Here is a 65753-nt window from a genome sequence, read left to right as displayed (position 1 = left end):
TTCAATTTTTTACCCGGGGACAAACTTTCGATTTGCACCATCCCCCCTCAAACTTTCGATTTGCACCCCCCTTATACTTTTTATATATACCGAGGGGTCTATGGGGGGGGGTTATGACCCCGCCTACCCCCCCCCCCCCCGCCCCCTGCCTACGCCACTGGTATGCTCAACAACTGCTGCCTTGTAGTTTGTTCTTGGATGGACAACGGCTATGGAAGCAAATTCAGAAAGAAAAGCAGGCTGAAATCGGAGTCAACGGCCTAAATGGCGCATAACATGTTTACACACAGATCTAATACTTAAATGTGTTGGAGGAAATCACGTCCAACATAACATTTAAGAACGAAGAAGAGGAAGAAAAAAGAAGAAAGAATGCTTTAATAGATGCCTATAGAACAGTTGCAAAAAAAAAAATTATTGCGGCAAATGTAAGTAAATAAATGTGTTCTGCATTCGTCAATAAGTGGTGTATGCTACATAAGACTTGTTTATATAACTATAACATCGTGTGTATGTTGAGTATGTTGCTCATCAACGTATCATCAAGTGTATGTCAGATATTATGGTGTCTATGTCAAATATCGTCGTGTGAATGTCTCGTGTCATGGTGTTAATATCAAAACTCCAATACGTATTTGTCACATAGCATGGAGTGTATGTTCACATATGAAGTCTGCCATTGGGCGTAGACTCGTATAGATCTCATTTCATATGACTTGTGTGTTTTGTAAATAGATGGCTACATCATGCCGTGTATCTCTGTTATAAGTCACATTCAATATTTTATTAGAGCTGAATATAATTTCTGCTACATCAATCAATGTTGGCATCAATATTTCACCAAGTGTCACCAACATACAGTGGAACGTAATGACGACCACCAGCAAATAGCACGTGACTTTGTTTACCACATACATTATAAATCACGTGACGGCATGACCAGTCATGATTGCCAAGTGGCCTATTGGGAAAGCAAGCGAGTCCCGTATTGGGAGTCATTTGATAGTTAATACAATCTCTTTGTTTTAGCTGCCCAGGTGGTTGGTTTAGCTACACTACTGGTTGGTTGGTTTAGCTACACAACTGGTTTGTTAAGCTACCCAACTGGTTGGTTTAGTTACCCATCTGGTTGGTTTAGCTACCCAACTGGTTGGTTTAGCTACACAACTGGTTGGTTTAGCTACCCATCTGGTTGGTTTAGTTACACAACTGGTTGGTTTAGCTACACAACTGGTTGGTTTAGCTACCCAACTGGTTGGTTTAGCTACACAACTGGTTGGTTGGTTTAGCTACCCAACTGGTTGGTTTAGCTACCCAACTGGTTGGTTTAGCTACACAACTGGTTGGTTTAGCTACCCAACTGGTTGGTTTAGCTACACAACTGGTTGGTTTAGCTACCCAACTGGTTGGTTTAGCTGCCCAACTGGTTGGTTTAGCTATGAAAAGATTGTTACGGATGTTGCCGCCTATTTGCCAGTGGGCGTAACGACCTTTTTCGGTACACAGGGCGAACTTCCAATTTGGCTACCCCCCCCCCAATATATATATATATATATATATATATAATATATATATATATATATATATATATATATATATATATATATATATATATATATATATATATATGTATATATGTGTGTGTATTTATGTATATTGCAACACTGAGGTTTATCATATAGCAGACCTAGTATGTACTTATCAAGATGTACTTTTTAGATATTTTAGATATTGAGAAGAATCTTAATTTATTGTGTAGCAGAGTGGTGGAGTGGAAACGTATGAAGCTCTATGATAAATAAATGTCACTTAACCAACAATTATAACTCTACTTAAACTGCCAAGTGACAGACTACTCAAGAGCAAATCACCAGAAACATTTAGGGTACAAATTGCAGTGAGACAATGGTACTTGGTTGACTGAATAATGAACAAACTACAGGAAACAAATTAACTTAAACAATAAAACAGATACAACAGCTTGTGCAGCCTTCTCGCACACAGTCAATAATAAATGCAAAACAAAATGTACTGGTTGAAGAAGCAGAACAAAATCAGTCTAACGAGAGTGCTGCCGGCCAAGATGCTAAGAAAAGAATCAACCGTGCTTTTAAAAAAAACAGTGTGTAAAGCAAATTCCTCTTGTTAAGGAAAGTAATGGCAGTTTGGTCATAGTGCTGGCTACATCGTCCCTACATACGCTGAGGTCAAGAAACAAATGAGCTCGCTAGATCTGAAAGTGTAACTTTAATCATAACACCCCCCCCCCCCTTACACACACCAACGGCGCTGCTAGGTCACGTCGCACATATTAAAAATCGCAACAGCTCTAATTTTAACCAAATTTCTAATCCCTATCATCATTCATGTGATCACCTTGTGGGACAAAGGGACACAACCACGCCTCTCCACCGTACTTACTTATTCTTATAGGCGATTCCTCAAAGTTGGGCCCACAACATTCCGGCTTCTTTGTTTAACGTATGACTATTAGTCTTTTCCAAGCTTGTTTTGATCGAGTTACTTTCCTCTTACCTTGGGGACTTCAATCTAGTGCCTGTCTGGTGATGTTGCACAGTTGATTCACGCAATTTACTCCCATTAGGCCACCCGATGTTCAATGTGAAAGTTTTAAGTTTGTTGTAAGGGGTCATCCATAAATGACGTCACGCTTTTTTGACGATTTTTACTCCCCCCTCCCCTCCGTCACACGTCGTCACAAAAAGCCAGACTCTCCCTAAAATGACGTCACACCTCAACCTACAACCCCCCTCAAAATTGCAGTTGAATTTTTTTTAAACATCGATATTTTTTTAAAATCTTGTCTAAACTATTACAATTTATTAAAACAGTTATCTAAAACGCGAAATAACGTCTAAAATTCGTTTTCTAACATTGCTTTTTTATAATGCAAAAGTGTGACGTCGCAACATCTGAACCCCCCCCCCCCTCCCCCTCATCACACATCGTCACAAAATTACGGACCCCTCTCCCCCCTACGAATGTGACGTCATTTATGGATGACCCCCTAATTAGTTTGCGGTACTTTAGTCTTCAAGTCTCAGAACAATAGAGTAGCACATATTTTACATCGCCGTTACGGTCGTATTTTGTAAATTATAAACATCGGCTGCTTAGCTTATTTGCAATGAGAACCGCCGTTCAAGAGTTAAAGAGTATCTATCTATATATATAATTCTCTTCTTCGAGCCGTTAGAAAACAAGCTGCAAACGCTCTCCCTACCTCCCCACTCCTACATGGTTTTAGTGAGCTGTGTTCACTCTAAATGTTTACAAGCAGAGCCAACGATTTTAAACGTAGGGGGGGGGGGGGGGAGGAGGGGGGGGAGGGAAGGAAGGGGGGGGTTATGGTCCTTAACGAGCTACTTATAGTGTTTTAAAGAAATATTTTCAGTGTCAGCGTTGGTACTGTCGAATTCACAAATTATGAATTATTGAAAATTAGAAACAACTAAATAGCGGCGTATGTTATGCCGCGGGCCGGCTCGTACATATAAATAAATAAGCTTGACAGATGACACATTAAAAATTTGCAATTGGCTAACTATGTGTACCCACATTTAAAAAGTAAGGTAAAAATGTGAAGATTTGCCTATATTTGTTAAAACCTCATGCATGAGTTTTTTTTGTTCTTTGTGCTTCTTAGAGACCGCTTAAATGGTCTCTATACGTGAAACTGTAAATTAAGCCTCGATACAATGTCATGTGATTTCTTCTTCGTCTAATCTATATACTACTAAAACTCAACTTTGTTTACATGTTTGAATATTTATTTGTTTGCCTGATCGAAAATTGTGATATGTTCGACTCTATCTGGAAAGCTGTAAAATGGTATGCAGGTAGAGAATAATTTTTTAATGCAGACAGACTGTTGATCACAAATTTATTTAAAGACGTTAATTAATTTATTGATTTATTCCTATGCAGAATAACCCATTTTTTTTAAAAATATTTGAAAAGCCACTAGACTCGGCGGGACCGTGACGTCACAGGTTTTTGTTTACTCTTTAGTACAATAAAATGGCGGCGTCTATTGAAGAAAATTGTGTTCCCATTCAAAAGTTTAACGCGTTCTAAATCTAATTTTCTGTCGGTCATAACTTTAACAATACGTCCGTTTGCTGTATTTATTACGTTCCAACACTTATATCAATTTTCAACTGTCTTTTTCATTTAGTTTTACGATAAATTTCTCTAGATCTAAAGATCAGCTATCGAAGGAAATTTATGAATCTAGCCTAGATCTAGATCTAGCCTAGATGTAGGTCACTAGATTCAATGTAAATTCTACATCTAGAATCTATTTCAGGCCTTAATTATTTTATATAAATCTTTGTTTGGCTTATTTAAGATAAAATTTAATTTGAAAGTTAGTACTACTAGACTTATTTTTAGATCTAGATCTAGAATCTATACGCGTAAATCAAGTTGCATAAGGAGACACATAGTATAGTATAAAAATTCACTTGTGACGTCACGAGTAAATAGCTAAAATGGTAGCGTAGTCAGCTCTCATGCAGGAGGCACGGGTTCTAGACCAATATGTCAATGAAATTTTTTTTTCAATTTTTTTTTTTAGATGTGAATGATAACGTTGCCTATCTGAACTTGGCAAGATACAGGGCAGGTGAAGTAGAGTTCATCTGTTTCTTTGTCCTAAGCATATGAAAGGATAGTGTGGTCAGATACATGCTCGGCTGGAATTGTTTTTTAAACGATAAAAACATGTTGTCTGAGACTTGGCAGGACACTGGGCAGGTGAAGTAGAGTTGAGTAGGTCACCTGTGACGTCAGTTTATGAAGGGATAGTCCGAAATCGGTGTTTTCGGTGTTTTTAAAAGATAAAAAACATATATTTGAATGTGGGGTCTGTTTTTTGTGACGATAAGTGACACTGCAGTAGCGTACCGAGGAGGGGGGGGGGGACGGTAGGGGAGGGGAGGCGGGGGGTGGGGAGGGGAGGCGGGGGGGTGGGGAGGGGAGGCGGGGGGTGGGGAGGGGAGGCGGGGGGGAGGGGGGAGGTGGAGGGGGGAAGGGGGGGGGGGACATATGTTGGGGCGCCAAAATGGTTTGGAAAAATAAATTGATAGGTTGAGGGGGGTTCAAATCGAAAGTTTGAGTGGGGGGGGGGGGGTGCACATCAAAAGTTTGAGGGGGGGGGGGGGGTTCAAATCGAAAACTTTGTCCCCGGGCGCCGGGAAGGGTCGCTATGCCTCTGAGTGACAGACGTGATGTTTTTTGATGGATGACCCCCGAAACCCACAGTTATCCAACGGATGACGGGTATTCTAGTTAATACTAATAGTTTCGCTGTCTGACAAGAACGCTCTGTCTGTCAAGAACGCTCTGTCTGACAAGAACGCTCTAGAGAAAACACAAGCAAAATAAAAACATGCACAGTAATTCGAAAAACGAAATATGACGTCGACACATTTAGCGTAGAGTAGAACATAATCTCAAACCCAGAGAGTGCTCACAGTTATATGACGTCATTGATTTTCGCGTTAACATTGAATAAAAAGGAAATGTTGTCTAATCTAAATGGTTTGCGTGAAGAGTTTCTTGCATACAATTCTTCGGGTAGGGGCGAAGCCCCACCCCCCGCGTAAGAACGTCTGAGCCCCCCCCCCCCCCTCCCCAACTCAAAAGAAATTTCCACATCGATACTCTATAATAAAATTACCGCCTAATTAATGTGTCTAATCTAAAAAGTGGTTTCTTGCAATGGGACGGTAGACATGTTTTTTTTTTTGGGGTGGGGGGGGGGGGGGGGTGGGGGGGGGTGGAGGGGTGGGGGGGGGTGGGGGGGGGGGGGGGTGGGGGTGGGGGGGGGTCTGTGGGGGGTGGGTTGGTTTCAGTGTTTCTTTCACACTTTTTCCTCCCCGGAGAGGGGTGGGGGTACTTGAAATTTTCGGGGGCGGGGGTAGAATTTTCTGGGAGGGGGCGGACACTGGAAAAAGTTTATAATTATATTTCGTTGAATGGGACGGTAGACATGTTTTTTTTGGGGGTGGGGGGTGGTGGAGGGGTGGGGAGGGGTGGTGTGGGGGGGGTGGGGGTGGGGGGTGGGGGGTGGTGTGTGGGGGGGGGTGGGTTGGTTTCAGTGTTTCTTTCAGACTTTTTCCTCCCCGGAGAGGGGTGGGGGTACTTGAAATTTTCGGGGGCGGGGGTAGAATTTTCTGGGAGGGGGCGGACACTGGAAAAAGTATATAATTATATTCCGTTGAATGGGACGGTAGACATGTTTTTTTTGGGGGGTGGGGGGTGGGGGCGGTGTGTGGAGGGGGTGGTGTGTGGGGGTGAGGGGTGGGGGTGGTGTGTGGTGGGGGGTGGGGGTGGGGTTGGTGTGTGGGGGTGGGGGGGGTGGGGTGGGGGTGGTGTGTGGGGGGGTGGGTTGGTTTTAGTTTAGAGAAAAGAGACAGCACTATCAGCCTAGCGCCCGTTGTACCCTTCCTCAACGGGCCATTTATCTAGTTAAAAATATTTGTAACAACCTCACTCTCACTCAGTGAATGGAGTGACAGTAAACCCTATTTTGTTTTCTTTGTTTCAGAAAGAAATCTAATAGATTAGCCGGTATTTATTTCTTATTAAACCTTTAATATATTATCCTAATAAAGTAGGGCAGAATGTAAATGAATAGTGCAAGGACACTTTTGTCAACAAAAATAAACTGAGGCGACCTCACAACCACAATATTATTAACAGGTGCTTTTTGTGATGTAAGTTAGGGGAAACCCCGCCATGTGACCTCAGCGACCAATCAAAAAACAAATACTCTGCGCAAAGAATATGCGCATTAGAATTCTTTATGACAACAAAATGCCGTCGGCTTCAGATGCATCGTCAGCTTCTGTACAAACTGAAAAACCTCACCACTATACGTAAGTATTATATACAGCTCTATGATAAAAAATAAAATAAAAGCTTGTACTTGCAGTAGAGTAACAATTAACATTATGTTTCTCTTAGGTATTTGAAAGAATTTCGCACTCAGCAGTGTGAACTCTTCCTTCAACACAAATGTCAACAACATAGGCCATTCACTTGCTTTCATTGGCATTTCCTAAATCAAAGAAGACGACGACCTGTTAGAAAACGAGACGGTACATTTTCATACAGTCCGGACATTTACTGTTCGAAATATGATGAAACGACAGGGATTTGTCCTGATGGAGATGAGTGAGTTGTTGATTTTATAACGTACCAGTACCATTGTTTAAATTTTTGGTGGGAAAATAAACTAGTTTTTGGTGCTCTTCATTCATATTCTTGAAAACAAACCGTTGTTCTCGGTAAGAAATTGCGTTCGATTTCGACTCTTATAATATTTATCATTTTTCTTAACTGCACCGTAATTTAAAGTTTAAAGTATCGAGTGTGCTGTAATACTGATGTTCAACTATGAGACTATGGTTGACGCATGTGTGATGTAAACAAACATGGCCGCCATCTTTGTAAATCGAAGTAGACGAGGTGTTGTTTTGCGAATGGTGAATTTGTCTTGAAAGAATTTACTTTGTTCTTGATGTTTTTGTTTTAATATTAGGAATGGTAAAATTCTATATTTTCTTGAAATATAAGTTGATCAAACTACCTTACGATTAGACAATATGCTCTTCTCAAACTGTAGTTATGTAGTGCATTAAAAATGACAACAAAGACAAAGAAAGAGACTTGCGCAGTTTGATAATTGTAGGTGTTTAATTATTTACCACCTTCAAATAGTGGTTTCTTCTTGCCCGTATAATGTAAAACTATATTTACATTAATACTTTTACAGTAATACACACAGAAATCTTTAAAAAACATAATATTCGATCAAATTTATGTACCAAAACAAAATCAGCTGTAATCTAAAAATAGGTCATTGCTGGCCTTGACCTAAAACTGAACTTGACCTGGCGCATATTCCATTGACAAAAGCAGTATTGTTTACCAGTTTTATGGCTGGTAGGAACTTCTTTGTTCTGGTTGGGATGAACGAAAACATAGTACTTTTATCAATTCCTTGTACAATAGCATAATTTATTAAACAAAATATGGAAATTAGTTGACTACTTTTACAGGGAGCAATAAAGATAGTGAATTTACTGAAAAATATGGTGAGGGAAAAATGTTCATCATACTTATTTTTAGAGATGACGCCATATGCTAAGAATAATTCCCCCTTCCTCTCCCGATGTGTACTACTACCTTGTCTTAGCCTAGTTGTCAACTCCTGTTTTGTTATGTGTCTTAGTAGGCCTAGCTTGTTGCTTTTATTTTCCAGTGTAGGTGATCAAGCCTACTTATGTCTTAACTTGTACTATCTATACTACTATATTAAGTTATTTACAGTAGAACTACAGTTTTTTTTTATTGGTAGAAAGAATGCAAGTGCTGTATTTACTGGGGGGATTTTACTCAAATAGCTTTTTATTGAATACAATTATTTTTTAAACTATTGAAATTAAAAATAAACTAACTTTAAAATTAATTCAGTTAATAAATGCAAATGCTTACACTTGTTATATTGTTGACAGTATTTTCTTAAAAGTAACATGAACTAGCAACCAAGAAGATGATTGCCAGGCATTCAGTCGTTAGGGATCATGGTTTTTAAGATGAGGAATATATATCTTAAAAGAACCTTGTAGTTTTTCGTATTGAGAAAAGATTTATTGGATTTTAAAATTTTTAATGACATCAATTTATTTGGTCAAACATTTTTTTCAGCTGCCCATTTTTACATAGAACAGCTGGTGATACAGAAAGAAGATATCATTTAAGATACTATAAGACTGGTACTTGTGTTTATGAGACTGACACCAAAGGTAACTGTACAAAAAATGGTCCCCACTGTGCCTTTGCACACGGAGCTCATGATATGCGCCCACCAGTGTACGATTCCACTGAGATGCAGCCCTCAATGGATATAATAGACAAGTCCTCTACATCTCCCAGTACATTAGAAAAAGACAAGGTTCTTGCAGAAGATCCAAGATGGAATGGTAAGCTCGCAAACTAATAGAATTAATTGATTTGTAATAAAGTACTTTTGCATTTGTGTATAAATATAATAAAGTACCCCTTTGAACCTAAAGGTTCATTGGACAGGTATGGTCAGCGCTATGACCAGCCGCCTTTACTTTCCCTAACATTCATCATGTATCTGGCAAAACGAGGTGAACTTGGGTATGTCCTATAGGACCTTCTGGTCAGCATTCATATGCTCTACCACTTCTATTTTTACAATTGTTTTAGCAAAATAATATCAGCCAGTTAACTATAGCTTGAGTTATGTTAACATGGGCATTGTAGAATTACCTTTTTTCACTAAAAGGACATCATAATTAGCTAATTAGTGCATTTTTTAAATATAAATGTTATTAAGTTATGACATTTGTATAGAATTTACAGAAAATGTAAGCCTAATTGTCATCTATCAATCACTACACTATACCATTCTCTTCTATTTGGTTCAGATACTAATTTTGTACTGGCAAATTATAAGACAGAACCTTGCAAGCGTCCTCCTAGACTTTGTCGCCAGGGCTATGCATGTCCCCAGTTTCACAATACCAGGGATAGGAGAAGAAGCCCAAAACAATACAAATACAGGCAAGCAACTAACTTTATTGCTAGTTATAACTTCCTTTTATAACCAGTCATGATTTCCTATTTTATGTGTTGGAAAGCATTTCAGATATTTTATTTACATTATGCTTGTATTTTGACAATTAATTGAATATGATAATGTTGCCTTTCAATCTAGATCTACTCCTTGCCCTAATGTAAAACATGGTGATGAATGGGGTGACCCCACGCAATGTGAAAGTGGGGACAATTGCTCATACTGTCACACCAGAACAGAGCAGCAGTTTCACCCTGAGGTATTTTCTCTATAGGTTAAGTTTTAGCTGTATATTGATTGTAGCTAGGGTCAACTTTAATTTGATGCAGCAGTTTCACCCTGAGGTATTTTCTCTATTGGTTAAGTTTAAGCTGTATATTACATATTGATTGTAGCTAGGGTCAACTTAAATTTGATGCAGCAGTTTCACCCTGAGGTATTTTCTCTATTGGTTAAGTTTTAGCTGTATATTACATATTGATTGTACCTAGGGTCAACTTTAATTTGATGCGGTAATGTCAAACTGATAATTTCAGATCTACAAATCAACCAAATGTAATGATATGGTGCAAACAAACTGCTGCCCTAGAGGTGCTTTTTGTGCGTTTGCCCATGTTGAACGTAAGTGGAAGTCCTTATCTCTGATTAACATTTGCTTCTTTCTAATTCACTTTTTTTATTCAAAACTTCTGTACACTAGATGACATTCTTTAAATGTTTTTTCAGAGGAAATATCTATAGTGCGGGATGTGTTATCAAGTCTAACAAGCAATTCATTAGCAGCTTTTGTGACCAATGTTTTACCTGTGTGCGAAACATCTAACAAAATGGAATCCATGTCAGGGAAAGATGAACTCAATGGGAAAGAGGTAAACCAAAATTTTGTCTGGTTATTTAACGAAAACACCTGAGAAGTGAACTGTCACCTGGAACATTGACACTGCCTTGTGTCACTGGTGTCTCACACTATTTCCAGTCATGTGTGCACTGATCTACCTCCATTGCACCATATTGTATTTTCCTTTTTCCAATCACATTAAATTTAACCTTTCAAGTTATCTTGTAGAATTTTTTTTTATAAAAACCTTTTTACAGGCCCACTGGGAGTTTGTAGTTACAGTTATAATCATCTAAATATTCTATTTCAAATAGTTAAGGTTATTGTAATGTTAAAATTGGTAAGATAGTTGTAACATTCTGATATTACAGACTAATGGAAAAGCAGATTCAAAGCTCCCAAACCCTATAGGAAAAGAAAGAGCTAATAGTATACCTTCTCAAACTAGTTTAATATCTGTAAGTCTTGTTTTAAGCTTGTATGTGATCCCAGTCCAAATGTATACAAACACAGAAATACTAAAGGCAGTTATAGACACACCAAATGACATGACAGCCATAAACTTTTATAAAAATGAGCAACTTTGTTGTGTTTATTTCTGGAGAGACTTTGTATTTCTGTGTTTGTCATGTATTGGGATGGTCTGAATCTCAGTGCAGCATCTGTTGTTATGTCACACAATGAAGCATGGACACTACTCTCTATCTCTCTGCCTACTCAAGTTGTACTGCTTTCTATTTATTGTAACTCTGGGTAACGGCTCATTTTTATTTTTTAAGTGTAAAATTTTATTTTAAAAAGTGCCTGGTCATTGGTGATATGGTATTTAAGAAAGAAAGAATAATTTAATTTCAGATGAGTCTGATGGGCTGCAACAATGGAAACAGCTACAGAAACAGCCCTCTTACTGACCCATTTATGAAAGTCAGGTCCTGCAGTTTTAGTTCAGACTATAACAACTCACCACTTTACATGAGGGCACCAGGTTTTGAGAGGGATGAGTACCAAGTGAGTGCATAATTAGGTTTGGTGAGTGCTGAGTACCACATGAGTGCATAATTAGGTTTTGTGAGTACCGAGTACCAGGTGAGTGCATAATTAGCTGAATCTTAATCAGTAGTGTAGCCATTTTTTATAATTACTGATTTGTTTGCAGTTGAAATTAAGACAACAATTGGCTTGCATAGAGAAGGATACCACAATAGATCCTAATGAGAAAGCCAAGCGTAAAGAAAACATACTACTGCTACATCAGGCAGGCTTATATAATCATATAGGCCATAACTTTTCCCTTAATCAGGGATCTACCACTATGTCTCCCTTAGCACCAGCATTTTATCCTCCAGGGGATTGTGTTGAGTCTGTCTTAGGTAAACATTTCTGTTATTTATTCATTTTTTTTTTTTCATATTAATCAAATAATTGAATGCAATTATTAAAATTAGCATTGTATTATGTATTACTTTACAGAAATCTAGGTCATTTTGAATGCTTCGAATTATACAAATTTGTAAAAATAAATGACAACATTTTTTAATCTCTTGTTTTATCAGGCAAAGCTTTAGATGAGGTACACCTAGATGACCTAGACATTGGTAGCCTTGAACGAGAGCTGGACAAGGATATAGATGCTAATTCTGTCAGTAGTTCAATCAGTGCTGGTCTTTCAACGTCAGGGTGCTTCAGCAATAATTCCTCGATACCAATTGGCATCCCATTCAGTAGGATTGCCCAGCGAGGAAGTATAAGCAGCTTATCCCAGTCTCCACCCTCTCCGTTTGGAAGTTTCCCCCATAGCATGCAACCCCTGCAGTTGCAGAAGCAAGACTCTAATGATCACGTGAGGCTCTTTTATTTGTAACACTGAACTTTTTCTACTTATCTTTGCCATCTATTTTAATAAACATTGTAACAATAATTTGGAAAATTTAAAATTGTGCTTTTAGTTTAAAAATACTATTTTATTAATAATATGTCATGATTAACTTATTAATGATATTGATTTTTTTTCCAGTCTTCTTCCCCGTTACTGAATTGTTATTCTGGACTTAAATACCAAATGGGGTCTAATTTAAGTGATACCAATTCCATGTCACCCCGTAGTGCTGGGCCTCAGTCCCCAATGCTCTCTGGGTCATTTGGTACCCATCTTCAGAATGGGGAGGTACACAAACTGAGAGAAGAGCTAATGATAGCAAAGTCAAAGATGGCAGAATGGGAGGGAGTATACACCCAAGCTAAGTGTGTAAGTATTGCATTTAAAAATTAAACCTTACAAAAAATCTTAGCAGTTGATTTTCATTTTCCTCTGGTTCTCACATAGCTCAGTGTTTCATGAAGTCTCTCATAGCTCAATGCCACTGGAAGTGTCATATTGTTTTTTGTTCAATTCATACATTTTCTTTCTACATCATTCAAGTTGGATTACATGATATACTTGTGCATTATTATATCTTTTACTTAAAAATAATATAAATTATGAAAAAATGTTTATTTTTGTCTTTAAAGGATAAAGTTTATTACACTGTTTCAAAATGTATTGTGAGATGTTTGTTATATGCCACAAGTCACACTCCAAACTGACAAGTTTCAAATACCTATTTAATAGGTAACACATTTTGTTACACAGGCCTGTGATGCATGGAAGAAGGAAGCGGAGGATGCCAACAAGAAGTCAAAGTTGGCGGAGGAAGAGAAGCAACAAGCTATCAAACAGAAGGATGAGGTACATTTTTTTTTACATTTAACACTTTAGATAAATACTGAGCTAAAGTTTTAAGAACAATTGCACTAACAATATTTTGTTTCCTTGAATATAGTTTCTTGCCCAGAATCTTCGCATGCAGCAGATCTTAAACTTAACTGGTGGACCTCATATCTATGCCTTGTCAAGAAACAGTGAATTGGATAAGCTCAGCTTTCAACAACTGCAGCAACTTAGATCACATTTACAACAAGATGTTGATATCCTTGATAAGGTATGACACGTTCTTGCAGCTTGATTTTTTTAAATTATTTTTTTTACTGTCACTTTTATCAAAGTTGAAAATATGCATTATTCACATTATATCAACATAACATCTGCTCTCTAGTGAAAATACCATCATACACTTCTTCTGTTTTCCAATGGCATTTTTAGTGACAAATAATTACTCGTTCTTTGTTGCAGTTGATGTTCCAAAAATTTGGACGGAAAGTTTGATATGGGTAGGTCCTAGGATTTATCAACCAATTGAAAAAATAAGAAACAGGGGCGATTGCAATACAGAAGGAAGATTTACCACTAAGTTTTTTATTTAGAAATTATGATTTTTACAACATATGAGCTTATGCTAAACTGTTAGCTTTTATTTTCAATTCTTATTTATAATATTTAAATCTGATCCCAGAGAATTACATAGTTAACAGCGTTGAAGAATTCTAAAATTTATCACATTAAAAATATGGTTTGGTGAGTGTATTGCAATGTGTATAGTTAGTGTTGTTTCTTAGTAAGGAGTTAAGTTTTATTTAATTTTAAAATTATATGTATATAGTTAGTTTGTAAATAACTATTGACTCTTATATTTGTCAATTAGGATTACTTCATATTAGTTTATCACATTATAAATAAATTCTTTCAATGTTTGTACACTTGGCACGTACAAAATGTGCATGTTTTTGGCAGTGACATTTTTCTGGATTATTCTTAAGTTGTACACATTTCTGTCTGTTTAAAGTATATTTTCACAAAGCACATATTTACATATGTACAATGTGGATGATAGTTTTACCTAGGCGACTTAAATTTTGCTACTCATTCGGATGAAAAAGATTTAGCTATTTTCCCTTGTCAGTTGTTGGCAGCTTTTTTGTTATTCTCTTTGTCACTGCTGAAGTTGATTTCCCTTGAAGAACAAATGCATATTTTTAACAATAACAGTTGAGTATTGTTCTCTGAAAGATCCTACAGCATCATGACTTTCTTGATTTATCTTGTAATAACAAGTTTTGATTTGTTCTGCCAAATAGGATTTTTGCAGTGTAATGTAAATCAACTTGATTTTTAAAAATGGCAGTTTATGAACTTACCCTTTAACTAATAATGTTAAATTTGAAACAGTGATTTAGAATTTATTTAATCTTTTCCATTTTCATGTGTAAATATATTTTTAAATCTGTGTTGTATTTTTTATGTAGACCTCAGTTTTTGTTTGCTGTTGATGTTGAAAGCTCTGATTTTTTTGCCTTTCATTGGAAAATGTACAGTATTGTCATTTTTAGGGATGAGTAAAGCTAGTTTTTTGTTAGTTTCTAATTTTAAGCCTCTTATTCTGTTCAATAAATGTTTATTCAAACTAATTGTTGATTCAAGATTGTTATTGAATTTAGGTGTAAATTTTTAAAATGTGCATTTACTTAGTTATATAATAAAAAATGAAAATACATTTACCAATAAATATATCTTTCTTATGTTCCCAACTTTTACATTATCATGTATGCCCGATTTTATGTCTAGAATTATTAATTTTAAAATATGTATATATTGAATGTGAAAATTAGAATAATTATGTTAACATTTCAAATTTAAATTTAGGCACCTCTGGTTTGATAATTTTTGTCCAGGCATTGTTCCAAAGTTTTAGAAAACAGAGACGGCCTTTGCCTATTTGTTAGGTACTAATGGAATCTTTTACAGTATTTGAACTTATTAATATATTATTTCAGTCATCTTAGATCATTTTATGATGATTTGCTGTATAAAATTAACTGCTGTTGAACTAATGCCATATAAAATGTGTAAATAGAAACATATATGATTATATCCCATAATGGAAATTAGATGGAAAACTAAAAGGAAATCAAACTTCTCTATTTTACAAAATTTGTTGTTATTATTGTCGTCTATAATGTAATTATGTGTAGGCACATAAGTTTAATTCATTCCTGCTAATGTGTATCATGATTTGGCCAAAAAATGTGTTGGTTAGTTTAAAGTTTTCTCTTTGTGATTCCCTGTTTGTATTTCAATATTGTATATCAATCTAGTTTTCTTCTGATTCCTGTAGTTCTAATTCTTGTAATTAGTTTTATTTTGAAAACATTTATTGGTATAATATTAAAACTGCTACTTATATTTAGTTTGCACTAATTTACTAACACTACTAACAACTATAAGGTTTTTAATTGATATAATGGGACCATTTAAAATGGTAAGAGGATGGGCTTAGTGTAAAGTTCAGTGAAATTTCAAGTAATTTGTTTAGAAATCAGGCAGATCTTTAAAATGCATAAATTGATGTGTGTACTGTTATTTACTGTTGTAGCTTTAAAAACAATGTATACTGTATTCACACTGAGATTATCAAAAATACATTAAGACAAATCACTTGACCAAGTATTTTTTTCTGTGTAGTTATTTTATGTTAACAGAAATGGATTATTTGATTAAGGAAACAATTTTTTTCTACAAAGCTGACATTTTTTTTAATGAAGCCAAGTATGGTTTTACTAATATAGAATACCTTGCTAAATAAAGATTTAGAGATGTTGATTAAATTTTATCTCTGAAATTCAAGACTTTATATACCTGCTACATGGCCTGTATACAAGCACAGGTCCAGTTTCAACATTCTTGGTGTGAACACAGTGTAAAATTCAGTTTTTCAGTTTTGTATTTGCCATACTAAATGTGATTATATATTTTTCTTATATTTTATACTCAAATCAGTATTGGTTTATTAACTTTAAAGTTAAAATTTAAAATGTTTCCTTTTGAAAAAGAAATGTATATGTTTTTTTTTGACAGAATATTTATACTTCAACTTGCATACATTTAAAATGTTTTGTATAAATATAGTTTTCCTGAAAATAATTACAAGACTTTTAAAAATAATTGACGGCAGTCATGAATTCTGAGATTAAAATATACAGCCATTCATAATTTTTACACAGAATAGCATGTAAGCATCCACTAAAATCTTAAATAAAAAATGTTTAGTATACAGAATTTTTTTGCCCCAAAGTCTTTTCTTTTAACTTTAAGAATGTCAGCCTAAATAACAGAATGGGCAGCTATTAGTATGTACAAACGCAAGCCTGTGGGGTTTATGAAAAGAATAAGATATTAAAATTTCTTCAAGTGTATTTTTCCAGCAATCAATAAAGTTTCTCATTTACTTACAATATATTGTGTATAACGAGCTGTTTTGTGTAACAGTGTGCCATCTTCTGAATGCATTTACAACATCATTATTAGATTCTGACTTGTCTTAGATTCTACCCCTTCTTTTAAATAACTAATATTGAACTTTTTTTTACAATTAGACATACCCTTTTGTGTTCTTATTTTTTATTTTAACATATCTCATTTTATTAGACAATTTTTAAAAATAATTATAGATTTTTAGTTTGACATAGTTAGCTTTAAATGATGGAAATAGGTTATGATTAAAGAGAAGGTAATTGTAATAATGAGATTAATTTCTGGAACATTTCTGTAGAAAAACATTACTTTTATTACACTGTATATTCTTAATTATAAGTTAATAAGAGTAAAGTAAAAAGTATAGGTTATTCAATGAACATTGAATTACATCTGATCCTAATACATTCAAGATAATTTTTAAAAATATTTAATTGGTCCCAATATTATAAATTTATGTGTTTACATTTTGTATTTTGGACACATTGTATCTTGGACACATTGTATCTGTCATGTAGTTAACAATTTGAAAAAAGTGAGTTTTTAAAGATATTGGACTAAAATTTAGCTAAATATTTTAACATGTTCGGGTATATGCAGTAAATAAAGGTCTGTCAATGGTTCTGAAAACATCATCTTTATCTCTGGCGTGTCAATGGCCATATACAATTTCTAATGTCTTTAACTTTATTATGATGTTTGCTTTCAGATAAAGATTAAAACTACACATAATGGACTTAACTCTTTCTATTTATATTTATGGTTGTATCTATTTTTTAAAAATCTGAAGCTTAATATTACTTCACTTTTGGGGAATTATTTTACGTAATTATTTTTTAAATAGAAATTTAAAGGCCTATGATTTAAATTTAGTGATATGTTTTTCTTGCTTCTTTAATTAAATAGTACTTGCTTTTTAAAAAAAAATGTTACATATTTTCTGTATATATATTTACATATACATGTTTTAAAAAGTAGGCCTACAGTTTATCCAATTTTCCATTGGCATTAAATAATGTAGCCACAAGTTATAACATTTTTATATTTAAAATATGTACTTTTTCTCACGTTAAACATTTATAATGCTTAGTTTTGTTTATAATTAAAATACTTGTTTATTGTCTGTCTTTAAATTGTTTAAATGTTGTTTAGCAAACTTAAAAAATTTAATTGTTATAAATATAGTCTATTATTGTATAAAAATTTTGATTTCTAGACTTGTTAAATATTTTTATAATTTAGTTTAAGTTCATATAATTAACTATTTATAGCTTTGTATCAGTAGGTAAATCTTTAGCAATTAATACTTTTTCTCTGCACCCTTTAGAACAGAATACACACCTATGTAAATTAAAACTTTCTGTTTTTACTTTACTACTAAATATCATTAGCTAAAGCTATTCAAGATAGTTAATAGTTTTCTATTGATCATTGAATTAAAGGAAAGCTCTAATCGTGTATTTTCATCCAAATGTTTTGTCTGGAAATGGAAAACATTTGAAGTTTAGTTTTTAAAATGTTGAATTATTTATAAAACAAATTAGGTGTTTTTGTTACACTTTAAGTCTACAAAATTATCTCACATTATTTACAGATCTTGTATTCTCTTCACTTTTACATTTGCTTTTTATTTATTTAAATTTCTTTCCTAAATGCCTGTATTAAGTTGATTATTTGTATACACCTGACCTTCAGGTAACTGAACTGCCTGTCTAAGAAAATCTATTACTGTTACATTGATAATTTCTTTTTAAATTTGGAAACTTTCTCTTTTAAACAGTTAAATATTCTGAAAAATCCATCAATTTTCAATATTTATCATACATTTTTGGTAGGTGTTCAGTTGTTTTATTAATTTATCATATATCATTCAATTTCTCACTTCTCATAGAATTAACGTAGGTTATTGGTTGAAAAGATGATTTTTTAAATAATTAATTTTTTTAATAAAATAAATTGTGTATTCTTCAATACACAATTTAACGAATTGGTTATTTAAAAGCTTTTCTAGGAGTTGTCTCATCTCAGTGCACAGCGTATATGTAAATAACAAGCTTTAGAACTAATTTATAAATCATGCTATTCTAGAATAAAATATATGTGCATAGTTTACATTTTTTGTTGGTTTGAAACATTTCATTTACTGGCAACTAAATACAAATTATGAAACTGTTTAAATATTTATAAATTTTTATTTTCTTTTTGCAAATAAGAAAACCTTGTTTGTTTATGTACATTTGTAAAAAAAACAAAAAAGTATTGAATTAAAAATAATTGACTTAATTTGTCATATTCATTAAGTAAAAAAACTTATACTTTTTCTCAGTATATGAAATGTACCTTTACTTATATTAAAAAATGCTGCAAAATATATGAAGTTAATTTTTGTTGGCCAAGTTGGCTAACTTAAGAGTGAAGTCTTGCTTGTTATTTAATAGCATTTTTAAAAATTTCCCCAATCTGTCTCTTTTTAAAAAAAACTTTCCTTAGGTTTTGGTCAAACACTTTATGTGAAATAACTTTACAATACTGAATTCATCAAAATTATTTCTTCCTTTATATTTTCCTTTATTTAAAAAGAAAACTTCTTTTGAGCCAGATTGACTCAAGAGTGAAATAATTTTTTGACTTTTGTTGAAGTTTTTTATGTAAGTAGTCTTTTCAATTGTTTTGTTTGTGAAAAAAAAAATGTTATAAATAATGAAGCGACAAAATAGTTTTAAAAAAATATCCAATTTTTGACCAATAAAACCATTTTACAAAAACTTTGAGCTCATTGCTTCCTTAACTGTTGTATTTGAGTAGCAATGCTGCAGCTATATTATTATTATTAACGAGAATCGAGAGTGGTGATAACTTCAGCAACATTAGAATCATGTTCTATGATCATTTGGTGACCCGCTTACCCAAATCTACTTGATTCTGGGGTCCCCACAGCTCTTACACCCCGTTTACACTTGCGACATGTTTGCTATACGTTAATTTTTATCAGAACATGTATATGGGGACTTGCTCACTGGGTCATCCATTTATGACGTCAACAAAAATTTGGAATTTTAGACCCCCCGTCCACTCGCGTCCACTTTTGTCGACACCCCCCCCCCCCCCTCAAAACTTTCAGCAACATTACAAATTCATTAACATGTAATGTGTACCTGGCTATATTGTTAAGGATTTTATATTTTCGGCAACATCTATATTTGGCTTTTCCTGGACTCGCTGCTCCCCTATACAACGAGGGGAAAAGGGTACGTCATACACATTATCCCCCCCCCCCTTCCGAAAAATGTGAGACCCTCTCTAATCATATCATTAATAATCTAAATAAACACGTCCGTAAGATCAAAGTATGTCATGAATGCCCACTACTATATAAAAAAAACATTATAGAAATGCCAGAAATTTTCACTCAAAACAAAACAAAGATGGCGGTTTATAGACATCGCCCTGTGCAAACATTGTTAACAGTTAGTATGCGTCCTGCGTGGGCCCAGATTCTATTTGTTTGTGAATACGCTAGTAAACATGGGAGGAAAGAATACCTGGGTCGAAACCTATTGGCCCGTAGTGCACTGCATAACAAAACCACATCATGTCGCTGTAAAGCTGACAAAGGCCAAATTAAAAATAAAACATGACGAACTCATCCTGCACTGGTCATCAAATGGGCGGAGCTTGTTTAAACAAGAACTTTATATCTTATAGTAATCGGAGGCGTAAAAAGTGGAGGGGGGCACCTCCCCCTTGCGCCTCTTCGAAGAATAAGTTTAATACATTTTTAAGCAAGCGGAATAATTAACCCTCGCCCGCCATACAGAAACAACGAATCTGAAACAGCCAACAGCTATAGTTCAATTGTTCATAAAAAGACCAGCGAAGTTAAAAGCGGTGTAACAAAACATTATAAATTTATAGTAACAATAGCGTGCCCGTACCCGTGCGTTTCTGCGGTCTCAAAGTCTGACGAATATTTTAAGAAAGTTTCGTCAATGTATTACCAATCCTATGTTCTTGGACGTGTGACCTTGTTTTCTAAAGCTGAGTTATTTAAACAATGCCAGCGCTATATTGCTTGGATCATATTTGTCAGGGCACGGGTTTGCCACACTACACGCCATTGTAATAGTGAGGTAGAACACAATTCAACGAGAACAACAATGTCCACCGAGCCAATATTGTAGGGTGCTCTTTAAAACTAACGATAGCCCGTGGCGCCAAATTGCACCCTGCCAGGGCGCCGGGAGACCCGTCTGATTCAATTAAGTGAACGACTACAATACCCCATCTTAACCATAGCCTATCGCACTGTTTGATATAACATGTGCACCATAACACTCACGGGAAAGTCCGGGCGCCAATAGCACACTACAGAGCACCGATGAACGCGCCTGATTCAATTTAGAGAGTGACTATAGCAACACATTGTATCCATAGCCTATCGCACTCGTTAAAACGAGCGTTGGCGCCATAGTGCTCACAGGTAAGCCCGGGGACCAAATCGCCCCTTGCCGGGACGCCGCAGAAGTCGGAGAATTAGATCTTTTACTTAAATGTGAAAAAGTCAGTTTTTTTCCGACCCGATTACGCATAAAACGCCTAAATTTTGATAAATCTAGATTTATTATTTTTGTCCGATTAAAATAAGTCCCGTGTATGATGTATTATACCGAGGTGTAAAACTGTGAAAACTGTCAAAATTTCGTGTGATTTTTGTGCACGATTACAATACTTCTTCTATACACTGTATACGAGAAAGTAAAAATAACAAAAACAAATGGCTACTTGGGTTTATGGACGATTTTTTAAACAATTTCTACATCAATAGTGGGGCACTAAAATTTTAAAAAGTAAAGGACATTTACTTGTAAAAAGAGTCCTCCCCCACCCTCTTCAAATATGGAACATGAGTAAGGGGTCGTCCATAAATGAAGTCACACTCGTAGGGGGAGGGGGTCCGTAATTTTGTGACGGTGTGTGATGAGGGGGAGGGGTTCAGATGTTTTTTTTAACATCGATTTTTAGCGCAATTTCCATACTGACAATTGCGATTATTAATTCGTTATTTCTGGATGGATGGATGGATGGATGGATGGATGTGTGTCCGCAGTCGTATCTCCTCCTCAACGAAGCAATATCGAGGACTAGTTCCAAAGCAAATATGTTAAGCAAGTTACGAGGATGATTGTAGGCCAAAAAAAATCCCGGAATTCCTTCCTGGATTTCCCGGAAAAGCCAAAAAACCTCGAAAACATGCAGTTTTTTGCCCATATATCGGCAACCAGACCACTTAGCGACTTGAAACATTTACCAATCGATTCCTGCCATAATTTAGAACAATATTGCCGAAGAAAGTTTTCAAAAATATCCTTTCGTTCGGTCACAAAAAATTAATTAAGGAAATTTCGCTTAAATTGTCACTAGACTTTTTATTAACTTGTTTAACACATCTGAGAGCTTTAGGTGTTAGGGTCAGGGCTGGGGTTAGTCAAAGAATATTATAATTATGATTTTTTTCAGAGCAAAGTTTAAACATTATAGCTAAATTCATGATGCATCTTTCGTAGTATTTACTGTAAGAGGATATAGATCTAGATCTAAGCACTGAGTTTATTCCCAACTTTTCATGGAGATCGGAATTGATCGGATGAAAGGTTTAGTAATGCATAAAGGGCAAGCAGACAAACACAGACATAATTTCATTTTTATATATATCTAGATCAATATAGATTTCATGTCCATGTAATAATTTTGTATTAATGTTTCACTGATGAATGTACTATTCCGTCAGACCTGTCATTATTTTCATTCCTCATTATGCGAGTACGATGTGATTAACCAATGGGAAAAGGGGAAATTGATCCAATCACAAGCAGTATTAGGGCGTAAATTCAACCAATAAAAAGTAAGGAAAAGGGAACCAATAAAAAATCATTTCTTTGTCAAGAACTAGTAACCAATCAAATGCGTGTTTATAAAAAGATATGAATTTCAATTTACCCAGAATACACCACAAAATTGCGGTAAGAAGAACTAGTTGTAGTAGAAACTATTCGTTCGAGAGTCCAAGTTATTTACAGTTCTTAAGCGGGAGATAAACTAGAAATCAGGTACGTATTGTACTAATCCGTGTTAAAGTGTGAAGAATTTCAAACAGAAAACACTTAGATCTATATAGACAACTATTTATTGTCAATGGTTTAAAGGGGGAAATCTAAAATAGAGTCAGATCTAAGATATAGAACTTGAATATTTTTCCCTAAGCCTCAACCAATAGGCCAACAAAACAGGCTATGATGCTGGTTCCGGTTTGGGAATCCCGCTTTCAGTCGAGTTGCCTGATCATAATTCACTCAACACTAGATTTCTAGACTCTAGATCTAGATTCAGGATCTAGACTATGTCCTTATTAGTTTAAATCCTTCAGATTGTGAACACGATAATTAATTGATGATAAATTATAATCTAGATCTAGAAATTTTAATGGTAGACACATTTTAATTGTTTAATTAACTTAAGACTAAAGACTAAAGGGAAATAACTGATGAATTTTGTTTTAGAATCTAGATTTAGAAGTCTTACGGCCCGTGCTCACTAATCACTAGATCTAGAATCTAGATCTGTTTAACTAAGGAGAATTAGTAGAGATCTAGTAGTTTTAATAAGTTTTATCCTCGCCAAATAAAATATTTAGGCCTACTCAATTTTCAATTTAAACATGACCACTGAATAATAGACATAATCTAGATCTCTAGTTATTTTAAGTTAATCCATTAGGCATTAATTTTAAGGTTTTTTTAATCCAAATTACTTCATTTAATATTTATTGCACCTGTGGCACGACACACCCTTTCATTACTCTTGTTATATCACTCTTATTACGCTTGTTTTGCTAGTTGACTATTGAATACAGGTGGTCCCCGGCAATCAAATCTGTAAAGATCCATTATTGTCACAAGTGCCACCAGTCTGTAGTCTCTATAGTAGCAATGCTCTGTTTAAAAATTTCCAATGAGAAATATAGAATAATTATATTTAATCTGCGAAACACTTAATTTGGTACTAGCTCATTTGGAGATAAATTGAGATTTAATTTTTTGGCAACCCACAGCAGTGCAGAATATCCTCTTTGACAACCTAAGATCAGTCTGAAGACATGAACTATACAGAATCTAGAAAAGGCAACCCAGAATGAACAGCGCATTTGATTTTGTTCTCCTTCCCCACCCCCTTATTTCCTTTTAGGCCCCAATTAATATTGACTTAGCATTGTATAACATATTTAATCTTACCGGAATATGTAGGTAGTTAAAATTTGAAACTTAATTTAAATTACTTATGGTTGTAAAGTGTGATTAACAGCTATTATATAAGTATGTTTTCTTGGTGTGTTGTTGCTCATCTCCATTTAAACTTAGCATTTTTGTTTTATAACAGTATTTGTACACAATTAGCATGCTATGCAAGCTGATATGGTAAATAATCAGTCACATTTGTATATTAATATTCATTTTATCTATCAGAATGGCCAGAACTAAACAAACTGCTCGTAAATCAACTGGTGGTAAGGCACCAAGGAAACAGCTAGCCACTAAGGCTGCAAGAAAAAGTGCACCATCAACTGGAGGTGTAAAGAAACCACATCGTTACAGGCCTGGTACAGTTGCTCTCAGAGAAATTCGCCGTTACCAGAAATCTACTGAGCTGCTTATTAGGAAATTGCCCTTCCAGAGACTTGTAAGAGAAATTGCTCAGGACTTCAAGACAGATCTTCGCTTTCAAAGTGCAGCTATTGGCGCTTTACAGGTTTGTAATATTAAATTTTTCCATCTAGCTTTTTTTCCCTTTCATTCTAGCTAATAACAGTGTGATGATTGTTCTTATTCTCTTTTTAGGAAGCCAGTGAAGCCTACTTGGTAGGTCTTTTTGAAGACACCAACCTTTGTGCTATTCATGCCAAGCGTGTCACTATCATGCCTAAAGATATCCAGTTGGCCAGGCGAATTCGAGGAGAGCGTGCCTAATTTTCTTTTAATGCACATTTTTTAAGAATATATATATTTGACAGACAAAATAGACAATTTTGGAAAATTTTATTTCCTGTCCACTGTGTATTTGGACGAGTAATTCAAAATTCTTCATGGATACGGAATACTGAAACATACAAATTGGATATTCTTTATTAAAAAATATGAAATGGAGAAATATGCTGTCATTGCATCTTTGGTTGTAATTTGCTTTTAGTTGTGTGGTCAGGTAATAAAATATTCCTTTGACATAAAAGTGCAGCAGCAGCATCTACTTTTCATAATATATATTACATGACCATAAAATCTCAGTGAAAATTTTTAAATGTTGTCGGATTTCTTTTGATGTCAATGTTTTCAATTATTCACGTTCAACATGTTTGTAATCGTAGTCTCCATAATTCATCCTTTCATTTTGTAGCATGTGTACTTCTGTTTTTCTTTGCTGTAAAATCAGTTTTTTAATTTATTTTAAAATCAAATGGAGAACTGGGTCAATGCTCTTTGTAAGTCATCAAATCATAATTAGTCATTGTATGAACATAAGACATTTATCTGATCATCATAACTTCAAAAACAAAACATTGTAATTATTGCTGGTAGGTTTAATAAATGTCTTAGTTAAAGTATTTTGTTTTATTTATTTCAGTGTATACTTGGGCATAGAAGGATTGTACATATCTTACAAATGCCTTCTAATACAATCCTTCATTGTTATTGGTCTCTGGCATCTTTTGCTTAGTTATGCTTGAAACTGTATAGTCATTGAAGTAAATTTTAAAAATTCTACACAATCTGGTGGAAAATCTTTAGCTTAAGAAACAAAAGACTTGTCCACAAAGTCTATATTTTACTATGTACAGAAACTTTACTCGTGATTGTACTCCAATTTTTTCTACACCCTGGTAATGTTTTTCTCTTGATTACATAAGAGACATCATTGGGAAGGAGATTGTTAGATGGCAGTCTTTATTTGCGTGACTGGTATGAATAATAAAAAAATTTTAATGGAAGAATTATTTATCACCCGTATTAAATACTGACAGTTACCCGCCATTGCAGGCAGTCATATTGGCAGATTATAGGGTAGTGGTAGTCTACCATAATTAATTAAAATTCCCTTACACTGTTATTGAAAGCTTAGCAAATGCTGACCATTGGGGCTAGACTAACACACCCCTCCGTGGAAGTTATAACCATTATCTGATTTTGTGTGAACTCACCATGACCCCAAGTACATAGTCCTAATGGGGGGGGGGGTGTAAATGTTACACCAAAGCTGATGTATTTAAGCAGGCTTTCTGATGTTTTGGGGGGGGGGAGACTGGTAAATTTTAATAGACAAAAGTTTCTCAGCTGTAAACATTGTTTTCAACATGCTAAAAGTTTTTTTTTTTTTTTTGCTTTCCAAAACTATATTTACTTGGACTCAACAACAGCAGACCTGCATTCTGTATATTTTTTTTTTTAAAGTAAAGTTAATATTATACCTAATTGATAGGACTATTTCGTTAATGCTGTAATTAGATCATCAACAAATAAGTTAAGTGTTGAAAACGAGCATTTCACCATACTTTAGTAATTTTAAGTTTGGGGTAGGCAACCTTTAAATTTAAAATGTATATCCTTTTATAAATTAGTTGCTAACACATAAAAAAGTCCGGATTTTTATTTTGAAAAGTGTACCAACCCTGTCTACATTATTTACACTTACTAAAAAGAAAACCAAATTACTGGTACCATGGATTTTGAGATGTTGGGGCCTTTGTACTCAATTGAAACCCAATACTTAAATAAAAACTTCATAGAGAATCATAGAAAAAGGAAATTTTAGGTCTTGCCAATTTTTTGGCACTCTCAAACAGCTAAATGCTAACAAATAACTTTAAAAAATTTAATATTGCAAACAAATGATTAAGTAAGGAAAACCAAGCTTAAGAATTTCAAATGCAGTCACTTTATTTCATTTTTATTTATAACTTCTTTAAGTCTTGTCTCAGCCTCTGAGGTATCTTCACCCTTTTCTCTCATTTTTTTAATTTCATGACGTAGGTGGGTTTCTTCCAAATGAGGCACACGTTCAAACAAAGTTACAGATAGTTTTTTATCTAAATCATTTTCTTCTCTCAAGAAGAGAAAATATATCATAAAAACAGCCAGGCTGATAGAGACTATAATTGACTGATATTTGTTTCTGTCAACTGGATCTGGGAGAGTTTTGATATTTGCTGCACTTGAGGTAAATTTATAAGGCTCTGCGCTTGGCTCCAGTTTCTTGAGAAGAGATGTAATGTGGATGTTGCATTTAGGCACTGACCTGCATTTAAGTAAAACATTCACATTTAACTTAGTCCAGATAGGCATTTTAAAAAGTAATGTTATCTTTCTAGAAAATGTGATAGTGATGGGTGAGAATTGTGTAGCGTACTGGGGTAATGAATAGGACAGTGGGTATTAATAGAGCTTTGAAATAGAAGTGTAGGCTATTTACAAAATCACTCAATGGCTTGTACACAAAAAAAGCATTTACAATAAATGCAAGAGTGCACTAGGGATATGTCTATTTTCTTATTAAATTATTAAGGCTGATTGACCTTACATAATCAGCAATCAAATCACTACTGGAAGGAGTGCATGATGTAGGTTGTTTCTTATGAACACTTACACATTTAAAACTTGACTACTATTACTAATGCAGTTACCTTTGACACAAACCAAGGCTGAATAGATAGATGGCTAATATAAATAATGATAATAATAGCACACTCAACAGACAACCAAACTAGGGTTTTAGTTCCTCTAACCATTGGTGGTTGGTTTACAGCAGGGTTTGATCACGTTTTTTTTCTTTTGATCATAATATAATTTTATAATAAAAATTTTTTACCAGTTTCCTCTAGGTTGTCAATAATAATACAAATGTATTAATAATAAAGTAAATAGTTTCCTTGCTTCACATAATCAAGGCTGGTGTCAATCTTACTACTACTAGTACTACACTACTAGATTTACTATATTATTATAATAGCAGTAGCAGACTTTTTGTTTATCAGTATCCGACCGCAGACATACATAATTACAAGGGTCTAAAGAAGTACAAATGCATCAATGGGAGATTGATAGGACACACACTGCCAAAACCAACAATCACCAGACAAGCAATAGATTGGAACACACCAAGGAAAGTAGGGTAGGCCTGAGAAAGCAGCTGGAAGGAACAAATTTACTATGGAGAGGTGTGGTTGCATCCTTATGCTCTACAAGGCATCCAATCTATATTACCCTACTACTACTAGTATAATGTTTATTATATTTATAGCCCTATAGCACATAAATGATAAAAATAAATTTGATTTGTCTTGCAAATATTGTTAAATAAATGTATAATAGGCCTGCTAGTTGATAGTTATATGTTTAACTAAATGATGTGGAAAAACAGGTAAGTCTCATGCACTACTCTATCCCTTATCATCTGAATTTTCTTTCGAGTTACTCTACTGAATACAGTTTGAAGCTTTAGTTACTTCTTTCTCTGCAAGACAATGAATGTAATATTATTACAAATATAGTGATTACTACTCGTTTCAAACACTAATTTAATCCAGCAAAAATCATATATTAAAAAAAAAATTGAGATTTTTACCAATCTCGACGGTTTTACACCTCCATACATCGGAAAAACATAGTTTTGCAATTTTGTCCATATGTCTGTGTGTGTGTATGTATGTGTGTCGGCGAACACTGTAACTTGAGTACCGTTACAGCTAGGTCGATGAAATTTCATATAAAAGTATTAAAATCAAATTTGTAGTTTTGTATCATTTCAGGGGAAAAAATTCTCGAATATTCTTAAATAACACTACAGGAGATGGCAAATCGAGATAGAGACATGATTTTTAATATATTTTTAATTACTTAAACTTTTTTTAAAGAATGAAATCTTGTAGAAAAAATAATTGTGCACCAAGTGACCGCCAAACAACGTATATAATAGTGTGGAATATTATTAGTACTTTATAAATTCACATGTGTTTTTAAAAACAAAATTAGAAACAGCGAAAATTAGTACTTCCGATAAACAGAAATTACTCCAAATTTGACAGAAGGCAGAGAATTAGGTCTTTTACTTATTTGTGAGATTACGTTTTGGCCCTATCTATATGAAATAGATCATAGGCTTTTGAAAAACCAAAAGTAGAATATGTTCCACTTCCGGTTATCGGAAATTGCTGAAAAGTTGATACAAAACTACAAATTTGCTATAGACCCTAATACTTGTATATAAAATTTCATTAACCTAGCTAGCTGTAACTGTACTCAAGTTCTCGTGTTTACAGACACACACACTCAACACACACACATAGGGACAGAATTGCAAAGCCCAGTTTGACTTGATTAAGCATAGAACGCTGAAATTTTGATAAGTCTGCATTTGATATTTTAAATATTTATTATTTCTTGCCTGATTAAAATAAAAAAAGTCACCTATACTCCGAATATGAAAAGTACTGAGGTGTAAAACGATGAAAACTGTCAAAATTTCATGTAACTTTTGTGCACGATTACAATACTATCTAGATCTAGATCTATATCAGTTATAGATCTAGATCTACACTGTATAATAATGGATTAAAAAATTAAAAATCGTGTCTATGCCGAGTTGCCATTTCCCCCCCCCCCCCCCCCCTGTAGTTATAGTTATAAAGAATATTTGAGAAAGTTTAGGTGTGATCATTTCCAGTCGATTTAACTAACTTAACTACTTAACTAATTAGAGTCTAGTTACTAAATAAGTAAACTACTAGATCTAGATCTATATCTAGTAATTAATTAGATCTCTAGGTCTAGATCTAGGTCAAGTCAAGTTTAATACAAATATTTAATAATAAACGTTACTAACCTTAATAAACTGCTTTGACTTTGTAAACCAAACTTAGATCTAGATTTAGTATTATTTGCAAAATAAAAATAAGGCCTATTGCCACTGGTAAATTTAATATTTATACTGTCGCGAAGTTTTTGAAAGAAACAGTATCTAAGATACATGTTTCAAAACCGACTGGATGATCTAGAGTCTAGGTTCTGACTAGATTCTAGTCTAATTTAAATTGAACTTTTTTTCGATTTGCTAGACCTTGGATCTTTAGTCTACAGACATCTGCTACACTGTAACATTTATCTGGCTAACCGGAAGTGTAGAGTATTATGTTCTTTCATAATCATATCTTGCAAAATCAAGAATAGGCCTACACATATACATAACCAGAACATTTTTCATTATTTTTTGTTGCTGAAGCCAAGGGGTTGAATGGGCCCAATGTTTCTTTCAGATTTTTTTCTCCGAGGGGTGGGGCGGATTAAATTTTTTTGGGGCGGACACTAGTAATATATATTTTCTATATAAATTATATTTTGTTCGGGGGGGGGGGGGGGGTGGAGCCCCCTCCCCCCGAAGAGATGCCTGAAAGAAACAATGAATGGGCCGCATTGACACTGAAAAATCTCGGTAGGGCACCAGGGAAAAAAATCTCGGTGGGACGCAGAGTTCCTTTCAGGCAATTACCGCACCCATTTCCCCCGGTGAACGGAGAAGTCATAGGAAAAAAACAAAACAAAAAAAAGTGTTTGGTAGGAAAAAAATCACAATGGAAAAATTTTATTGGAAAAAAATTCATTATGGAAAAATTGTATTGAAAAAAAAAACCTTACACAAATGTAATTGTAAATATTTGTATTTAATTATAAAGAATTGTAAAATTTTGAGTATTTATTTATGTGGGTTGTGTTTTGTATTAATAAACGTTAAAGTTAAACGCATTATGATTTATAATAAGTAAAGAAAACTCTAAGATAATTTACACAGCAACCTCAACTTTTTTTTACGTACTTGATTAAACGCGGTAGAAAAAATAATTATAAGAGAAAGTTTGGATCCGCACTGACGTGTTTTTATTTTATTTTTAATTTTTTTTTTTTTTTTGCCGCAGGCCATTAATTGGTCGGCTTCTCCTTAGTCGGCCGTATCCGTCCATATTGTATGTTATTCACGTTTTGCGTAAATGACTGCCTTTGTAGCATGTCAGCTTTCTGTTCTGATCCATGCTTTGTTATGAAATGAGCGTGATAAATGTGGATAGTAAAGGTGGTTGAACTATTGTTGCGATGCGTTGAGAGCAGCAAGTCACATTAACTACGCTAAGTTAGTAATTAAAAAACACGATGGAAACCGAGAAAGTTGGAATATTCTATTAAAATTTATCAAATATTTTATGTATAACGGAATTAAAACACACATACTTCATACTAATTATTTTACGAGTGTTATAAATATTACTATGCATATTCAAACTCCGCACATTATACATTTAATTAATCGTATGATAATTTGTCCTTTCTAAATATATAATGCATAAAAGCATCAACAACTACCATGCAAATACACATTTGTGACTTTTTTTTCTGTATTTTTACTTTCTCGTATATACGAAGTATAGAGAAAGTCTTGTAATCACTCCCGGTTTATTTTTCCTGTGACTTTTTTTCCTGCAATCTCTCCCGTCCACAAAAGAAATATTACCGCGATGTCAGAAGTCAGGCTGACCTAACATAAATTCATTGCCGACCGTGTATTTTCACACGCGTGACCTATTTACTAAAACTAAGTTATTTTCAATAATTTAATCTATCTAAACAAAGCATAGTTGATCATAGTTGTTTGTTTTTCCACACCATCGCCCAGACGCCCAAAAAAAAAAAAAAAAAAAGGCACCAACAGAAATTTGCACACACAGAAAAATGCGCAAATAAGAAAATTATGCACGCAGAAAATGACACACAGATTTTCTTATCAACTATGAGTGTGACAATGTGTGTGTGTGTTTATATATATATATATATATATATATATATATATATATATATATATATATATATATATATATGTGTGTGTGTGTGTGTTTATGCTTGCATGTTTAAGTTGGTCTGTGTATGAGTGTACATATGTGTGTAATGACGTATATATTTTATTCTCATTCCTCTATATTTTAATTTAAAAAATGCCACCGTTCTTTTTAAAATGCATGGGAACATTAATTGCTAATATTTTCCGATCATACATACATAGATCCTGTTGACCGAAGGTGCTTTGACCATAGATGATTGACCCACGTGTTGTTTGACAACAGCAAATGGTTGTAAACCAGGGCTGTGTAATCACCGATGATATGACCAGACGTGGTTTGCACAACTACGCCTACACCAACCGTCGACCCTCTCACCCGCTGTCTGTCTTTCCTTGCGTCCGTCTGTCCACACATCTATTTCTCAACAGATTTATGGACGGACGGACAGATAGGTAGAATGGTGTCACCCCCCTGAGGCGTAGCGACCCTTCCCGGTGACAAACTTTCAAATTTTCGATTTGCACCCTCCCCTCAAACTTTCGATTTGCACCCCCCTCAAGTTTTTCTCTATATATTTTGCTATTTTTTGCCTTGGTGTCACCCCCTAAATAGTGTCACCCGGTGCGGCCCGCCTCTGATAGGTAGCCAAGGTGTGTGTATGAGTCAATAGGTCCGTTGGTAGGCGATAGGTGTTGGTGTAGCTGTAGATATATATGTAAGTGTAGGTGCAGGCTTAGTTGTCCAAATCACCACTGGTCAAATAATTTGTGATCAACACCCGCGGTGAACAAACTGCCTGTGTACAACCCTTGGCTGTGGTCAAACAACATGTGGGCTTACCACCTTTGGTCAAAAAGCATCTATAATCGGAAAATCTTAGGAATTAATGATTCTATTTATTTAGAAAATTATGCAGCATTTATTATTAAATAGAAATATACAGGCATGGAATTTTTTTTTTATTCCTGTCACTTTATGCACATAGGCACGTGCAATGGTGCAACTAAAACATGCACGCACATAATATTCATTGGTAGGTGATCTGTGTGCACACATTTTTATTTCGGTGTTTTCTTGTGCACACATTCCTCTGCACATTTTTCTGTGTACGCACTTTTTTTTTTTCTCTGGGGGTCATCCATAAACGACGTCACGCTTTTTTTGAAGACTTTCATTCCTCATAAAATGACGTCACACAGCCTACACCCCACCCCCCTCAAAATTGCTGTTGAAGTTTTCTTAAAACATCGATATTTTTCCAAAATCTTGTCATAACTCTGTCAAAATAGAGTATTTTGATCAATTCCTATTACAATTTAGTTAAACAGTTTTCTAAAACGCGAAATAACGGCTAAAACTCGTTTTCTAACATTGCTTTTTTATACTGCAAAAGTGTGGCGTCACACCATCTGACCCCCCTCCCCCTACGAGTGTGACGTCATTTATAGACGACCCCTCTGCGCATTATTCTGTGTGCGCATATTTGTGTAAACCGAGGAATGGCTGTGTCAAAAAGGCCCGAGGAATTTCGACGTCCCTTGCGGACGGATAACACCAATCACTAGTTTCACAGAGCACCCTTACTAAGGACTCGGTGGGACTCTAAACCGAACCAAGGGCTGCACCTAGCTCACTGAATATAATCGGTCACTACCGCGAAGCCCCATGACAATACTGACATCCGGTGTTCAACCTGATTAACGCACACAGCACGCCCTGGGGCGTCAAAACATAAGTCTGGACAAACCCACACGCTAAATGCCTTGACATCTAAGTTTTAGAATTGGTAATGCGTACAAAAATTCTTTAGCAATCCATGGTCATCGGGAAGGAGAATACTTTTAGATGTTAATGAGGTAACTTTCAAATCAAAGTATGCTTCTGTATTATGTAATTACTATACAGTGTCTAGATTCGCAAAAGAAATACTCAAGACCAATGCATTTTTAAAGATTTATTCAGTGCAGCTTGACATTAAAAGAAAAACCCTAAAATCTTGCCCCCCAAGTGTTTTCTTCTTGCTTCCTCATGATCCATGATTCCACTGGATGTAGTCAACACAATAAAGCTGTAAAAACATTGAAAATAAGTAGCATCAGTGACTATGTTTTATGTTTATTTTCGTTTTTAGGGGAAGTAAATTTGTTTAGATGCACAGACAGGTAAAGGGTTAATTGCATTACGGCTTAGTAGTAATAGTATTATGTGTATTCTCAAACAAGATTTTAATAGTGGCCATGTAGGATTGTTCTTACACCACAGCAAGGAGAATAAGGGGAGATGATTGGCTGTCTATGACAAGCCATCTGGCTCTACTTGATTTAAATTTTTAATGTCACAACACAATCATATCCCCCCACTTCAAAATTTCACACAAGCAAGGCAAATCCTGCTTCATCGTTCAAATAAAAATAGAACAAGACATTAACATCCACAAGTAGGACTAGAAGATCAAGGCATAATCATGCACAAAGAATGTAAAAATAAACATCCTACCCAAACTGCCTGGAGGGAAGAAGGTTGTTGGTCCACTTTTCCATATCTCTGATGGAGACATCAAACCTTGGACTCACCACACCACACTAAAAAATGAAGAAAATACAATAAAATAATTTGAGCTGAAACCAGCATAGTTACATTTCTTAAACATATCATGTTTCCAACATGGCTGGAAATTCTAGGCGTCATACCTTATTTAATCTGCCAGTAAGATTAACAACAATTTTGCCGCTCCTATGATCATCTATCTGTTCGAATTCTCCAATGTAACCTATTTAAAAAAAAAAAAACAACCCACAATAAAATCAATCAAGTTTGACAGGAAATACAACAGTAATAACCAGTTAAAGATACCAGTGAGAACTCAACAATAACCAAATAGAAGTTACACAGTAGTTATTAATGATATAATTCTTAACTATAAAAAAGCACCCAGTAACTTGTGGGACCAAGAAGTAGAAATTAATAAGATTTTAAATTTAATAAAATAACTAATACTAAAAAACAACACCAGAAAAAAAAAATGCAATTTAAATCTTTTTCACACAGCACTGTTTTAGTTGCTATTCTAACACAAAAAAAAAACTAGCCTGCAAAAAATGCAAAATGTAATGACCTAATTATCTGTGTAATAGGCTCAATTTATTCTTTATAGGATCAATCACTTAGATTTATTCTTCTGACAAAACTATCTGTACTGTGTAATCAAGCAGTTGCGCTGCTACCAGCAGCGGTTGAGGGTTTATAGTATTACAGTAAAGCAAGCAAAGAGTTCAAGTCTAAAAGGTTTATGTAAAATATTTAATTTTTTATAAAATAGCCCATTTAATATCCAAGTAGTTTTAAGTATTTATCATGTTAACCTGTGTCCCATTAAGACAAAACATAAGCTTAAATGGCGAACATGTAAATGACAAGAAAAACCAGGTAGAGATATGCACCGAGCATCTTTTTGGACTAAATTCGGCCTAAGACTCAATTCAACATCAGAGGCATTTACAAAAGCCACAACCCTACTACTTGTATTGCCCCTAATATACCTGCAAACTATGAGACTTTCTATTACTTAGTAAATAGTGTAGGAATGAAAAAGGTTTTATTTAAAAACTTACCACCTCACTATTTCTAGTAATGCATCTCAAGTGTACCCGGCAAATATTTTTTATATATACTAGTCCACAGGTTTAAAATATATGGGTAACAACAATGCGCTGGTGTGTGTCGGGCGCAGGTCACTTGGCCTTTTCATAAGGGCCACCACTCAATTAGGTGGGGGACATTTTAACAACAAATCCAAATATTTTCTAATAGTATTACAGTTTATAGTATTACAGTAAAGCAAGCAAAGAGTTCAAGTCTAAAAGGTTTATGTAAAATATTTAATTTTTTATAAAATAGCCCATTTAATATCCAAGTAGTTTTAAGTATTTATCATGTTAACCTGTGTCCCATTAAGACAAAACATAAGCTTAAATGGCGAACATGTAAATGACAAGAAAAACCAGGTAGAGATATGCACCGAGCATCTTTTTGGACTAAATTCGGCCTAAGACTCAATTCAACATCAGAGGCATTTACAAAAGCCACAACCCTACTACTTGTATTGCCCCTAATATACCTGCAAACTATGAGACTTTCTATTACTTAGTAAATAGTGTAGGAATGAAAAAGGTTTTATTTAAAAACTTACCACCTCACTATTTCTAGTAATGCATCTCAAGTGTACCCGGCAAATATTTTTTATATATACTAGTCCACAGGTTTAAAATATATGGGTAACAACAATGCGCTGGTGTGTGTCGGGCGCAGGTCACTTGGCCTTTTCATAAGGGCCACCACTCAATTAGGTGGGGGACATTTTAACAACAAATCCAAATATTTTCTAATAGTATTACAGTTTATAGTATTACAGTAAAGCAAGCAAAGAGTTCAAGTCTAAAAGGTTTATGTAAAATATTTAATTTTTTATAAAATAGCCCATTTAATATCCAAGTAGTTTTAAGTATTTATCATGTTAACATGTGTCCCATTAAGACAAAACATAAGCTTAAATGGCGAACATGTAAATGACAAGAAAAACCAGGTAGAGATATGCACCGAGCATCTTTTTGGACTAAATTCGGCCTAAGACTCAATTCAACATCAGAGGCATTTACAAAAGCCACAACCCTACTACTTGTATTGCCCCTAATATATCTGCAAACTATGAGACTTTCTATTACTTAGTAAATAGTGTAGGAATGAAAAAGGTTTTATTTAAAAACTTACCACCTCACTATTTCTAGTAATGCATCTCAAGTGTACCCGGCAAATATTTTTTATATATACTAGTCCACAGGTTTAAAATATATGGGTAACAACAATGCGCTGGTGTGTGTCGGGCGCAGGTCACTTGGCCTTTTCATAAGGGCCACCACTCAATTAGGTGGGGGACATTTTAACAACAAATCCAAATATTTTCTAATAGTATTACAGTTTATAGTATTACAGTAAAGCAAGCAAAGAGTTCAAGTCTAAAAGGTTTATGTAAAATATTTAATTTTTTATAAAATAGCCCATTTAATATCCAAGTAGTTTTAAGTATTTATCATGTTAACATGTGTCCCATTAAGACAAAACATAAGCTTAAATGGCGAACATGTAAATGACAAGAAAAACCAGGTAGAGATATGCACCGAGCATCTTTTTGGACTAAATTCGGCCTAAGACTCAATTCAACATCAGAGGCATTTACAAAAGCCACAACCCTACTACTTGTATTGCCCCTAATATATCTGCAAACTATGAGACTTTCTATTACTTAGTAAATAGTGTAGGAATGAAAAAGGTTTTATTTAAAAACTTACCACCTCACTATTTCTAGTAATGCATCTCAAGTGTACCCGGCAAATATTTTTTATATATACTAGTCCACAGGTTTAAAATATATGGGTAACAACAATGCGCTGGTGTGTGTCGGGCGCAGGTCACTTGGCCTTTTCATAAGGGCCACCACTCAATTAGGTGGGGGACATTTTAACAACAAATCCAAATATTTTCAACATGAAGAAGTTTGTTGTATTGTATGGTCGCATATACGCTAAGCGCTGATGTTAGATCCAGAAGCGTAGCGACCCCCCGGGATAAACTTTTCGATTTGCACCCCCCTCAACCTTTCAATTTATTTTCCCAACCCATTTTGGCGCCCCCTAAGGTCGGCGCCCGGGGATATATGTACCCCCTCTCGCTACGCTACTGGTTAGATCTTATTTCTTAAGACTTAGGTCAGGTGTTAGTTCAAGTGACGGAAAAGACTATCGAGACCAGTCAAGCGGGAATTAGAAGGGGCTTACTAACAGTATTTTGGAACAAAAGTGACTACTCAGAAAAAGATGGTTCTGTGCATGTGCAACGACCTATGGATAGGATTAGGGCTAAGGTTCTGCGGTTGTAAACACATGCATGCGCAGTACCATCGAAAAAATCCCCACAATGGTAAGTCGTAGTTGGTCTCCATTGTGCATGCGAATCTTTTTCCACCCAGCAACGGCCATTTTGGAATCAGTACTTGTTAGTAGCCAAACCACAATAGACTGAATTACAAATTGACTCCAAATAACAGTGATGTAGCTTTTTATTTTAAACTCAACCACGTATCAGATGGCAGTGGTAATTGTAAACAGCAGGTGTAGTCTAATGGATATTTCAATTTGGCGTAATTTGCCAAGTAACCGACTTTTCAAACTTCCAAGTAAAATAAAGCCAGCATTTCAACAGATTTTCATATGAATATATATGGTTGTAGTAATTCACTATTTAGAAATAAGCAATATGCAGGTATTTGGTGCACAGCATTAATGTCCCTTATTGCTGTAGTATTCTTTAGTATTCTCTTGATAAGTGAATAATATAGGAATATAAGGCTACAACAACTTAAAATTAAATTATCTTGATGGGATAGGAATTAACACATTACACTAAAATTGCAGTTTTAAATAGGCTACTGAAATATTTTAGGCCTATAGGCCTACATAACTTATACCAAGGCCCCTACTAGAGAGACTTTACTATGAACTAGGGAGGCTCACTAACTTAAAAGCGTCCTTGGTTGCTAACCAGAACATGGCGTAAGGATTGGACCATGACTTCCGGCGAGTTTTTCGACTTAGTTCCAGAGACCTTCTTAGAATTACTTTTAAAAATGTTTATCACGAGTAAAATGGCGGGTTTTCACGTTATAAAAACATGCTATAGGTGGCAAGGCTAAATATGCCAGAAAAGCATTTTCAAAAATTGCTTTGGGGAATGTAGGCTAAATTTAAAGTCGGTGTCATTCAAAATAATATAACTTTTTAAATATAGATCTCCCTATCACAAAATTGATTTCCAAAGTAAAGCATTATTAGTTTTATCATTCTATGAAAAAATAAATCAAATATCTTCAACACTTTTTTTTATATGATGTGTCCAAAAAATGACAACCAATTTTTTTTATTTTTTTTGACCACGTGACCGCTATTTGAATGGATACGTTTACCTGGCATGGTTTTTTATTTTGCTCTTTTGTACAATAAAAATTGTTATAAAATTAAAGAAATAAAAGAATTCAAACATCACTTCTGTCTTGTCTTTTTTAAAATTTATTTCTGATGACATTCTCTTAATTTTTTTTCCTCTATAAATATATCCCGACGATAGACGGGCCAATTCTACTTTTAGGAACTCTCTTGTGAAAAAAAATTAGATCTATTTCACGGTCACTTAAAAAGTTAAACCTTTCAACTTTTAACCAGGTTGTCATGGATGATCCGTCATATCATAGCTGTGAGTGACAAAACATTTTAAAATTCAATAATTTAGTCTAAACTCGCTACAACCCCCAAATTAGTGCCTAGAGGATAAAGTATGGACGTTTTTTATTCAGTTGTCATGTTTAAACTGAGAATTGAGTAGATTTCACATATAGTAAGAAAAACTACTATGAACCCTCAACCCCTGGTGACCCGCCTGAAGCTGCTTCAGAGAATTGGTCACTGTGATTATAGAAATATCTTAAGATACTTACCATGTTTCATCATTACACCAAGGAATTTAACTATCACTTTTGATGCTGGCCTTAGCAGCACTTGGCGCTTTCCACGCTTCTCAGCTTTAGAGATTGAATTGAGAGCATCTGCTAATACATTCATGCGCACCATCTTGACAGCCTGAAACAGTGTAAACATTAAAAAGAGCAAACCAAATAATAAGTAGAGGATTAGGCCCTATGATAGCAATTTGACTATAAAATGCTTGGAATTCATATTTTCACAACGATTTTAAATTAAAGTAGGCCAGGCCAAGTAATAACCAGCAAAAATATTAAAATAATTTATCTAGAAACTAGTTGTTTTCCCCAGTAGTGTCAGTGTAGTGTTTTAACACTTTAAGTTCAAAGGCCAACAGCATAGAGCTCAGAGTACATCTCGATCCCATTGATAAGAGATTTTTGATACATTCTTATTTATGAGCCAAACCTAGGCGCAAATTAAAATTTATCATTTGTGTCCAATAATATGATAGCATTGACAAAAAACCAACATACACCGTCTTGTTTCAAAAAGCTTATTTCAAGTAAATTTCGCTTGAAAATAACATAATTGTATTGTAATTACACTCAATCGAAACGCATGTTATAAAAAAATATAAATGTGGACCTGTTCGTTTTAATTTAAATAGGATGACGATGGATCGAAAAAGGACATAAGAAAATATATACCTGACGATGGCGATGAAGGGAAAAAAAGGGAGAGAATTTCTTCTACTTCCGGTACTTTGGACAGATGCACTTAAAAGTCTGAATTATATTTTCGAAACATTACAAAAAAGTTTGTAAATAATGATTGTATATAAATCCTGTCTCTAATTTACTTTCTTTATATTACTAAAAATATATTAATATTTTTAAAATTTTGTGAATATATAATCATTATTTTGAACATAGAATAAAAGGCATACTTTTTACACGGGAGTCAAGTTTAAAAATATCTATCTTGTTGCCATTCATCCCTTAATGATGGCGGCGATTCGTAAACAACAATTTATTCGTGGTTGCCAAGTTATTTAATGTAACAGTATCAATGTTTTTTTGGTTTTAAAACTCTATGAAACGGTGTTTCACAGCTTCTTGAAGGATTATTTTATAAATTAGAAACAGTTAACAACATCCCTGAAAGTCAACCATCGGAAGCTGACTCACAAAAAACAAATATTTAATAATAATTAATAATAATATAGGCCTAATTATAATAATATATTAATATTAAATATAGATCTAGATCTTATAGTAGATCAGTACTAGATCTGTAGACTTCTAGTAGCCCCCAGTCCCATTCAGGCTCAGTCATTCAGGTTAGGCTTTAAATTTTTAATTACCATAAATATAAAAAAGCTTAAATTTGAAGTTGGTCTATTCAATGGATTAATGCCCAAATAACTAGGAGACTAGTTTGTTAAAATTATGATTAAAAAAAAATATTGACAGCAGTGTTAGGCGTTAGGTAGGTCGACAGCAACTCATTTTAGCAAGCAAGATTAATATTTAAAATTTAAACAGTGGCTGAAGGCTTGGCTATTCTTCTTCCAAATACTAATTCTGCCTGATACTTTGGTGAAAGGTCAAATAACATAGTTGTGTGTGTGTAAATGTTTGATGGAAAAACTTGCAATGGGGTTCAAGAGTTAATAGAAAACTTGAGTGATGGAAGATGTGTGGTAAAATGGAAAAATATGCAGATTGGACTGTAAAGGTTATTTAAATAATACATGATGAAAAAAAACCAAAGCCCTTTAAGGCCTTCTATAGCATTGTTCCTTTTTACCTGGTGGCCCACTGGGATATTTCCTGGTAGACCGGCTGGCCAATCCACCCTTGAATTAGGGGTCATCCATAAATGACGTCACACTCGTAGGGGGGAGAGGGGTCCGTAATTTTGTGACGATGTGTGATAAGGGGGAGGGGGGGTGTTCAGATGTTGCGACGTCACACTTTTGCATTATAAAAAAGCAATGTTAGAAAACGAATTTAGACGTTATTTCACGTTTTAGATAACTGTTTTAATAAATTGTAATAGTTTAGACAAGATTTTAGAAAAATATCAATGTTTTAAAAAAATTCAACTGCAAATTTGAGGTGTGACATCATTTTAGGGGGAGGGGGGTCTGGCTTTTTGTGACGATGTGTGACGAAGGGGAGGGTGGAGGTAAAAATTGTCAAAAAAGCGTGACGTCATTTATGGATGACCCCTTAGTCATAAAAAAATTAATTAAAAAATGAACTTTAATAAACTGTCTTCATGCCTGAAAGCTGACAACAGACTTAAATAAGGGACAGATAATTATCTTTTGGGGATCTCAAAGTACTGATCAGGTTTTTAATTGTAAAAAGAGCTAAAAAAAATTGCATAAAACATTTAAAAAAAAAAAACTTTTATGTAATAATGCACTAAAAAGTAGAAAATAAATGATTTGTTTTTCTCTAAATATATAATAATACACTACTATTTAAATAACTATAAAGAAAAGCGTTATCAATAGCATGCTGACATGCATATAGAAGTATGAAGAAAGAAATTTAATTTGATATCCGTGATCCACAACTGAATAATGAATCTGCCAAATGTTGTCAAGTAATTTACTGTGGTAAAAATATCAGCACAGGATATCAGTTTGCACTATCAGCTATTTCAAGATACCTAATTTATAATTTTTTGCTTGATATATATTATGGAATGACCTCTTTTTACTTAGATCAAACATAACTACGGCCTACAGACTATATAATACTAATAGCTGTACTAGAAAACTGAAAAAATGAACCAGAAATTTGCATTGGAACAAAGCTGATATTAGGTGTGGTATGATTTCTTTCTTCTTCATTTTAAATACATGACCAGTTATAAAGACAGCTAACAACAACCTTTGCTAGCACACTCACAGATATTGGTACAAACAACCTTTGCTAGCACACTCACAGATATTGGTACAAACAACCTTTGCTAGTACACTCACAGAAATTGGTACAAACTTTGCTAGCACACTCACAGACATTGGTACAACCTTTGCTAGCACACTCACAGATATTGGTACAAGCAACCTTTGCTAGCACACTCACAGATATTGGTACAAAATTTGCTAGCACACTCACAGAAATTGGTACAAACAACCTTTGCTAGCACACTCACAGATATTGGTACAAACAACCTTGCTAGTACACTCACAGAAATTGGTACAAACTTTGCTAGCACACTCACAGAAATTGGTACAACCTTTGCTAGCACACTCACAGATATTGGTACAAACAACCTTTGCTAGCACACTCACAGAAATTGGTACAACCTTTGCTAGCACACTCACAGATATTGGTACAAACAACCTTTGCTAGCACACTCACAGATATTGGTACAAACAACCTTTGCTAGCACACTCACAGATATTGGTACAAACAACCTTTGCTAACACACTCACAGATATTGGTACAAACAACCTTTGCTAGCACACTCACAGATATTGGTACAAACAACCTTTGCTAGTACACTCACAGAAATTTGTACAAACTTTGCTAGCACACTCACAGAAATTGGTACAACCTTTGCTAGCACACTCACAGATATTGGTACAAACAACCTTTGCTAGCACACTCACAGAAATTGGTACAACCTTTGCTAGCACACTCACAGATATTGGTACAAACAACCTTTGCTAGCACACTCACAGAAATTGGTACAACCTTTGCTAGTATACTCACAGATATTGGTACAAACAACCTTTGCTAGCACACTCACAGATATTGGTACAAACAACCTTTGCTAACACACTCACAGATATTGGTACAAACAACCTTTGCTAGCACACTCACAGATATTGGTACAAACAACCTTTGCTAGTACACTCACAGAAATTTGTACAAACTTTGCTAGCACACTCACAGAAATTGGTACAACCTTTGCTAGCACACTCACAGATATTGGTACAAACAACCTTTGCTAGCACACTCACAGAAATTGGTACAACCTTTGCTAGTATACTCACAGATATTGGTACAAACAACCATTGCTAGCACACTCACAGATATTGGTACAAACAACCTTTGCTAGCACACTCACAGATATTGGTACAAACAACCTTTGCTAGTACACTCACAGAAATTGGTACAAACTTTGCTAGCACACTCACAGAAATTGGTACAACCTTTGCTAGTATACTCACAGAAATTGGTACAACATTTGCTAGTATACTCACAGATATTGGTACAAACAAACTTTGCTAGATTCCTCATATATATCTAAAAATTCTTTGTGCCATATTGCCTTTTCAATTTTTTAGCTACCCAACTTGGAATTTAAAACATAGTAAAATAACTTATGCATCATACAGTGTTATGCCAACCAGAACAACTTTTTAAAATGTTTTTAACATCTTGAAATAACTTTCAGGTAATTTCAAGTTTACAATGTTTTCCAAAAAGAACACAATGAAACATCAGAAAGTAAAACACCGTTCGGACTTGTTAATGCAGAAGCATGTAAGCTTAGATTGTTATTTTTACAGTTACCTTTATCTGCTTGAAGTAAACTTTAAAGACCTTAATACACTGAATTGTAGCATCAGAACAATTTTGTATATATCTTTCTATAGTTTCCATTTATCTTTAGTTATAAATATTTACTTTACTATATGAGTTTGGACTGTGGCATCTTAATGATAAATGCCCTGGTAAAAATGGATTATTTATCTTCTCATCAGACCTTTGTTAAAATTCACCACATTTTTTCTACAGGTTTTCACTGTTTTATGTTGTGCAGTGGATATTTGTTTATATTCTCCACATTTTTTCTACAGATTTTCCTAATAGTGTGGTGCACTTTATATTCACATTTCTTTTATACATTTTCAGTATGGTGTGGTGCACTTTATATTCACCGCATAACATCTACAGCTTTTCAGTATAGTGTAGTGCACTAGATCCTTCTTTATATTCCCCACATTACTTCTACAGATTTTGTTTGTTTTATGTTGCATTATAGTAGACACTTTCTAGTGAGGATTCTTTTTAGATGTTATACTAATACTAGGTTTGCTAATATATATATTCAGATGCAGCTGGTCCATGAAGTACAGAGCGAGCTGCTGTCTGCTCTACAGCAGTTGGATGAAGCAGGAGACACAACTCTGATTGAGCAGCTTCATGGCAGAGTGGCTCGTTTGAACGATGAATCTCTGCACCTTTTATTCTCACTTCAGGTTTGTTTTCACATTTAATTATTTTTTATAACTTCATTAACATCATCAGTTTGTTGGCCTCAACAAGCTTTAGTGATCACATCACTTTTTTCACTTTTCTGCTCTCTGTGCCAAGTACTATGTGAATTATTCATTTTTTTAATGAATAAATTGATCAACAAAATTTCTTTCCTTTATTTAAATTTTAAACTAGGTTTGTGTTTAAAACAGAATAGAGCAGTGCTGTGACTGTATTTAAATCATGGTCAAATTTTTGTATCACCTAATAAGGCGGTAAAATGTGAGGTATTTTATTAATCTTTCTCAGGTAATGGAGAAAATAAACACAGAATTAATGTATGCAAGGGAAGATTTAGATAAAGCATTACATTCAGGTGTTGGGAATATTATCGAAGCGAGAAAACGAGTAATTTGGCTTGAGGACAAGATGGCAGAGATATGTGAGACAAAGAAGCTTCAGGTATTTGCTTTTCTGGTTGGAGTTAGTTTATTGTAAAGTTTATTTTATAACTTTCAAATAAATCAGAAATCAACTTCCTAAAATCAAAATAGTTAATTTTAAACTATCTTTTGCAAAAAGCACCAAACAGTTACCAACATTCCTGAAAGTCAACCATCAGAAGCTGACTCACAGAGAACTAGTGATGACATTGAAAGGTATTTCAGTTCATAATTTTAATTAGTTTTGGTGTTATTTGTTAGTCAGGAACTAAATATTTTCTTTAATTATATTTTATATCTTTAAAAAAAAACCTCAGACTTACTGCTTTCCTATTTAGTAGGCTGCATTCATTTTTTCAAAAGTAAATTCTACATTAATAACATGTTTTTCCATTTCAATTTTAGCATTCCTTTGGAGCAACAATATATCACAGATAATGAGAAAACTACAGAGAGAGAAGACTTAAATAAACAAGTAATTAAACTCATTTATGTATTTAAAAAAGTTTTATCTGGCCAACTTAACTTAAAAGTATGTAAACTGCTACTGAAACTGTTGCCATAGAAACTGTATAATTTTGTACCTTGCGAATCAGTTAAACAATTTGATGACTGGTGCAAATCTCATACAACGCTTTAGTAAAAATATATTTTTTTTATGATGTAGGATCAATCAGGTGTTGGTGATACAGAGGCTACACAAGAAATTTTGGATGAGTCAGACACTTTGAAAGATTCTTTACAGCAAAGGGGAACTGAAAGTGATGGGGGTGATGTTACAGAGGAAAGGAGAGATAGAACGCCCAGTGGAACAGGGAGAGAAGATCACTCAGATCTAGAGCTGACTGAGGAGCCTGAACATGAAAGCCATATTTACATGACAGAGGTTGAAGGTCAAATGCCAGAGCAAGATAACTCAAAGTTGCATGGTTAGCTTATTTTTGTACTCACACAATTTTGAATTTTTGTTGAAGGTTATCATAGTGTCACTGAAAATACGCATCGATCTGTTTAATGACTGCAGGCATAGTGTCAGTGAAAATATGCATCGATGTGCTTAATGACTGCATGCGTAGTGTCAGTGAAAATATGCATCAATGTGCTTAATGACTGCAGGCATAGTGTCAGTGAAAATATGCATCAATGTGCTTAATGACTGCATGCGTAGTGTCAGTGAAAATATGCATCAATGTGCTTAATGACTGCAGGGATAGTGTCAGTGAAAATATGCATCAATGTGCTTAATGACTGCAGGCATAGTGTCAGTGAAAATATGCATCAATGTGCTTAATGACTGCATGCGTAGTGTCAGTGAAAATATGCATCAATGTGCTTAATGACTGCAGGCATAGTGTCAGTGAAAATATGCATCAACGTGCTTAATGACTGCAGGCATAGTGTCAGTGAAAATATGCATCAATGTGCTTAATGACTGCAGGCATAGTGTCAGTGAAAATATGCATCAATGTGCTTAATGACTGCATGCGTAGTGTCAGTGAAAATACGCATCGATGTGCTTAATGACTGCAGGCATAGTGTCAGTGAAAATACGCATCAATGTGCTTAATGACTGCAGGGATAGTGTCAGTGAAAATATGCATCAATGTGCTTAATGACTGCAGGCATAGTGTCAGTGAAAATATGCATCAATGGGCTTAATGACTGCAGGCATAGTGTCAGTGAAAATATGCATCGATGTGCTTAATGACTGCATGCGTAATGTCCGTGAAAATACGCATCGATGTGCTTAATGACTGCATGCGTAGTGTCAGTGAAAATATGCATCAATGTGCTTAATGACTGCAGGCATAGTGTCAGTGAAAATATGCATCAATGTGCTTAATGACTGCAGGCATAGTGTCAGTGAAAATATGCATCAATGTGCTTAATGACTGCAGGCATAGTGTCAGTGAAAATATGCATCAATGTGCTTAATGACTGCAGGCATAGTGTCAGTGAAAATATGCATCAATGTGCTTAATGACTGCATGCGTAGTGTCAGTGAAAATACGCATCGATGTGCTTAATGACTGCAGGCATAGTGTCAGTGAAAATACGCATCAATGTGCTTAATGACTGCAGGGATAGTGTCAGTGAAAATATGCATCAATGTGCTTAATGACTGCAGGCATAGTGTCAGTGAAAATATGCATCAATGTGCTTAATGACTGCAGGCATAGTGTCAGTGAAAATATGCATCGATGTGCTTAATGACTGCATGCGTAATGTCCGTGAAAATACGCATCGATGTGCTTAATGACTGCAGGGATAGTGTCAGTGAAAATATGCATCAATGTGCTTAATGACTGCAGGGATAGTGTTAGTGAAAATATGCATCGATGTGCTTAATGACTGCAGGAGTGATGAGAGATTTTTAATGATCAGTTTTAGTGTTAAGTTAACTGTATTTTAATAATCAGTTTGAGTGTTAAAATAACTATGTTTTAATGACCAGTGTTAGTGTAAAATAACTGAGTATGTTTTAATGTATGTTAAATGTTTTCTTACCATCAGTTTTAACCAGCAACCACAGTGATGTAGCAGCAGAGTACTGGCAGTCAGAGCACCACAGGTTTGAATACAGCCAGTTTGCTGACATCTTTGTACAGGCAGACCCATTGAGCTACCACCAGGTGGGGCTGGCTGTACCTGGCTCATTTATTCAAAAAGGTAGGAATCTAATATTGTCAGTAATAAGCAGGAGTTTCTTGTCTAATATCACCAGAAGGTAGTTATTTGCCTAATGTCATCACTGGACAGTAGATAGTTATTGCCTAATGTCATCATTGGACAGTAGATAGTTATAGCCTAATGTCATCATTGGACAGTAGATAGTTATTGCTTGCCTAATGTCATCATTGGACAGTAGATAGTTATTGCCTAATGTCATCATTGGACAGTAGATAGTTATTGCCTAATGTCATCATTGGACAGTAGATAGTTATTGCCTAATGTCATCATTGGACAGTAGATAGTTATTGCCTAATGTCATCATTGGACAGTAGATAGTTATAGCCTAATGTCATCATTGGACAGTAGATAGTTATTGCCTAATGTCATCATTGGACAGTGGATAGTTATTGCCTAATGTCATCACTGGACAGTAGATAGTTATAGCCTAATGTCATCATTAGACAGTAGATAGTTATTGCCTAATGTCATCATTGGACAGTAGATAGTTATTGCCTAATGTCATCATTAGACAGTAGATAGTTATTGCCTAATGTCATCATTGGACAGTGGATAGTTATTGCCTAATGTCATCATTGGACAGTAGATAGTTATTGCCTAATGTCATCATTGGACAGTAGATAGTTATTGGCTTATGTCATCACTGGACAGTAGATAGTTATTGCCTAATAAAGCTACTGCCAATTACCATTAGAAGGCATAAAGCTACTGCCTCAAATTACCATTAAAGAAAACATTTATCACCATCTCCCTTGAATTACATCACACTCAGAACTCCAGAGTTTGAGAATTTATTACTCTTGTCTGTGAGAGTTTTATAATATTTTTATATCTGCTTGTGTTCAGTTTCTTGTAATATGTCTGGTTGGGCAGCCACATGATATTGATATAGTTTAGCCAACTGAAGGCTGTAACTTAAAATCAAATGAAGCCTATTCTTTATTTCAGAGGATTTGGAATCTGAGTTTAGAGAACTGCCTTGGCGTATAAGAAGAAAAGGAAGTGATATCAAAGATATTCATGTACAAAATTTCTCACATTTATCTTTAGATTCTAAGAACATGTATGTAGCCATTCTAACATGCTAAATTATGCTTGTTGGCTTCAGTTCTACAATATTTTTTTATGAAATTAAATTGTTATAAAATTCTTTTAGTCCGACAATAATATTTAGAATTTTTTTCCATCTGCAGCGTATTGCCTTAGATAAACTGGCATCTAAAATTCATGGACTGTATGATAAAATTTACAACGCGTCCCAGTTGTCTGTCAGAGATTGGAACCAAAGCAAGGACAGTCTTAGACAGCTGAACACCTCACAGGGTAATTTAGTTTTGACAGTCTGAGACAGCTGAACACCTCACAGGGTAATTTAGTTTTGACAGTCTGAGACAGCTGAACACCTCACAGGGTAATTTAGTTTTGACAGTCTTAGACAGCTGAACACCTCACAGGGTAATTTAGTTTTGACAGTCTGAGACAGCTGAACACCTCACAGGGTAATTTAGTTTTGACAGTCTGAGACAGCTGAACACCTCACAGGGTAATTTAGTTTTGACAGTCTTAGACAGCTGAACACCTCACAGGGTAATTTAGTTTTGACAGTCTGAGACAGCTGAACACCTCACAGGGTAATTTAGTTTTGACAGTCTTAGACAGCTGAACACCTCACAGGGTAATTTAGTTTTGACAGTCTGAGACAGCTGAACACCTCACAGGGTAATTTAGTTTTGACAGTCTGAGACAGCTGAACACCTCACAGGGTAATTTAGTTTTGACAGTCTTAGACAGCTGAACACCTGACAGGGTAATTTAGTTTTGACAGTCTGAGACAGCTGAACACCTCACAGGGTAATTTAGTTTTGACAGTCTGAGACAGCTGTACACCTCACAGGGTAATTTAGTTTTGACAGTCTTAGACAGCTGAACACCTCACAGGGTAATTTAGTTTTGACAGTCTTAGACAGCTGAACACTTCACAGGGTAATTTAGTTTTGCTAAAAATTCTTCACCCTACAACCACTTTTGGCTAGTAGATTCTCTTTTACTGTCTTATTGCTGACCAGCATGAGATTTTATTAGAACACTAGGCATGCTGCCCAGCTTCGCTTAGGCTTTCGAAAACATTGAGAATTTGAATGCTTAATTAATTCGCCCGAGGGTCGGTCTACGACCTCAAGAGTTATGAAGAGGTTCCTCCGTGGACATTTTTTTTCGATTTATAGCTCATATAAGGTACCGGTCAGTCGAGGTCAGTTTTGACCCCCTCATCGTAGACTTTTCGGCCAACCGGCCCCCGTGCTCTGTCGCCCCAAGGCAAGATCCTGCCAAATTTGAAGCGCCTGCGGCGCCGGGAAGTGCCTTATCGGACACCCGACAATCTAGATCTAGATCTAGAATCCTAATTGAATTTTTTTTTTTTAAGTTTTGTCCGAGCAAAATAAAAAAAAAAATACATTAACCAAGTTGACTTGGTGGGTCTCGAACCCGCACTACCTGCGTGGTTTATAGTACACTAACATCTCCGCTATTTAGGCACCTTATAAAATACAGAGAATGAAAGACGTATTTTAAAATCTTAAGTTACGCGAATATGCCTATTCTTTCAAATTAATTTTTTTATCCCAAATTAGCCAGTTCCAAACAAAGATTTTGTATTAATAAATGTTATGAGTTTAGGCCGGAAAAATTGTATTGTATACATTTCATAGTGTACGTAGATCTAAATCAAATTTGAATGAAATAGTTCATTTCTTTTTTATTCTAAACACGGCAGATGACGTCATTAGTAAGCAATAGTGTCGTCACAGTTTTATGCGTTCTTTTACACATCTATTAATGCTTTTCTGGTTGCATAAATAATACTGTTTCTCTACATTCGAATACGCCTTTATTTTATATTTTTCTTCTTTAAATAAAATTGTGGTTATACATTTAAAACATCTAACATATTATTTTCAACAAAAGTCCGTATAAAGTTCTCCATATATTGCTGCCGTTTCTGACGTGATGTCCGGCGAAAATTTTTTGCGGACAGAGAGAGAGAGAGAGAGAGAGATGTGCGAACGTGGCCCATTATAGTATTAGATGATTCAGATAAGGTTAGACATTAAAGGGTTACAATTCTATTTATTGTTCTATAAAGACTCAAGTATCTCTATCACAAAATTTGCAGGCAACCAGATGCAAGGTGACCTCACAACTAAAGTGAGTAGGTTTTTTTAGAAAAAAAAATTTCTTCTTTATGTATGAAAAAATATGCCACTGTGTAAGTTAGTAAGAAAAGTTCCATTTTAAACCTGCCCATGGGGGCAGATGAAGTTGTGCTTACCTGTTTCTTTGACCTCGGCATATGAAGGGATAGTGTGGTCAGTACTAAGCCCAGCCGCCTCTACTTTCCCTAATATAAGTAAAGTACCCATCAGAGTTGGGTGGACATAGTCAGAGACCCAAACTCAAGACTTTTGGATTAATAGTTGAACGCTCTACCATTTGACCATGCGTACCATCCAACACATATATTTATTATTAAATGTGAAATCTAATTTGTTAAGTTAGCTTTTATAATTAAAAAAAATTTCTTGTTCATCATTGTATAAAATAATGTTCTGTTCGCCTAAATTAAAAAGTGTTGCTTTTAATAGTGTAATCAATAGCATCTAAGTCTCCCAACATGTTGATCACCAGAGTTTACCAAGTCTGACAAAGGTAGTCCCCCGGCGCCACCTACAGAACACACACAACAAGATGTATTCACCACTGGCCCAACCTCAGGACAAGTCGTCCAAGGCTAAAGTGTCTGTTTACTACCCCAAGCCCATCCCCCCTCCCCCAGTGCTCCCTATAACTAGAACTGTGAGTAATTATTTTGTTGTTGTGTTCAGTTCTCATTTTTATAAACCTCTAGGTAGTTTGCTATGTCCTTCAGTCTTTTTTCTGTTTGTGTCAAATTTTGTAACTTAATTTTGACCTACTTCTAATGCAGTAGTTTAACTCTCAGATACATTAGTCTCCAATGACAATGCAAGAATATCTCAATTTTTAATCCTATTCAATATTAGCTTAGTCATTAAAACTGTACCAAATTTGTGTGTGTAGATTACTAATTTCACTAACAATAGGGGAGACAACAGGATTAAGTACTGGTGAACACTCAATTAATTAGGCAGATGATGGTGACCTGTTGGGCACTGGTGGTTAGTTTCATGATTGAGAGCCAATCCATTAGAAAGAAATCAATAATTGTCATTTAGAATTCAGATCACAAGCTACTGATTAAGGTTTAAAGAAAACGTATTTTAATCAAATTCAGTATCTAATTCATAAAAAACAAGGAGAATGCAAAAATTAAAGAACTAATTGTTTTTAAAAACTTAAATAACAACACATTTTTGTTTTTAATTTACAAAAATGTTCAGGACACTCCATTCAATCCTCTTGAGAGAATTACTTCCCCTTGTAAATTTATATATTGTTAATGCGTTAAATACAATTAAAAAGTGTAAATAACTAAATGCAGTTACATGTTTAAAAAGTTAAAGCTAGAAATAAAATCTAGTGTAGTGTGTAGGCCCTTAAAATCTGGGATGTTAAAATATTTCTGTAGTCAGGGTACCAAAATTTAAAAAATTGTCGGTAGACAGGGTAACAAATAAAATAAAATGTTAACGGGGAACCAAAATGAAATAAAATGTCTGTTGACAGGGAACCAAAATGAAATAAAATGTCTGTTGACAGGGAACCAAAATGAAATAAAATGTCTGTTGACAGGGAACCAAAATGAAATAAAATGTCTTGACAGGGAACCAAAATAAAATGTCTTGACAGGGAACCAAAATAAAATAAAATCTTAACGGGGAACCAAAATGAAATAAAATGTCTGTTGACAGGGAACCAAAATGAAATAAAATGTCTGTTGACAGGGAACCAAAATGAAATAAAATGTCTTGACAGGGAACCAAAATAAAATGTCTTGACAGGGAACCAAAATAAAATAAAATCTTAACGGGGAACCAAAATGAAATAAAATGTCTGTTGACAGAGTACCAACAAAGAGTACCCAAGATTTGCTGACTCCTTCTGTAAACCTGACCCAGACCTGCGACACCCGGCCCAAAGAATTGTCGACCAGAGGAACCTGCAGGAAGAGACCAAACTTAATTTGTACAAGGAAAAAAAGAAACCTCCCACCCCTGGGGCTGCACACCTAGAAAGAAAGTTCCAGATGATGATAGAGACTGAAGGGACATCTAGCACAAAATCTTCTGGGTAAGGGATAGAAGAAACTGTTAGTCTGCTCCACGTTAATAAAAAGTTTCTTGGAAATTTTAGCAACAAATCTTTATGTATTGTTTCAGTAAGAAATTGCGATCTGGTTTTAAAGCAGCAGCAGTTTTAGGCAGGTTAAAAGCAGGTGAGAATTCCTCTTTTTTTTGTTTTTAACTTTGTTTCATTTATTTGAATATTTACACAAAATGGAACAGCAATATTAAATTCTTGGATTGAAAAAGAATAAATTTGAATATTAATTTAAATATGTCCCTAACAGCCAACACAAATTCCTGGAACCTCATCAAGCCAGACTCCAGAGGCAATGAATATTCAGGGCTCAGGTGGGAGAGGGTTAAGGTAAGCTTGACAACAAGTTAGGTTTTAGGTTGGTATAGCAAGGGTTAAGGTAAGCTTGACAACAAGTTAGGTTTTAGGTTGCTATGGCAAGCTTGACAACAAGGTTTAGGTTGCTATGGTAAGGGTTAAGGTAGATTTAGCATCCAGTTTTGTGTTGGTGTAGTTTCATTGGTATGATGAAATAAAATATCTATATATATAAAGCAAAGTGGTCGGGTGCCCAATAGAACACTTCCCGGCGCTGCAGGCGCATCAAATTTGGCAGGATCCTGCCTTGGGTTAATAGAACACGAGGGCCAGTGACGGTTGCCCGAAAAGTCCACGAAGAGGGGGTCAAAACTGACCTTGACTGACCGGCGCCTTATATGAGCTATATATCGAAAAAAAATTTCCCACGCAGGTACCTCTTCATAACTCCTGAGGTCGTAGACTGACCCTCGGGGGTGGCAAAAAGAAAACTATGATATGTTCCGGAAAATTCCGGAAGACCTTTAGAACTGAGTGGTCCGAATTTTCCCTATATAAACATTGTTAATTTTTTGAAAAATGATGACTATTTTCAGAAAAATGTTTTGAAACTTTGGCTCTGTACATCTTGCTTATTTTTTGCATAGAGCTGAGTAAATGAATCGGCTTTAGGGATAAACTGTATTTTATAATTTAAAAAATAACATTTTACTTTTAATCTGTTTAGACAATTGTCCATGTTCAACTTGAGTCAGATAGAGAAGAGGAACGCATTGATGCTGCGAGGGTAATGACTACAATCTGATTGTTTGTCCTCTTTGGCTAATTAATTTTTAATTTATTAATATAACAAGTTTGGTGTGGTGAGTGAATGGTGTGAGTGGTGCGGTGAGTGAATGGTGTGGGTGGTGTGGTGAGTGGATGGTGTGGTGAGTGGATGGTGTGGTGAGTGAATGGTGTGGTGAGTGGATGGTGTGGTGAGTGGATGGTGTGGTGAGTGGATGGTGTGGTGAGTGGATGGTGTGGTGAGTGGATGGTGTGGTGAGTGAATGGTGTGGTGAGTGGATGGTGTGGTGAGTGAATGGTGTGGTGAGTGAATGGTGTGGTGAGTGAATGGTGTGGTGGGTGGATGGTGTGAGTGGTGCGGTGAGTGGATGGTGTGGTGAGTGGATGGTGTGGTGAGTGAGTGGATGGTGTGGTGAGTGTATTGTGTGGTGAGTGGATGGTGTGGTGAGTGAATGGTGTGGTGAGTGGATGGTGTGTGTAGTGTTGATAAACAGCCAAAGTTCCAGTCATTTCTGACCCCTCACCTGACACAACAATTTCAGCAACTTGGTCTACTCAAGTCTGGCGATACAATGGTTGCGTTTGCTTTAAAAGAAAAACTTGAGAAAGATCCAGTCCAAAGAGTCCGATATGAGGCAGCCAAGTCTCTAATACTTCTAGGTAGGTTCTCTCCATCTCCACTGTGGTAAAATATTAAATACTTCTAGGTAGGTTCTCTCCAAACCTACACTGTGGTAAAAATATTAAATACTTCTAGGTAGGTTCTCTCCAAACCTCCACTGTGGTAAAAATATTAAATACTTCTAGGTAGGTTCTCTCCAAACCTACCCTGTGGTAAAATATTAAATACTTCTAGGTAGGTTCTCTCCAAACCTCCACTGTGGTAAAAATATTGTAACTTAAATACTTCTAGGTAGGTTCTCTCCAAACCTCCACTGTGGTAAAATATTAAATACTTCTAGGTAGGTTCTCTCCAAACCTCCATTGTGGTAAAAATATTAAATACTTCTAGGTAGGTTCTCTCCAAACATCCACTGTGGTGAAAGTATTGTAACTTAAATACTTCTAGGTAGGTTCTCTCCAAACCTACACTGTGGTAAAATATTAAATACTTCTAGGTAGGCCCAGTGGCGGAACTAGAAAAAACGGGCCACCCCGCAAAAAAAAATTTCTGGGCCCCCCTCTTTATATATATATATATATATATATATATATATATATATATATATATATATATATATATATATATATATATATATATACATATATATATATACATATATATATATATATATATATATATATATATATATATATATATATATATATACAGATGCGTAGCGGCCCTTCCATGCGCCTGGGGACAAACTTTCGATTTGCACCTCCCCCCCCCTCGAACTTTTGATTTTCTCACCCCCCCCCCTCAAACTTTCAATTTGTTTTTCAAACCCTATTTGGCGCCCCTAAAGTCGGCGCCCGGGGACACGTGTCCCACCCACCGCCCCCCCCCCCTCTCGCTACGCCTCCGTGGATTTATATACAAACACAGAACACAGAAATTAGATACTCATTTCTGGCCTGATCGGGTTTTGAAAAAAAATTGTTTTTTTTTTCAATTTAAACAAATTACAACATGTCATGTGTGTTAGTGCATTGGTCTGTTTTGATTTATTTATTTTTTTTTAATTTAGAACTAGTTATTTTTTTATAATACTTTTATTTGCAATTTTTACAAGTACATCAACATCAAATTCTTTACGTAATTTAGAACTACTTTATTCAATATGTTAGCTGTAATTCAGTCTACCCTACTAGTAATTAGCCGGTCAAAAAATATATAACTTGAAAGCTTTGTATGTGTAATGGTTTCTCGTGTTATGTTTATTTCTATGTTTTTTCGGTATTTATTTTATTTGTTTTAAATATATTTCCTTTTTATACTACGCCAGTCTTTAGTTTTTATTTTTTTTTTAAATAATATTTAAGAGAAGTAATTGCTTTTAATTTGTTTAGTACAAATATATTAAAAAGAGCTTATGAGTACCCCTATTTAACAATTTAAAAAAGGGAAATAAGTCATGGAAGGGTTTTGAACGTTTGCCTATCTTTCACACTACAGCTCAGGCACATATTTTTTTTTTTACGCAACATCATGTGTTAGCTACTCTATAAGATCACAACTGTAGTAGATCTGTTTGTTATTTACAAAAGCTTATACCGTCAAGTCAAAAATGCAAGAAATTTTTTTTTGTAACTTTAAAAAATTTATTATGGTCGGCTATGGGCCCCTAAAATAGCGTGGGCCCCCCCGCATTGCGGGGTCTGGCGGCACTGTAGTTCCGCCCCTGGGTAGGCCCTCTCCAAATCTCCACTGTGGTAAAAATATTAAATACTTCTAGGTAGGTTCTCTCCAAACCTCCACTGTTGTAAAATGAATGTTGTTTGTTTAGCTCTGGTCTATCAATGGATGTTATTTCCCCAGGTTGTTGGGATGAGCCACTGTTGGAGTTTGTGTTAAAGTATCTGGTGCTGGGCAACTCGGAGGTTAGAGGTGACTTGATCCAAACCATCAGCTCAGGCAAAAATGTTCAGTACATTAGCAATGTAGGTAGTCAGTGGTGGAGAATGCTAGGTTTCCTTTCAAAATATATTCTATTTAAAATAAAGTTAAAACTTATGAAAAATAATTACATACAAAAAAAAATGCTACATTTCACTAAATAGCTTCTTATGAAACAAACCCCCCCCCCAAGCATTTGTTAAAATACATCAAATTAAAATTCATTTATAGGCCTTTAAAGTAAACAAATACTATCTGCATTTCTCCCTTAGTCCCTGCCAGCATTTAACGAACTGGCCAAAGTTTTGAGCCATTTGTGTCAGAACCCTGACCCAGATGACCCCATAGCATTTCATGCTGCAGTTTGTCTGGGTCATCTTTGTGTGAAGGATGACCACGCGCTGGCTCGTCTGATGAGCACAGTCAAGGAATCCAGGGACACACACATTAAAGCTAAGGTAGGCTACCAGCTGTGTTTAGGCTACCTGTTGTGTTTAGGCTACCTGTTTGTCTTTAGGGTACCTGTTGTGTTTGTGTTTAGGCTACCTGTTGTGTTTGTGTTTAGGCTACCTGTTTGTCTTTAGGGTACCTGTTGTGTTTGTGTTTAGGCTACCTGTTGTGTTTGTGTTTAGGCTACCTGTTGTGTTTGTGTTTAGGCTACCTGTTGTGTTTGTGTTTAGGCTACCTGTTGTGTTTAGGCTACCTGTTGTGTTTGTGTTTAGGCTACCTGTTGTGTTTGTGTTTAGGCTACCTGTTGTGTTTAGGCTACCTGTTGTGTTTGTGTTTAGGCTACCTGTTTGTCTTTAGGCTACCTGTTGTGTTTGTGTTTAGGCTACCTGTTGTGTTTAGGCTACCTGTTTGTCTTTAGGGTACCTGTTGTGTTTGTGTTTAGGCTACCTGTTGTGTTTGTGTTTAGGCTACCTGTTTGTCTTTAGGGTACCTGTTGTGTTTGTGTTTAGGCTACCTGTTGTGTTTGTGTTTAGGCTACCTGTTGTGTTTGTGTTTAGGCTACCTGTTGTGTTTGTGTTTAGGCTACCTGGTGTGGTTGTGTTTAGGCTACCTGTTGTGGTTGTCTTTAGGCTACCTGGTGTGGTTGTGTTAAGCTACCTGGTGTGGTTGTGTTTAGGCTACCTGTTGTTTTTGTCTTTAGGCTACCTGGTGTGGTTGTGTTTAGGGTACCTGTTGTGTTTGTCTTTAGGCTACCTGGTTTGGTTGTGTTTAGGCTACCTGGTGTGGTTGTGTTTAAGCTACCTGTTGTGTTTAGGCTACCTTTTGTGTTTGTTTTTAGGCAACCTGTTGTGGTTGTGTTTAGGCTACATGTTGTGTTTAGGCTACATGTTGTGTTTAGGCCACCTGTTGTGTTTGCATTTAAGCTACCTGTTGTGGTTGTTTTTGTTTGTGTTTAGGCTACCTGTCCTGTTTGTGTTTAGGCTACTTGTGTGTGAATAAGTAGCAGCAGATCTTTTATGATCAAGATTATCCAAAATTTTTGTTTGGCTGGGAATGTTTTTTTTTATAAATAGGCGCTGGAAATTCTCGTGAAGCAGATGCACGTGACCAATGATGTCATCATACAACACATGGAGGCTCTACTCAAGGAATCTCCTGTGTGGGGGCACAGGGCGTTAGCCTGTAATCTGTTCATTTCATTTGGTGAGTGTTAGGTTCACGGGGAGTCAGGGAGTCAGTGTTAGGTTCATGGGGAGTCAGGGAGTCAGGGTTAGGTTCATGGGGAGTCAGGGAGTCAGGGTTAGATTCATGGGGAGTCCGGGTTAGATTCACTTGGAGTCAGGGAGTCAGTGTTAGATTCATAGGGAGTCAATGTTAGAATTATGGGGAGTCAGGGAGTCAGGGTTAGAATCATGGGGAGTCAGGGAGTCACTGTTAGATTCACAGGGAGTCAGTGTTAGATTCATGGGGGTCAGGGAGTGTTAGATTCATGGGGAGTTAGGGTTGTAATAATGGGGAGTCAAGGAGTCAGTGTTAGATACATGGAGAAAAACAGAATATCTCAGCCTTTCCATTGCTGGGCAAATGTTTTTAATTTTGGTGTCTCCCTGCAGGTCCCAAACACCAGTACGTGGTCAAACATCAGGACAAGATTTACAACCTTCTGGAGACTCGTCTCTGGGATGACCCCAGTATGGTGGGTACATTAATGACCTGATTTCTAGGTACATTTATTACCTGATTTCTAGCGTGGTGGGACAATAATGACCTGATTTTCTAGCATGGTGGGTACATTCATGACCTGATTTCTAGGAACATTAATGACCTGATTCCTAGCATGGTGGGTACATTAATGACCTGGTTTCTAGGAACATTAATGACCTGATTCCTAGCATGGTGGGTACATTAATGACCTGATTTCTAGGTACATTAATGACCTGATTTTTAGCATGGTGGGTACATTAATGACCTGATTTCTATCATGGTGTGTACATTAACGACCTGATTTTTAGCATGGTGGGTACATTAACGACCTGATTTTTAGCATGGTGGGTACATTCATGACCTGATATTTAGGAACATTAATGACCTGATTTTCTAGCATGGTGGACATTAATGACATGATTTCTAGCATGATGGTTACATTAATTACTTGATTTCCATGTACATTAATGACATGATTTTAATGATGGTAGGTAAATTAATAACCATGACATTGTTTCAAGATTCCCTTATGAAATGTCTCTCAGGATGTACGGCTGGCAGCAGCTAAAGCCCTGACAGCGTTGGGAATGTTTGCTCAAGCCTGTGATAGTGTCATCACGTAAGTTTTACGTCCACAAGACATAACATCCACCAGCCATAACAAAAAATTTTTGACATGCAAGAGGCAACAAAGTAACTGATAAATGGATGTCTGTACCTAAAAAAACAACAACAACATTTGCCTGATGTTCACAAAGTTTTTGAGTCAACATTAAATAGCTCAACTTTCACAAGTTTTTTTTAAAATTCAAGAGCTGATAAAACAAATTCTGGTTACATCCAGTTACTTAGCCAGGGAAGTATTTGTCTGATGTTAAATAACCAAAGTAAAGACATCCAGTTACTTAGCCAGGGGAAGTATTTGTCTGATGTTAAATAACCAAAGTAAAGACATCCAGTTACTTAGCCAGGGAAGTATTTGTCTGATGTTAAATAACCAAAGTAAAGATAAGTTAAATGTGGTTTATTGTGAAAAAAATTAAAAATGAACATCCACACATTTTAGTACTCAGTCCCTTCTTCCAATTGCAAATTAGAAAAATTCACATTGTATAATTATGGTATACTATGTCATTACTGTGTTTTAGATGTGGTTTATGTTTTGATGTGATTTATGTTTTAGATGTGGTTTATGTTTTGGATGTGGTTTATGTTTTAGATGTTTATGTTTTAGTTGTGGTTTAGATATGGTTTATGTTTTAGATGTGGTTTACATGTGTTTTATGTTTTAGATGTGGTTTAGATGTGATTTATGTTTTAGATGTGGTCTACATGTGGTTTATGTTTTAGATGTGGTTTACATGTGTTTTATGTTTTAGATGTGGTTTAGATGTGATTTATGTTTTAGATGTGGTTTACATGTGGTTTATGTTTTAGATGTGGTTTACATGTGGTTTATGTTTTACATGTGGTTTATGTTTTAGATGTGGTTTATGTTTTAGATGTGGTTTACATGTGGTTTATGTTTTAGATGTGGTTTACATGTGGTTTATGTTTTACATGTGGTTTATGTTTTAGATGTGGTTTATGTTTTAGATGTGGTTTACATGTGGTTTATGTTTTAGATGTGGTTTACATGTGGTTTATGTTTTACATGTGGTTTATGTTTTAGATGTGGTTTATGTTTTAGATGTGTTTACATGTGGTTTATGTTTTAGATGTGGTTTATGTTTTAGATGTGGTTTACATGTGGTTTATGTTTTAGATGTGGTTTTAGATGTGGTTTATGTTTGCTAGGAAATTGGAGGACCCAGAGGAACATGTCAGAGCTGAGGCTGCTATGGCTGTTGTAAGTAAACATTTGTTGCTATGGCAATGTGAATACAAAAACTAAACGTTGTAATGACAGTCATATTTTCCCATTATAGTTGGCTGTTGTTTTTTAAAAATAGAATGATAGTAGCTATTTATAAATTAAAATTATTATGCAGTTGAAAAAGGAAATTCTATTTTCTAATAATACTTTGATATTTGTAAGGGCACACTTGGAATGAAGAATGAGAAAGTGATTCGTCTGCTGCTAGAGATGCTAGAACTGGACACCAGTGATTATGTCAGATTAATGGTTGGCCAGATTTTTAAAAATCTTTTTAAAACAAACTTTTTTTTACAAATTCTTTTTTTTAAGTTTTTTTTTTTTTGTAACGAATATTCTAGACAGCATTTGGAGACTTTGGCTTGATTAAATAAACACATTCTCAAAAAGATTAATGATGTTTAATTTAGCAAGTTGATTTATCATATCATTGTTTTTATCAGTAAAGGATGACAACTGGTATTTTTATAAACAGATAATCAGGAGTTTCAGAGTTCTTAAACTCACTGACAGAAGAATTCTGAGATCTTTACGAGAGAGAGAAAAACTGGAAGGCTCTCTGGGCAGGTAACTCAATCCTTCTTTATTCTATTTTTGTACATTCAGATTTTATCTTAACCTGATCATACATTTTTTTTTATCCAACAGAGAATGTGGTAAAGCACTTAAAATTTTGGATCAGATTTTAACAACACAAACATTGAATGTGGGTTCAGTAGCTGCTGCTTAAAAAAATATTGTTCTCTGTTAAAATGTAGGGATAGTTTTTAATGCTTGGACTGTGACACATTTTCTTGGCCTTTGAATTATTTTCTTTACCGCCTTGAAATTGTTTGATTTAAGACATCCATCAGGGATCAGAGGTGTCAGTTTTCACAGTTTATAATTATGTGATGTTTTGATTTTATCAGAGCGTAATATGTGATTTTTGACATTGTATTATTGTAATCTTGGTTTTTTGTATTTGTACAAATAATGTGACTTTAGATGTGAAAGGAAATTTAACTGTGATAAGAGACCTATTGATACAATTTTTGTTAATCAAATATTTATGTATTTGTGATAGCTAGGCTAAGGACACAATTTTTGTTTGCCAAGTCTTTAAGTTCTTGTGATTTAAATTGTATTCTGTCTCATATGATAACCTTATACAAATATTTTTAAATTAAGTAACATTGTATATATTTATAAAATTATATATATATATATATATATATATATATATATATATATATATATATATATATATATATATATATATATATATATATATATACATACATATATATATATATATATATATATATATATATATATATATATATATATATATATATATATATACAGAAAGATAACATACTGTGTGAATTTTATTTTAATAATTTGAAATGTTTTATGAATAAAAATATAAATTTTGCAGTGTTTCTGAATTTGAATAAATTTTTTGTAAATAAATTGTTTTGGGAAGTTTTCAGATTTTTCAAATTTCAAGTGTGAATTTTGCTGTTCAGGATTCTGGTTTTTATAGAAACCAACTATTAGAAATCATATAGTGGACACATATGATGAACTGACCAGCCAGTTCAACATGGGGGGGGGGGGGGTCGGGGAGGGAGGTGGGAGGAGAGAATTTCATAGTTGTGTTAGACCAGCCCACAAGGAATTGTGTTATGTGAAACCAGTTAGCATGGGGGTCGGGTTAAAAAATGTTCTTTTTAACTCAATAAAAATGAATGGAATTAACCGTCTCTAGGTAGGTTGTCACCCTGTGCGGTAACTGACGGTGTCACCCCTCCCCCATCCAACAATTTCTGTTTTGGTGTCACCCTTCTCCGCTACTGTTTTTTGTTATTTTATCTGGTTTAGACATTAAATTTTATGATTTTTCGTTGTCGCGTCACCCGCTAAATGTTGTCACCCGGTGCGGGCCGCACCCAGCTCCCCGCCTTGTGACGTCAGTGCGTGTATTCAAAAGTAAATCTGAAACATATAACATACACGTTGATACGTATATGTCATACACGTTGATGCGTGTATGTTAGGTATAGATGTTCACCTTGTATTCGAGTATTAACAATTGAGTGCAGATGGCTATTTGAGCAGAAGACTAGCTACATTGTCTCCCTTTGCCCCTGAGAAGTGATTTGTCTTTAGTACCAGAAATAATTGGAACCGCAGGGAGAACGTCTGCAGTACTTCTGTTACCCCGGGGGGGGGGGGGGGGGGGGGGGGAGAGGAAGGCAAGACCACGTGACAATTCTGCCTGGTTTGACCTCAAGCTTTTGCCTTCAGAAACTGACGCAGCCGAACAGTGAGCTTAAATCAACTTGCGAACAGTGAGATAAAAACCAACTGGCGAATAGTGAGCTTAAACCAACAAGTAAACAGGGAACTTAAACCTACAGGCGAACATTGAGCTTAAACCAACAGGCGAACACTGAGCTTAAACCAACAGGCGAACATTTAGCTTAAACCAACAGGCGAACATTTAGCTTAAACCAAAAGTCGAATAGGGAGCATAAACCAACTGGCGAATAGGGAGCTTAAACCAATTGGGGAACAGTGAGCTTAAACTAACAGGCGAACATTTAGCTTAAACCAACAGGCGAATATTTAGCTTAAACCAAAAGTCGAATAGGGAGCTTAAACCAACTGGCGAACAGTGAGCTTAAACTAACAGGCGAACAGTGAGCTTAAATCAACTGGCGAACAGTTAGCTTAAATCAACAGGCGAACAATGAGCTTAAACCAACAGGCGAACACTGAGCTTAAACAAACAGGCGAACAAGGAGCTTAAAACCAAAGTTTTTGCTCTCTTAACTATAAAGATTAAACATTTGATACCGGTGTAATTAGCAGAAGCGAAATTTAATGATGTGATTAGTCAGAAATTACAGTAGCCAAGCCTAGGGCCAGGTACATCATTAGACTAAACCTTAGAGACTCACAATATAAACAACGAGACTAACAGCTAAAAGAACGAGACCATCGACTAAACACTGAGACCATCGACTAAACACTGAGACCATCGACTAAAGACCGAGACCATCAACTAAACACAGAGGCTATCAACTAAACACAGAGACCATCAACCAAAGACTGATGCCATCAACTAAACACTGAGACCATCAACTAAACACAGAGACCATCAACCAAAGACTGATGCCATCAACTAAACACAGATGCCATCAACTAAACACTGAGACCATCAACTAAACACAGAGACCATCAACCAAAGACTGATGCCATCAACTAAACACTGAGACCATCAACTAAACACAGAGACCATCAACCAAAGACTGATGCCTTCAACTAAACACAGAGGCCATCAACTAAACACAGAGACCATCAACTAAACACTGAGACCATCAACCAAAGACTGATGCCATCAACTAAACACTGAGGACCATCAACTAAACACAGAGACCATCAACTAAACACTGAGACCATCAACCAAAGACTGATGCCATCAACTAAACACTGAGACCAACAACCAAAGACTGATGCCATGCAACTAAACACTGAGACCAACAACCAAAGGACTGATGCCATCACTAAACACTGAGACCATCAACTTAACACAGATGCCATCAACTAAACACAGATGCCATCAACTAAACACAGAGGCCATCAACCAAACACCGAGACTATCAACGAAAGCCGAGACCATCGGCTAAACACTGAGACCATCAACTAAACACAGAGGCCATCAACTAAAACACAGAGACCATCAACTAAACACCGAGACCATCAACCAAAGACTGATGCCATCAACTAAACACTGAGACCATCAACTAAACACAGATGCCATCAACTAAACACTGAGACCATCAACTAAACACAGATGCCATCAACTAAACACTGAGACCATCAACTAAACACTGAGACCATCAACTAAACACTGAGACCATCAACTAAACACTGAGACTATCAACTAAACACTGAGACCATCAACTAAACACCGAGACCATTAACAAAAGACCGAGACCATCAACCAAACACTGAGGACCATCAACCAAACACCGAGGACCATCAACCAAACACCGAGACCATCAACCAAACACCGAGACCATCCAACCAAACACCGAGACCATCATTTAATACCGAGACTATCCACTAAACACCGAGACCATCAACCAAACACCGAGACCTATCATTAACTAGCAACAACCACAGACACGATACAAGCGACAGAATAATCAAGTCCCAGCTGCCTTGCTTGCGTGCCGACTACCGTATTGCTTCCAAAAATTTCCATTTTGTCTGGGTTATTCTTGGACCATTTTTATTGGGACTTTCGTTGAACTGGCTTGAAGTTTTCACCATCACACACCTCTTTAGTGCTGACTTGGAATTTTAGTTTTTACACACACAAAATGCCTTACTCCTCCCTCTAGCATGCAACTGCCTATTGGACTGACCAAACAAATACAAACAGCGATTAAAATCTGTAGACTTCAGTTTGGGTAAAATAAAAACAGACCATCAAGATTTATTTCCTGACCACGAAAAGAAAAGATCGAATATTCCCCAGCTCATTTGTTTCTAGAAAAATAGAAACAACCATCTTGTCAGACTATCATTAACATCACCGTGGTAGCGACACTCAGGAGATGTAAACAGTTCACACACTATAAAATGTTGGGAGAGCGACTACAAGGGGCGCTAACTGCCACTTGCTAACTCTGGGGGGATAAGTTGAGCTTGTGGACACACGGATATAGGCTGATAATGAGCAGTACAAATTGGCGTCTTAACGTTGGCGTCTTAACGTTGGTGTCTTAAAGTTGGTGTCTTAAAGTTGGTGTCTTAACATTGGTGTCTTAGCGTTGGTGTCTTAGCATTGGTGTCTTAGCGTTGGTGTATTAACGTTGGTGTATTAACGTTGGTGTATTAACGTTGGTGTCTTCAGTGCTTCTTTCAGACTTTTTTCTCCGAGGGGGGGGGGGAAGGGCACTTGAACTTTTTTTGGAGGGGTGAGGGAGCGGACTAAATTTTCCGAGGTAGGGGGAGCGGACACTGGTAAAAGCATATATTTTCTACATAAATTATATTTCCTTCGGGTGGGATTGGGGGGGGGGAGGTAGACTTTCTTCGAAGATGCCTGAAAGAAACTAGCTGTGGAAAGCTGGTTGGGTGGCCGACGGGACAAAAAAAAAGCTAATTCTTGACCGCATTACCGAATAACCAACCGTGAAAGTTAAGAAAAAAACAGACGACTACCTTGGCTTTATTGGCTGATCTGTTTTCTACATCTGATGTGTGACACCACAGTTACAAAAGTTCAGGGACAGTCACTAGCAATC

At 35.4% G+C, this 65753-nt stretch overlaps 5 protein-coding genes across 8 annotated transcripts; 3 read left to right on the top strand and 2 right to left on the bottom strand.

Moving 5' to 3' along the window:
• The first annotated feature begins 6809 nt into the window (after positions 1-6809).
• On the top strand, positions 6810-13759 carry LOC131933273 (RING finger protein unkempt homolog). 4 transcript variants are annotated; one of them, XM_059290060.1, is made up of 15 exons: positions 6810-6905; positions 6994-7203; positions 8740-9014; positions 9489-9624; positions 9779-9896; positions 10174-10258; positions 10364-10506; positions 10847-10933; positions 11331-11483; positions 11632-11845; positions 12029-12315; positions 12490-12720; positions 13105-13200; positions 13295-13453; positions 13645-13759. In XM_059290060.1, exons 1-15 carry the CDS (start codon positions 6814-6816, stop codon positions 13675-13677), a joined length of 2319 nt encoding a protein of 772 aa, XP_059146043.1. In that variant the 5' UTR covers positions 6810-6813; the 3' UTR covers positions 13678-13759. The 4 variants fall into 4 exon arrangements, with proteins under 4 accessions (XP_059146043.1, XP_059146042.1, XP_059146044.1 ...); XM_059290059.1 differs by having other exon boundaries at positions 13084-13200; XM_059290061.1 differs by lacking the exon at positions 10847-10933 and having other exon boundaries at positions 13084-13200.
• Positions 13760-22614: 8855 nt separating this feature from the next.
• LOC131933276 (histone H3.3A) lies at positions 22615-25312 on the top strand. Its single transcript, XM_059290064.1, has 3 exons — positions 22615-22766; positions 24180-24462; positions 24552-25312. Exons 2-3 carry the CDS (start codon positions 24181-24183, stop codon positions 24678-24680), a joined length of 411 nt encoding a protein of 136 aa, XP_059146047.1. The 5' UTR covers positions 22615-22766; position 24180; the 3' UTR covers positions 24681-25312.
• Positions 25313-26617: 1305 nt separating this feature from the next.
• On the bottom strand, positions 26618-29878 carry LOC131933272 (uncharacterized). Its single transcript, XM_059290058.1, has 2 exons — positions 29584-29878; positions 26618-27000 (listed from the first exon to the last, which is right to left on the bottom strand). Exons 1-2 carry the CDS (start codon positions 29727-29729, stop codon positions 26637-26639), a joined length of 510 nt encoding a protein of 169 aa, XP_059146041.1. The 5' UTR covers positions 29730-29878; the 3' UTR covers positions 26618-26636.
• Positions 29879-33526: 3648 nt separating this feature from the next.
• LOC131933277 (small ribosomal subunit protein uS8A) lies at positions 33527-39887 on the bottom strand. The gene is made up of 5 exons (XM_059290065.1): positions 39822-39887; positions 39129-39270; positions 34276-34355; positions 34082-34167; positions 33527-33653 (listed from the first exon to the last, which is right to left on the bottom strand). Exons 2-5 carry the CDS (start codon positions 39259-39261, stop codon positions 33560-33562), a joined length of 393 nt encoding a protein of 130 aa, XP_059146048.1. The 5' UTR covers positions 39262-39270; positions 39822-39887; the 3' UTR covers positions 33527-33559.
• A 224-nt stretch (positions 39888-40111) lies between these two features.
• LOC131933275 (uncharacterized) lies at positions 40112-61635 on the top strand. Its single transcript, XM_059290063.1, has 27 exons — positions 40112-40170; positions 41852-41953; positions 43537-43625; positions 44198-44344; positions 44652-44804; positions 44925-45001; positions 45191-45260; positions 45453-45714; positions 47300-47455; positions 48425-48498; positions 48670-48799; positions 50652-50683; positions 51164-51331; positions 52518-52744; positions 52834-52889; positions 53025-53104; positions 53799-53858; positions 54400-54517; positions 56340-56461; positions 56690-56875; positions 57941-58070; positions 58481-58563; positions 59117-59190; positions 60369-60420; positions 60610-60696; positions 60923-61014; positions 61096-61635. Exons 3-27 carry the CDS (start codon positions 43554-43556, stop codon positions 61175-61177), a joined length of 2790 nt encoding a protein of 929 aa, XP_059146046.1. The 5' UTR covers positions 40112-40170; positions 41852-41953; positions 43537-43553; the 3' UTR covers positions 61178-61635.
• Positions 61636-65753: the final 4118 nt, after the last annotated feature.

The sequence above is a fragment of the Physella acuta genome, unplaced genomic scaffold (genome assembly GCF_028476545.2).
Source record: "Physella acuta isolate Inbredline_101_S28 unplaced genomic scaffold, ASM2847654v3 ptg002437l, whole genome shotgun sequence".
NCBI lineage: Eukaryota > Metazoa > Mollusca > Gastropoda > Physidae > Physella > Physella acuta.
This window is presented reverse-complemented; position numbering and strand designations above follow the sequence as displayed.

Excerpts from the sequence above, each read along its gene's own strand:
- LOC131933273 (XM_059290059.1), top strand. The coding sequence starts at position 6,814 with ATGCGCATTAGAATTCTTTATGACAACAAAATGCCGTCGGCTTCAGAT. Across the intron at positions 11,484-11,631 it reads TTGAGAGGGATGAGTACCAA|TTGAAATTAAGACAACAATT; the intron begins GTGAGTGCATAA and ends ATTTGTTTGCAG. Across the intron at positions 12,721-13,083 it reads TATACACCCAAGCTAAGTGT|GTAACACATTTTGTTACACA; the intron begins GTAAGTATTGCA and ends CCTATTTAATAG.
- LOC131933276 (XM_059290064.1), top strand. The coding sequence starts at position 24,181 with ATGGCCAGAACTAAACAAACTGCTCGTAAATCAACTGGTGGTAAGGCA. Across the intron at positions 24,463-24,551 it reads CAGCTATTGGCGCTTTACAG|GAAGCCAGTGAAGCCTACTT; the intron begins GTTTGTAATATT and ends TTCTCTTTTTAG.
- LOC131933272 (XM_059290058.1), bottom strand. The coding sequence starts at position 29,729 with ATGTATCTTAGATACTGTTTCTTTCAAAAACTTCGCGACAGTATAAAT. Across the intron at positions 27,001-29,583 it reads AGTCAAAGCAGTTTATTAAG|GTCAGTGCCTAAATGCAACA; the intron begins GTTAGTAACGTT and ends ACTTAAATGCAG.
- LOC131933277 (XM_059290065.1), bottom strand. The coding sequence starts at position 39,261 with ATGGTGCGCATGAATGTATTAGCAGATGCTCTCAATTCAATCTCTAAA. Across the intron at positions 34,356-39,128 it reads TGGTGTAATGATGAAACATG|GTTACATTGGAGAATTCGAA; the intron begins GTAAGTATCTTA and ends TTTTTTAAATAG. Across the intron at positions 33,654-34,081 it reads CTTCCCTCCAGGCAGTTTGG|CTTTATTGTGTTGACTACAT; the intron begins GTAGGATGTTTA and ends ATGTTTTTACAG.
- LOC131933275 (XM_059290063.1), top strand. The coding sequence starts at position 43,554 with ATGTTTTCCAAAAAGAACACAATGAAACATCAGAAAGTAAAACACCGT. Across the intron at positions 44,805-44,924 it reads GTGAGACAAAGAAGCTTCAG|CACCAAACAGTTACCAACAT; the intron begins GTATTTGCTTTT and ends TTTTGCAAAAAG. Across the intron at positions 59,191-60,368 it reads GCCTGTGATAGTGTCATCAC|GAAATTGGAGGACCCAGAGG; the intron begins GTAAGTTTTACG and ends TATGTTTGCTAG.